The 72,089-nt window shown below is 36.1% G+C and overlaps 4 protein-coding genes across 4 annotated transcripts; 3 read left to right on the plus strand and 1 right to left on the minus strand.

Moving 5' to 3' along the window:
- Window positions 1–28,054: 28,054 nt before the first annotated feature.
- LOC140874396 (uncharacterized) lies at window positions 28,055–34,843 on the plus strand. The gene is made up of 2 exons (XM_073277684.1): window positions 28,055–28,501; window positions 34,823–34,843. The coding sequence occupies exons 1-2, from the start codon at window positions 28,055–28,057 to the stop codon at window positions 34,841–34,843; spliced, it is 468 nt and encodes a 155-aa protein (XP_073133785.1).
- Window positions 34,844–38,584: 3,741 nt separating this feature from the next.
- LOC140875564 (GTP-binding protein At2g22870-like) lies at window positions 38,585–41,139 on the plus strand. The gene is made up of 4 exons (XM_073279281.1): window positions 38,585–39,047; window positions 39,134–39,203; window positions 40,238–40,400; window positions 40,494–41,139. Exons 1-4 carry the CDS (start codon window positions 38,585–38,587, stop codon window positions 40,704–40,706), a joined length of 909 nt encoding a protein of 302 aa, XP_073135382.1. The 3' UTR covers window positions 40,707–41,139.
- Window positions 41,140–41,244: 105 nt separating this feature from the next.
- LOC140876370 (uncharacterized) lies at window positions 41,245–42,690 on the minus strand. The gene is made up of 5 exons (XM_073280322.1): window positions 42,405–42,690; window positions 42,187–42,293; window positions 41,939–42,086; window positions 41,648–41,842; window positions 41,245–41,551 (listed from the first exon to the last, which is right to left on the minus strand). The coding sequence occupies exons 1-5, from the start codon at window positions 42,633–42,635 to the stop codon at window positions 41,306–41,308; spliced, it is 927 nt and encodes a 308-aa protein (XP_073136423.1). The 5' UTR covers window positions 42,636–42,690; the 3' UTR covers window positions 41,245–41,305.
- Window positions 42,691–55,137: 12,447 nt separating this feature from the next.
- LOC140874397 (uncharacterized) lies at window positions 55,138–55,809 on the plus strand. Its single transcript, XM_073277686.1, has one exon. The coding sequence runs from the start codon at window positions 55,138–55,140 to the stop codon at window positions 55,807–55,809; it is 672 nt and encodes a 223-aa protein (XP_073133787.1).
- Window positions 55,810–72,089: the final 16,280 nt, after the last annotated feature.

The following is a 72,089-nucleotide window of genomic DNA, read 5'->3' on the forward strand; positions in this document are numbered from 1 at the left end:
TTTGTCCTATAATAATATTATCTCATCACTTTGCGATTTTGGTTCTATATATTATTAAATTTAGTTTTAGTCCTATATTTTTTATTTTTGAAAATTTATTATTTTTTCATTTGAAGTGCTGATGTGACATTGTACGTCAGCGCTGCATTGATGACGTCACCCGCCAAGTAGAAAAAGTGACCAAAATTATGTTTAAAAAAAGAATTGAAATTGAAATTTGACAATATAAACAATCAAAATCTCAAAAAGACGAACTTATATCGAAAAAAAAAAACTTTAGAATTGCATTAAAATGCATAACTTGACTATGCAAGCACATTTAATATTTTGAACAATAGCACATAGATCCCGTGAACATTGAATTAAAGTAAATATGTGTGGCCAAATTTGTCTGTGCGAGGTTAATTTTATATCAACCAAATGTCCGGTCCATCCATCTCGAGTTAGATAAATATTCCTTATATTAGTTGTCCCTTTCATTACATTTCAATAATTATAAGGCATATATGTTTATATTGTCAAATTTTAATTTTAATTATTTTTTTTAAAAGGAATGTTTAAAAATAAAATCTGATATTCCAAATCTGATAGTTCATTGATCTGGATGGGTCGATTCCGTTGAGTTTTACACGATTTTATTTTAATTTTTCGATTTATAAAAATAAAATCTGATATTCCAACCGTTTCATTTCGATTTATTTGATTTGAAAAAATATTTTAATTAGTAATTAGAGTATATTTTAAATATAATATTTTATTTTATTATTTAAATTTTTATAACATTTTTAAATATAAAGTCTAAATGAATTAAACAAATTAATCAACTAAAAGATAATAAAAAATACTTAATTCATGACCGATCATTTTCTAAAACATATAAATAAAATTATTAATCTAAGATTTTTTTTATCGATTCGATTTTGACACATATAATCCGAAAACTGAAGTTTGAACATTTGAATCCAAAACAAAAAATTTCGATTTCAATTAAAGTTTGGATTTCCGATTTTTACTTCTTTTTTATTTTTTTAAAGCTTTAACAAAATTTGAACACGCCTAGATCTCAAATCATCTCATGAATCATGATAGTTAAACTCATATTTGGCTGAAAAGTCCAAAAGTGTAAATGTGTTCCTTAAAATCAACTATGAGAACCTAATCTATTATCTATGGACTGTGATGCAAGTAAATTGTCATTGTATTTAGATTTATTAAAATCAAATTATCTGACTATCTAGTTAAAGCAGTGTCTCTGTACTAACTTAATGATGAAGATTTATTTAAAATTATAATTGTGGTTGTGTTTACTTGGGGAATTAACATAAGATAGATCAGCTATTAATCCCAATTAATCCACCAATCCAGTTTTACTTGCAAAAACTTTTTTCTTAAAACTCAAAAAACCCGTTAATAATTGGATTTAAACATGATTTTTAGTCCTTAATTTCAGTAAAAATAAATAATTTATTGTCAGTATACATGGAAATAAAATTGAAAAAAAAACTCATAACACATCATTCATTTGCTTCTTTTTATCATACAAAAGGGTAAAATTGTGATTTTTTTTAATTACGATACGGATCACACAATCTTAATTAATTAAACTAAAACATATATTTTTTTTAATCGATAACCACTCTTATCGCTACACAATCTGGGATTAAACCTTAATACATATAACTTAATTGGTGAAATAAATTTTTTTATTATTATTATTTTCCTGAAATTCCTTTCTTTTTTTAATTTTTTTTTTGGATAATTATATCCTCATAATAAAAAGATTTGAAAAATTATTAATTTGAAAATAACAAAAACTATGTTTAAATAAGTATTCCAACCGTATAAACATGCAACACGTACAAGTGACTGTTGCGAAATTTGTGCCCGCAAGTGCACGGTATCAAGTTTTAATATATGATGAGTAGAGTATCGTTCCCACGAGGATTGAAAATTTATATTTACACCAAGTCCTGTAGTTAAAATAATCTCAATTTTGTTTAGAAAATCAAAGTTTTAAATTTTAATAAAATAAAATAAAATAAAAAATCTAGAATTTCAAGGATGGCTTTGGGTACACTATCTAAGACGGGTTCTAGATACAAGATATCACTTGATTTTCATTCATGCAAATCATATCAATTGATTATATCATATATTCCAATTTATAGGCCAAGAACTCTTAATTGTTATTGAATGCATCTCCCGAGTGCCGAGTAAATGTAATTATTCTAATGCTAATTTCGATATCCCTATCAGAAATCAAACAACAAAATAATTTAATCAAATTCTATGTTTCTCTTTCAATGACCTCAAAGGAACTTGTAAGTCTCCCAACCTCTACAAAAATCCTAGGTTGTGTTTTTCTATAATCCTATTCAAAATCTCCTCTCCCGAGTGCCAGATTTCAAATAAATATAACAATTTAATTATTGATCAAGTAATTAAAATACAATCAAAACAGGAATACACAAATAAATTGTTAAGAATAAATAATAGTAGGCAAAATAATAGTCAAAACATGAAACTCCGATCAAGATCCGTAGAAACAACTAATAAGTTTATAATGAAATAATTAAACACATAGACATATTCAAAAATCTCATCATAAATCAAGGCAGATAATAAAAATCACAGAGTAGAGTTGATTCTCCGTCCCCAGATGAATTTTCTCTGTATGGTGATTTGATTATCCCTTGTCGTTCGCTTTCATGTCTCAAGTCTGTGTCCCAAGCCTACTTGAATGCGTAGTTGTGTGGTTCTGTTGTTTGGGTGCCACTTCTTCTCCTCTCAATTCTGTCCAAAGTGTGCGTCTCTTGTGCGGCTCCTCCTCTCTAATTGTGCCTAAATATCTCCTTTTATATTCCCCTAAAATCGTCCAAAAAAAGCCCAAAGAGAACCCAAAGTTTCCATCCAAAAAAAATCACAAAATTTGAATTCGCGACGGCGCGCTCGCGCATGTCTCTCGGGTTTGAAATTTTGCATCGCGCGACAATTTTCAAAAAATCATATATCACAATCTAACCGTCGGATTGAGCTGAAATTTTGACAGTAGCTTCAAAACATCCTAAATTATTTTGAACAGTGGAGATCGGTTTTTGATGCCTCAATATTTTCCATTAATTTTCTGAAGTTTCTGCTCCGTATTTCATCCTTCCGCTTCTTCTTGGTACTTTTGCACCAATCCTTGCAACTCACAAAAACAACAACAAATATGCATAATACACACTCAATACATCACAAAAGCCAAGTCAAATCATATATAAATTAAGTGCATAAATTGCACTTATCAAATTCTCTAAAACTTAGACTTTTGCTAGTCCCGAGCAAAACAATAATGAGTAATGTAATCGACCTCCGAATTTTTACATTTCAAGATTCAATACACATGTCCGCTAATTTTCTCAAGAGTTCTCATATGTGTGTGATTCACCAATCTTATCTATCATCCTCGTTTTCGATACACTAATGCAACAAGTTTGTTTCATAGAATCATCAACTCCGCTCTCTAGTTTCAAAACACTCTCCACCAAGTTCAACTTCTACTCACTAAGATCAAAAGGACTTTTCAAGTTATATCAAAGATTTTTCATAATAACGCTGGATTTTACACCCAGTTTTATTTTAGCCCCATAAATTACCCGCAAACTTAGCTATAACTAAAGATAGGATTCAGATTTCAATCCCCTCGCCTATAGCCCAGATGGAACATCAACCCCATTATTTTTTTCGCAAACTTAGCTATGGATCGGTGATTAGGATTTCAATCTCTTTCCATGCCCGGATAGATTTGTTAAAAAAAAAAATTCTCTGTTGCTTTATCAACTTTTTAGCTTTTAATAAAAAAAATTTTATTGCCTAAATCATTTCTAAGATTGTAGAAGTCTACCACGGTTTCAAGTATAAATCACTAAAGTTAAGAATCGAATCATCCAATTCACTCACAATATCACAAAGTTTCTCTATTCACTAGGATTTAGACAATCAAGACAGAGTGCATATGTGTGAGAACTCAATATTAAATATAGCTAACATTGACCTTTTAGCACAAGAAATTATTTTCATCATAGTCCAACACAAGTACCCATCATGTATTCAACTCAAACTAAATTATGAAAAATTTTCTAAATTTTCAAAAAATTTTAAACACCCCCCAAACTTAAAATGCGCATTGTTCTCAATGTAAAATAAACAAATTAAATAGCAGAGGAAAACACTTGTGAAAACGACCATCAGTAGTCGTTATCTTTTTCATCGTCATTTGCAGCGCATTGGGGTATAGTAGGGATAACACAAACAAACTTCATCTCCACACATCCTTAAAAAAATGACAATGGACAAAAATTTAAGAAGAAAATACATGAAAATCAAATAAATAAAATAAATAAATAATACTAAAAAATCTTGGGTTGCCTCCCAAGCAGCGCTTAGTTTATAGTTTTCAGCACGACTGCGTTTGCACTTTCAAAACTTTAAGATCTGTGAATAAACTGCAGACATAGATAAAAAAAAATAAAATAATCCAAAAATAATGATAATAGTAAATAAACAATAAAAATAATAATTCTAAATCAAAATCAAGATCACTTGGTAACAGTATTAGTGCACAATAAATTGAATCAATCCCCGGCAAAGGCGCCAAAACTTGTCGCGAAATTTGTGCCCGCAAGTGCACGGTGTCAAGTTTTAATATATGATGAGTAGAGTATCTGATGGGCATGTTTGTGTTGCATATTTTAATGTCATTGTGTTGTTGTTTTGCATGTATTTATGTGTTTTAATTAAGCATTGTGTTCATATTTCATGTATCGCATCTACATTACATTCTCCCGTGTTTATTGTATAGGACGTAGCGTTTTGTCGAGGAAAAGATGGAAAAGCTTTTGCGCGAGAATGAATTACGGAGCAGAAATGATCCAAAAATCATATTTAATTTTATATAAATCAAAATCTGATCTCCACAGTCCTGAATAAAGTTCAAGATGTTTTGAAGCAGTTGTCCAAATTTCAGCTCAATCTGACGGCTAGATCTCCGGATATAAATTTTGCAAAATTGCTGCTCGCTGGGAGAAAAGTTGCTCGCTCGATCCGCAACATCTTGCGGATCGAGCCAGCCCAAAATATATGAAAACAGTAGGTTCAGAATTTTTGCTCGCTCGATCCGCAACATCTTGCGGATCGAGCGAGACGTGCTGTTTGGGAAAAATTTTGTAATTTAGGAATTTTTATTATTAAGGACTCTAGCCTTAATTAAAATAGATATCTCAAATTTTAGAGTGAAAAGGATGATTCTGAAGAACTCTTGACGGCTTGGAACGCGAAGAACAATCTGGCGGCTAGGTTTTATCTTTCTTGTTCTTAGATTTTAATTCTTCTTGTTTTTAGTACTTGATTGAGGAAGACAAAACCCTTGATTTAGTTTATTCATGAGATTTTGATTTTCAATATTTGATTTTTATCAAGTATCAAGAATTATTCTGAATTGATTGATATGCTTGTGTATGAGATTTTTAGATTGGCCATCTTAGGATTTCATTATATAAACAAAAGGTAAAATAGAATTCAAATCCGTAATTGTTTGAAACCTCTAATTTGCGAAGCATCTGCGTGTAATATTTTCTGCTGTTGAATTTATTATTTCGTAGGGATAATAATTGACTAGGCTAAATACAACCGCTGGTGTTTGTGTTGTCTAGTTTCGTCAGTTTTACTAGTTTGAATGCTACCGTGGATTTAAATCTGATCGCTGGTATTGGGTTAGTTTATGGGGTAAGGGTTAACTTAGACTGCTGTTGTCTAGTTAACTAAAATTAAGGTGAGACTGGAATTAAATTTCCAATGACGAATATTTGATGAGATTAATTATTATTTTAGTGAATCGATGATTGAATGAATGAATATCAAGGGTGTAGTCGACCGATACCAAGTCTTATTTCGTATTGATTTCCTCAGTTAATTTTTAATCTTGCATGATAGTGATAATTTAATTATTTAATTGCTAAAATTTTTAGTAGTTAATCTCAACCCAAAACCTCCTTTTATTTTAAAGAACACTTTTAAATTTACCTTTCCTCGTGGGAACGATCCCTACTCACACTACTGCATTATTTGTTTATCTGATTGAGTCGGGTAATTTGGGCGTTATACGACTAAGCGCTACCAAATTTTGGCGCCGTTGCCGGGGAAAGGCGTTTAATTTATTTGTGTTTTTTTATTATTTATTATTATTCCTCCTAGTGCTACTCTGGTTTGTTCGTGCGTGCAGGTGAATCTTCGGAAGAAGAAGAATTTTCATACGACCCAGAGATAGAAAGAATTTTGCTTAGGCGAAGGTGGATTCTTGCGGTGTAATACTTTGAGATGTCAAATCAACAAGTATTCCCAAGTTTTATCCAACAACATGGAGAGTCATTCTACGCAGCATGGGGGAGATTCAAGGATTTGGAAACCATCTTCCGGTATCGTGATTTTTCTAACTATTCTCTCCTAACATATTTTCTATGTGGTTTGGATGCAGTGACAAAGAAGATGGGTAATTGATGGAGCTTTCACAGCCCGTGTTTCAATATTTTGCCGAGATGATGATACCATGAGACACCTGTTAGATGATATGGCAGAGTTTGACTATTACTGGTATTCACAATCTCAATACCCAGATTTACAGACCAACCATTCGAGCTTCAAAAGGAGGAGGGAAGTTGTTCGCAGTTGATCTTACATCCGCTAGAGGATATCATGAGAAAGCTTGTGGCATCGACTGTGGAAACTATAGAAGATCTGAAAAAGTCTAGATGCGAACTTGCGGAGCACATGGAGAATATCAAGAGATCACTCGTCCATGAATATCGAGAACAAGAGGTGAAGCTAGATACTCAAGCAGTGACCAATCCAATTTGGCTCGATGATGATGATTCAGAGAACCAGGACTGGGAGTGCGAATCAATTCCTGCTGAAGATTTAGAGGTTCTTGAGTCTTCTCTTATTATTTAACCTCAGCCGGAAGATGTACTGGAAGAAACAACATATGATGGAGTACCAGTTTCGAAATATTTTGGTTTACAAGTGCCTACAAAGATATTCTCTTCCCATGTTTTTCAGCTTCAGAGTGTTGTTGAGGTGACGAGCTTAATCTGTTTACATCTAGCCAAGCTTGAGGGCATATGGAACCAAGACCCATTTGTGGTGTCATATGACACTTACTTTGGGCGTCAGCCGCTCTTTAAGCAGTGCTTCTGAGAGTCAAGCCGATGACTGAAAATCAAGCGCTGGCTGGGAGGCAACCCAGTGTATTTTCCCTTTATTTCATCTTTGTTTGTTTTGTTTTATTTACCTTGTTTTTCAGAACCTAGCCACCCCATCTGCTGTCCAAAGTTTCAATAGGAATCTTTCGTTATTCATCTAGATATCGCAGAGGAAAACGTTGACACTTAAACCAGGGGAGTATTGTTTTTCTTTTTTCTCTTGCATTTTCATCTTGTGTTTGCATTTTTGTTGTTAGTGCTAGAGCATTGAGGGCAATGCTTTGGTTAAGTGTGGGGGGAGTTTCATTCGTTTTTTGTCATTTTGTCTGCATTTGTTTTGTTGCGTACTTGCATATAGTTCGTTTCGTATCATTTGTTAATTTGTTAGTTTTTGTCTTGTTACATAAGTAGGATGGAAATTGATAGCCTATGAAGAGATTGTGAGAAAATAGTTTTTTGTGAAAATTTGCTCTTGATTGGATATGAGAAACTTGAGGTTGAGTAGTGAATATTCTTAAGCACACATGTTTGACCAGTGAACTGTAGCGAGGTATTAGACGAGTTGGTGTCTGTTGGACCATTGCACGGCAATAGGTGTCTGTGAAACTTGATAGTTTCTTGAACCTTGATGATTTTTTGATGTGACACCTACGATCTTGGGCGTACCTTAGAAAAAAAAAATTTTTACAATTCCATCCGGGCCTTGACAGGATTGAAATCCTAAAAGAGCAAGATCAAGGCTAAGTATGCGGAGTAAATGGGGTTGATGCTCCATCCGGGCTATAGACGAGGGGATTAGAAAGAAAAAATAGAATGATTTTTCATATTCTAGCCAGTTATAGCTAAGTCAGCGGGTAATTATTGGGGCTATTGCAATACCGAGTGCAAAATCCGGAGGTACGTAATTTTATCTCAAGAGAGTTGTGTTGTGTTAAAGGGTTGTTGAGAGGAGGGATTCTTGAGGGTGAAACGTACACTGAAGTGTCTTAGGTTGGCGAAAAGTCTTAAAACTTTGCCTTTTGAAGTTGCACTAGCTGGAATAACATGACACACACACACGTTTGCTCTTAACTGAAGATGGATTGTAGAAAATCAAGAGTGTTCGTAGTTTTGAATTTTGGATTTTTCTGAGGCTACGATGTCAAGATCCATACTTACTTATGTTGTTTTGTTTTGTTTGCATATTGTTTTCCATAACTTGCTCGAGGGCGAGCAAGGAGTAAGTGTGGGGGTATTTGATGGGCATGTTTGTGTTGCATATTTTAATATCATTGTGTTGTTGTTTTGCATGCATTTATGTGTTTTAATTAAGAATTGTGTTCATATTTCATGTATCGCATCTACATTACATTCTCCCGTGTTTATTGTATAGGACGTAGCGTTTTGTCGAGGAAAAGATGGAAAAGCTTTTGCGCGAGAATGAATTACGGAGCAGAAATGATCCAAAAATCATATTTAATTTTATAGAAGTCAAAATCTGATCTCCACCGTCCAGAATAAAGTTCAAGATATTTTGAAGCAGCTGTCCAAATTTCAGCTCAATCCGACGGCTAGATCTCTGGATATGAATTTTGCAAAATCGCTGCTTGCTGGGAGAAAAGTTGCTCGCTCGATCCGCAAGATGTTGCGGATCGAGCCAGCCCAAAAAATATGAAAACAGTAGGTTTGGAATTTTTGCTCGCTCGATCCGCAATATCTTGCGGATCGAGTGAGACGTGCTGTTCGGGAAAAATTCTGTAATTTAGGAATTTTTATTATTAAGGACTCTAGCCTTAATTAAAATAGATATCTCGAATTTTAGAGTGAAAAGAATGATTCTGAAGAACTCTTGACAGCTTGGAACGCGAAGAACAATCTGGCGGCTAGGTTTTATCTTTCTTGTTCTTAGATTTTAATTCTTCTTGTTTTTAGTACTTGGTTGAGGAAGACAAAACCCTTGATTTAGTTTATTCATGAGATTTTGATTTTCAATGTTTGATTTTTATCAAGTATCAAGAATTATTCTGAATTGATTGATATGCTTGTGTATGAGATTTTTAGATTGGCCATCTTAGGATTTCATTATACAAACAAAAGCTAAAATAGAATTCAAATCCGTAATTGTTTGAAACCTCTAATTTGCGAAGCATCTGCGTGTAATATTTTCTGCTGTTGAATTTATTATTTCGTAGGGATAATAATTGACTAGGCTAAATACAACCGCTGGTGTTTGTGTTGTCTAATTTCGTCAGTTTTACTAGTTTGAATGCTACCGTGGATTTAAATTTGATCGCTGGTATTGGGTTAGTTTATGGGATAAGGGTTAACTTAGACTGCTGTTGTCTAGTTAACTAAAATTAAGGTGAGACTGGAATTAAATTTCCAATGACGAATATTTGATGAGATTAATTATTATTTTAGTGAATCGATGATTGAATGAATGAATATCAAGGGTGTAGTCGACTGATACCAAGTCTTATTTCGTATTGATTTCCTCAGATAATTTTTAATCTTGCATGATAGTGATAATTTAATTATTTAATTGCTAAAATTTTTAGTAGTTAATCTCAACCCAAAACCTCCTTTTATTTTAAAGAACACTTTTAAATTTACTTTTTCTCATGGGAACGATCCCTACTCACACTACTGCATTATTTGTTTATCTGATTGAGTCGGGTAATTTGGGCGTGATACGACTAAGCGCTACCAGTATCGTTCCCACGAGGATTGAAAATTTATATTCACATTAAGTCTTGTAATTAAAATAATCTCAACTTTGTTTAGAAAATCAATGTAGCACCTAGGATTTCATAATTTAAATTCCATGCCTAAAATTATTTTTTTTTATAATTATGATGTTTAATTTTTTGGAATTAATTGCTTAAGTTTTCTTTAAAATTTAAGTGCTCAAATATTTTAAGTTATTTATTATTGAAATATTTGAGACAATGACTTCCGGTTCCGGCGTTTGGCTGAAACAACCCTAACCTCTAAGCTTAAATTAAATAATAAAGAAAATACTGATTTTAAAAAAAAAATTGCCATGACTCGTTTGAAAAGTAAACAAGCCACCTTGACCCAGTCAGCATTTCAAATAAAGGAAAGAAACGATGACTGAAAGTCTCAAATGCAATAATCATAAACGTTCAAAGACTAAGTAACCACTTTCGGGTTACAACATAAAGTAAACTAAGAAATAACCTTCAACATAATCTCAAGTGTGCTAATCATAAACATGCAAAGACAAGTAGCCATCTCCCGGTTACAAAATAAAGTGCGCTAATCAAAAACATGCAAAGGCAAGTAACCACCTCCCGGTTACAAAATAAAGAGCGCTAAGCATAAACATGCAAGGACAAGTAACCACCTCCCGGTTACAAAATAAGGTGCGATAATCGTAAACATGCAAAGAAAAGTAACCATCTCCCGGTTACAAAATAAGGTACGCTAAGAAATAAACTTCAACAAGCACAGGGAAAACACATCCTGGCTAAAAACTACAATTCTCATAATCATTACTACACATCAGAGTTAATACGCGGAAAACTTAAACATTCAACAGCGACGGTCATTGGGCTTCGCACTACCAGTGGCCTCAACCCAGTGGATCCTGCCCCTCAATCACCTCAACATATAACTCATCACCTGCAATCAAACAAGCGTAGTGAGTCTAAAGACTCAACAAGCATAAACAGTTGATAACAAGGTTTAAAATACATGATGATGTACTCAAACTATGATACATAGTATACTTTGAACTTTAACTGTAAATATGCATGAAACTAGAAAGTATAGTAACATGCATTGATGAACTCACGCTATGGGAGACCTTCAACTTTCATAACTTAAACTGAACCTCATGCATTTCTGATAGACTGACATAAAAGTGAGACGAGTCAACTGAAACTTTGAAACTTTAACTTTTCTTTTCTTTTCCTTTTCCTTTTCCTTTTTTCCTCTAGAAATCAGATCCTTGGATTGTGACCCTCTGTTTCGATCATGATCATGGCTGCAGTGCACTATGCCGGCAAGACGACGAGATTTCTCCCGACGAACTTAACCCCTCTGTGGCAAGGAGATCGAGATAATTCCCGATCCCACATTGCCCCTCTGTGGCAAGGAGACCGAGATTACTCCCGATCTCACATTGTCCTCTGTGGCAAGGATAAACAAGATGTCTCTTGCTCCGTACCTAAACCTCTATAACCTCTTGGTGAGTAGACCGAGGCATCCCCCGGCCTAGCAACACCCCTCTTTGTCACAAACAAATCACTTCATTCAAAAACATTTACTTTCTTTTCCTTTTCATTCATTAAGACTCGACTCACCCCTCTTTATAGCATGCAAAACAAGAAAACTTCCTTTCACTTTATGAAACTCAAGAACATGTCATATGCACACGAATAGGCAACCTTTAAGACATGAGACTCAACTCAAAAATGTGGGTGTAAGGTGGATGAGTGGCTGCCCCTAAGACAAAAGAAACACTTCACTCAACAATTTCTCTCAAACTTGACGTAGCCCGAGCAAGAGAACCGTAAGACCCTAAACTTTGTCATGCATTAACCAAAACCTGTCCCGCTTGAACCGAAACTTAAAAAACACTTCAAATTACCCCTAGGAATAGGTGGTAACATCAAATGATCAAACGAGCTAATTGACAAGACAAGAAAATTGGACAGTCCCTTTTTACAAAGAAAAATCTGCACCTACACCTCCAACTTAAAAGACTCATAACTTGGTCCAAACTTATCCGAAATAAGCCCATTTTATACCGACATGACCACAACATCATGAACTTTACTATGGTACAGCCCTAACCCTGCCCAGACCTCAGCCAAGACCTGCCCTGCCCCGTGAACAGTACTGCCCTGCACACTCAACAATACCCAACTTACCTCTAACTCAAAAATTCAACCCCATAACCCTCTTTCCTCAACTTTTCTCCATACCAAACAACAATACACCTCAAATAACATCTCTTAGGACTTATCCCAAGCACTAGGGAAACACTCAACCACACTCCCGCTCCACAATTTCGAAATCATCAAGATCAAGCACCAAACGTGTCTTGATCCTTGTTCAATCAATGTAACCAATTGCCAAACAACATAATGCATTAATCATACATTCAAAACAGCCCTAATATCATGAAAATTTCGAAATATATATAGGGCATACTTCTGAAAATTTCGAAAATCATATATGCAATCAAAACACTCCATTCTTTCCATCATAATTCAAAATGCAACTCCTTAAAACATATAGCACTTCCAAATTTCAAAAATCCCCCAAGAACCCTACTGAAAATTGTCAAAATTTCGAACCCTATATGCATACATTAACAAGCATTTCGAAAATATTTAAGGGAATAAGAACAAGAGCATAAATAGCTTGAATGAGAGCCAAGAAATGCTTATACTTGCCTTCATCAAAACAACAAGAAAATCAATGGAGAAGGGAGGGGAGCTCAAAGCTTCGAACCAAAGCTAGACCAAGCTCCTCCGGTGACCTCCTAGCTCCGGCAGTGGTGGTGGCTGGCCGGCGGCGGCCGGAGAACTAAGAAGAAGAGGGAGCCGAAATGTTGAAGAGAATGGAGAGGAGGGGGGGGGGGGCGGCCAAGAGAGGAAAAGATGAGCTAGGGTTTTAACTTTTCTTTTGCTTTGGAGTCAAGAAAGAATGTGTACCAAGTGTACTAGTGTAAGCATGTGTATATATAAAGTAGTGTGAATGTGTGTGAGTCAATGTGTAACTTTGACTAGAAAAGGTCATACTCCAAAAGCACTTTTAACTTTTCTTTTAAAACAAATGCTAGCATTTTTCCCCTAAGTTTGAAAGTCTCTAATAAAATAATTAAAGTTGGAAATTTAGTATTCCAGGTCTCAAATATTGCTTTTCAGAGGAATTTGAAAATAAACTCAAGAATGCGATAAAAGCGATTCTTGTTACCCGAAAATTCTAAAAATCCAAACTTCAACATTTTTCCTCCGAAACTCACACATAATAACATTAGAAGTACAGTCTGGGAATAACCGCCATAATCCACCACTGCCGAGGTCGGATCCGGAGAACCCTGAACTTAAAAACTTTAACATAAATATACTTGAAATATTTGAACAGTCAGAACTTTAAAGGAAAATTAAACAGTCGCCTCAAAAAATTAAAATCAACACTTTAAATATTTTGATGTCACAACAATCAGTGAAATATTTACCTAAAAGACAGAGCGAATAAAATGATTTAAACAACTAGACAAACAATTAAAAGTCATTTAAATAAATACACTAACGGCATAGAAACCTTTAAAATGATTTAGACAGATAACGACTTAAAAATAATTAAGCTAAACATTTAAAATCATTTAAACGAATAGACTAAGCAATTAAAGTAATTTAAATATGAAAGCTTAAACCTTTAAAATACTTAAAACAAATAAGCTGCACGATAAAAAAAATCATTTGAATAAATAAGCTAGACATTTAAAATTATTTAAATAAACAAATATTGAACCTTTTAAATATTTAAAACGATTAAATTTCAGAATAGAATCATTTTAAAAATACATAAACTTAAACAATTAAACATAATTCACATATAGAATTTAAATCAATTAAACTAAAAATAATAATCATAATATTTATTAAATTAATGAATGCGATTTAGTAGATTGGATTTCAGGTACTACAATTCCTCCCTCCCTTAAATGGAATTTCGTCCTCGAAATTCAGGATATACTAACTAGGTCTGGACACGTACGACTAATTAAACATCAACTTTTCTAACTCTTCACTCACCTGAGTTGACACTCAATACCTTACTCTGCGCACTATGATGCTTATTGACATCTATATCCTCAAGGATTTGGTTAACTCCTTCTGCAAAAAAAATAAAATAAAATAAAATTTACATTTCTTACTTATTCCCAAGTGGTCTTATCCTCAAGAAAATTCCATCACTCCTCAAATTTGCTTTCGATCCAAATATACAAACTTAAAAGCGTCATCTTAATGCAACCGATAAGTTCTCCATGTTACAGATTCTTAGATCTTTAATTTATTGCACAACATACCTTTGCTAACCTTATACCCTACGCCAGAACTCCAGGCCATAGAGTTCATACATTCCATAAAAAATTTATGTCGACCTCAACCAAAACTTAAAAACTTTCCAACAACAAAGCTACACCTAAGGTATATTTACCAAGTAGACTTAACTTACATAATATTCAATTCGAGCTCTTAAGAAATTCACAAGTTCCCAAAATACTTAGAGACTAAGCACTACACTTTCCTAAATAGGATAGCTTAGGGACTATACAATTCTATCTCGTTAAACCTCGGATATGATATGAATCTTATTCATACTTCCTCAACATCGATACATGAATCCCGTCATGTATCACTAACAACTCTGCGCCATCTCAAAAGATAAAACATATTACCTATCTCCTCAACAATCACATAAGTACCGACAAATTGAGTTAATTTCCTATTATACCTAAATCGATAGTATTACAGGGCAACGATACCTTCAAGAACAACTTATTAACCAATTTGAGATTCTAAAGATCTATACCACTTATTAGCAGTTCTGCGCTTAATGATCACGGACTACTCTCAATCTCTTATTAGTTACCATAACTCACAACGCTTAAAGGGATGCTTAAAGTTCTCTTAAGCAACGACTCTAGTTCGGTTAACCTTTAAGTGGAAATAGTGACTCTCCTCATCTTAGGATTGATTGACTCATTCCTGTAAATAAATCTAATCTAATCCTTGATAAGGAAATATATAACCTTAAAATCCACTGTTGTTCAATTCCTATGGTAAAAGCCGTTAACATATAGAATCCAAATAGGTGCCTAAACAGATCTCAATTATCCATTCATAAATTTCTACGTTCACCTCTAGCAGCTTTGATTCTACCGGAAGTTCAACTCTTGATTAGGATTTCCCAATAGATTTATCCACCTTTTCTAATCCAGGCGGAACGACTAAGAAATTCATATTTATCCTTGAAGCCAAAACATACCACGAACTATTATCCACTTATTGGATTAGATCGTCTCTAAGTACAAAATATTTCTTACCTATCGCCTGAAGACATGTCTCGAATCTCTAATTCAATTTGACGGCAAGTCTGAAAATCCAAAAAAATTCCCAAATATTAAATGTACAACCTGAATTCAAATTTCAAGGACTTAGTATACCACTGGACACCTCAAACGGTGCCTTAATTACCTTAGTATTACCCCGAGAAATAAATCTACATCTTATCCAAAAAAATAAAACTATCAGAAAATTCTATTCGTCATCATGCATCCAAAGTTGGTGCATTAGTCTTACCGGTTGACGTCCGCAAAAATCTTAGAACGCTAATATAAAGTACTCAAAATTCTTCTAGCGGCAGCTCTATTTCCTTCAATGTTCTAAATAATAACCAGGTTAAAACACACCCAATCCGCTTACCAACAATCTTCTGATCGCTCTTAATGGTCCGGTCTAAAATTGAAGTAACACCTTCAATTAATTCACTAACTAGCAGTCTTCCTGTTAGGACTTGATATAATTGATAATCACCATTCCTCGGAACACAATTATAACTTAGGATCTTATCAAGTACTTATTACTAAATTCCAATAGTCTAAACTCTCACTATGCGGTCACGAGACAATTCTCTATTCAAGAAGTCGAAATGATAATCGAAACTATAATCCACCAAACTTCTCATCATGATGGATCATGGAAGGAAACAAACATACATGTAATGCTTCTTCATACGAAATGAAATGATGCAAGCATTACAAACAAGCGAGCTGAAAATAAGAATTTAGATAAGTGAAATCAACTCACTCACAATTCAATTTTAGAGATGAATGAATAATAATGGAGGCTTCATGAAAAATGAATATGAGCCAACAAGGTACAAATCTCGTTATCATTCATCAGGGGTGATGAAATCATGCTCAAACAATCAAAGTACAATCAAGGGTAGTCAGTGTTACTTCAATCGAGAGAAGTCCACACAAGTCAAAAAAATTTAGGGAAGCAACGGTACAAAGACGTATTCAGGAGTCAACCACACAACGCAAGTAGATCACCAATAAAATACAAAATGATGCTTACTCGCATCGACATGTGTGGTTCTAGTACTGGAGAAAAGAAAAAAAAAATTTCAATAAATGTGAAATACGAACATGGCCTTATTAAAAGTTCAACCAATGTCAAAGTGGCAGAATTCAAGGTTGACTTATGTCATATGATTCCATAATGCACAAAGGAAGTGCAAAGATATTTCAGATGTTCAAAAGTATATGTTGCGATGAATACGAGCACAAAGAAGTAAAGGAATTAATGATCGGAATAATAGTTCACATAATCGAAAGACTCATTAATAACCGATTCACTATTCTTCAACAACAAAATTGCCCAAAAGAACAAAATAAAACTCAAACTATCCATAAAAATATAAAACAAAGTGCGAATCCCAAGTCTTTGCACAGATTCGATTCATTAACTTAACTGGCCAAAACATAAGTCTCATCGATTCTAAACAAACTATGCACTTAGTTGCATCCGACTAGAATCCAATATAAGAAAACAACTCACAACAGAAATACACAATTACTATCTCCTAATGCACAAGTTAAATATTTCCAACAAACTCCTACTACTCTTCAATATCACTAACACTACTGGATAACTCAAACAACCACCACGTACTGTCCAAAACTGGAAGGAACATTGGTACACCTACTCCGTTTAACTTGAAATCGCATGCTATAAAATATAGACAGTCAAATAGTACACTTTAACTACTAAAGAAATTTCAAACAATAAAACATTGAGCTACACATCTAAATAAATTAAACATCTAACTTGAAAATATTTTAAAAAGGACGACATCAAAACATTTAAAGTAACAGTCTCATATGCGTCTAAACATATAAAATTCCTTAATACTTACAGACCTTGAGGCGAGATCCCTTGAGTTTCAGCAACCGGAAGTAGGCTCAGCCCATACCAAGACCGCGCTCTGATACCAACTGAAACAACCCTAACCTCTAAGCTTAAATTAAATAATAAAGAAAATACTGATTTTAAAAAAAAAATTGCCATGACTCGTTTGAAAAGTAAACAAGCCACCTTGACCCAGTCAGCATTTCAAATAAAGGAAAGAAACGATGACTGAAAGTCTCAAATGCAATAATCATAAACGTTCAAAGACTAAGTAACCACTTTCGGGTTACAACATAAAGTAAACTAAGAAATAACCTTCAACATAATCTCAAGTGTGCTAATCATAAACATGCAAAGACAAGTAGCCATCTCCCGGTTAGAAAATAAAGTGCGCTAATCAAAAACATGCAAAGGCAAGTAACCACCTCCCGGTTACAAAATAAAGAGCGCTAAGCATAAACATGCAAGGACAAGTAACCACCTCCCGGTTACAAAATAAGGTGCGATAATCGTAAACATGCAAAGACAAGTAACCATCTCCCGGTTACAAAATAAGGTGCGCTAAGAAATAAACTTCAACAAGCACAGGGAAAACACATCCTGGCTAAAAACTACAATTCTCATAATCATTACTACACATCAGAGTTAATACGCGGAAAACTTAAACATTCAACAGCGACGGTCATTGGGTTTCGCACTACCAGTGGCCTCAACCCAGTGGATCCTGCCCCTCAATCACCTCAACATATAACTCATCACCTGCAATCAAACAAGCGTAGTGAGTCTAAAGACTCAACAAGCATAAACAGTTGATAACAAGGTTTAAAATACATGATGATGTACTCAAACTATGATACATAGTATACTTTGAACTTTAACTGTAAATATGCATGAAACTAGAAAGTATAGTAACATGCATTGATGAACTCACGCTATGGGAGACCTTCAACTTTCATAACATTCAACTTTCATAACTTAAACTGAACCTCATGCATTTCTGATAGACTGACATAAAAGTGAGACGAGTCAACTGAAACTTTGAAACTTTAACTTTTCTTTTCTTTTCCTTTTCCTTTTCCTTTTTCCTCTAGAAATCAGATTCTTGGATTGTGACCCTCTGTTTCGATCATGATCATGGCTGCAGTGCACTATGCCTGCAAGACGACGAGATTTCTCCCGACAAACTTAACCCCTCGGTGGCAAGGAGATCGAGATAACTCCCGATCCCACATTGCCCCTCTGTGGCAAGGAGACCGAGATTACTCCCGATCTCACATTGCCCTCTGTGGCAAGGATAAACAAGATGTCTCTTGCTCCCTACCTAAACCTCTATAACCTCTTGGTGAGTAGACTGAGGCATCCCCCGGCCTAGCAACACCCCTCTTTGTCACAAACAAATCACTTCATTCAAAAACATTTACTTTCTTTTCCTTTTCATTCATTAAGACTCGACTCACCCCTCTTTATAGCATGCAAAACAAGAAAACTTCCTTTCACTTTATGAAACTCAAGAACATGTCATATGCACACGAATAGGCAACCTTTAAGACATGAGACTCAACTCAAAAATGTGGGTGTAAGGTGGATGAGTGGCTGCCCCTAAGACAAAAGAAACACTTCACTCAACAATTTCCCTCAAACTTGACGTAGCCCGAGCAAGAGAACCGTAAGACCCTAAACTTTGTCATGCCTTAACCAAAACCTGTCCCGCTTGAACCGAAACTTAAAAAACACTTCAAATTACCCCTAGGAATAGGTGGTAACATCAAATGATCAAACGAGCTAATTGACAAGACAAGAAAATTGGACAGTCCCTTTTTACAAAGAAAAATCTGCACCTACACCTCCAACTTAAAAGACTCATAACTTGGTCTAAACTTATCCGAAATAAGCCCATTTTATACCGACATGACCACAACATCATGAACTTTACTATGGTACAGCCCTAACCCTGCCCAGACCTCAGCCAAGACCTGCCCTGCCCCGTGAACAGTACTGCCCTGCACACTCAACAATACCCAACTTACCTCTAACTCAAAAATTCAACCCCATAACCCTCTTTCCTCAACTTTTCTCCATACCAAACAACAATAAACCTCAAATAACATCTCTTAGGACTTATCCCAAGCACTAGGGCAACACTCAACCACACTCCCGCTCCGCAATTTCGAAATCATCAAGATCAAGCACCAAACGTGTCTTGATCCTTGTTCAATCAATTTAACCAATTGCCAAACAACATAATGCATTAATCATACATTCAAAACAGCCCTAATATCATGAAAATTTCGAAATATATATAGGGCATACTTCTGAAAATTTCGAAAATCATATATGCAATCAAAACACTCCATTCTTTCCATCATAATTCAAAATGCAACTCCTTAAAACATATAGCACTTCCAAATTTCAAAAATCCCCCAAGAACCCTACTGAAAATTGTCAAAATTTCGAACCCTATATGCATACATTAACAAGCATTTCGAAAATATTTAAGGGAATAAGAACAAGAGCATAAATAGCTTGAATGAGAGCCAAGAAATGCTTATACTTGCCTTCATCAAAACAACCAAGAAAATCAATGGAGAAGGGAGGGGAGCTCAAAGCTTCGAACCAAAGCTAGACCAAGCTCCTCCGGTGACCTCCTAGCTCCGGCAGTGGTGGTGGCTGGCCGGCGGCGGCCGGAGAACTAAGAAGAAGAGGGAGCCGAAATGTTGAAGAGAATGGAGAGGAGGGGGGGGGGGGCGGCCAAGAGAGGAAAAGATGAGCTAGGGTTTTAACTTTTCTTTTGCTTTGGAGTCAAGAAAGAATGTGTACCAAGTGTACTAGTGTAAGCATGTGTATGTATAAAGTAGTGTGAATGTGTGTGAGTCAATGTGTAACTTTGACTAGAAAAGGTCATACTCCAAAAGCACTTTTAACTTTTCTTTTAAAACAAATGCTAGCATTTTTCCCCTAAGTTTGAAAGTCTCTAATAAAATAATTAAAGTTGGAAATTTAGTATTCCAGGTCTCAAATATTGCTTTTCAGAGGAATTTGAAAATAAACTCAAGAATGCGATAAAAGCGATTCTTGTTACCCGAAAATTCTAAAAATCCAAACTTCAACATTTTTCCTCCGAAACTCACACATAATAACATTAGAAGTACAGTCTGGGAATAACCGCCATAATCCACCACTGCCGAGGTCGGATCCGGAGAACCCTGAACTTAAAAACTTTAACATAAATATACTTGAAATATTTGAACAGTCAGAACTTTAAAGGAAAATTAAACAGTCGCCTCAAACAATTAAAATCAACACTTTAAATATTTTGATGTCACAACAATCAGTGAAATATTTACCTAAAAGACAGAGCGAATAAAATGATTTAAACAACTAGACAAACAATTAAAATTCATTTAAATAAATACACTAACGGCATAGAAACCTTTAAAATGATTTAGACAGATAACGACTTAAAAATAATTAAGCTAAACATTTAAAATCATTTAAACGAATAGACTAAGCAATTAAATTAATTTAAATATGAAATCTTAAACCTTTAAAATACTTAAAACAAATAAGTTGCACGATAAAAAAAAATCATTTGAATAAATAAGCTAGACATTTAAAATTATTTAAATAAACAAATATTGAACCTTTTAAATATTTAAAACGATTAAATTTCAGAATAGAATCATTTTAAAAATACATAAACTTAAACAATTAAACATAATTCACATATAGAATTTAAATCAATTAAACTAAAAATAATAATCATAATATTTATTAAATTAATGCATGCGATTTAGTAGATTAGATTTCAGGTACTACATTGGCGATTGTGGATTTCGGCGGTGAATTCCAAGATTTGTTATTTTAAAAGTTTAGTAGGGAGGTAGGAGGAAATTAGATGAGGGTTTGAAAGTTAGAAGTTTTCGGGTATCCGAAAGCATTTTTTTTATTATTGCAATATTGGGCTTATTCTTTAAATTTTTTAAAAGTTAGAATTTTCATAAACCCGAATTAGTTAAACCCAATTTAATATTTTTAATTGGAATTTTTAAACTTAAGAATTTTATTAGTGTAAGTTAGTAGGCAAAAGTTGTAGCACTTTAAAGTTGTACTATTAAAGCAACACTTACACCTACTTTTAATTACTTGCACCTATGCTTACACACACATGTACACACTACACACTACACACTCAACTTTTAAACACAAATTAAAACATTTTTTTTTGGGAAACACTAGCCCCATTTTCTACCCAAAGAGCCGACCCCCCCCCCTATCTCTTTCCCTCATTCCCTCTCCCACCTTCGGCTGTCCCCTTCTCCAAGCTCCTGCCGCCGCCGCCGTCGCCGGGAAGCCACCTAGTGAGGTTGTTCTTGAAGTTAGTCAATTGTTTCCAGCCTTCATCCCTCTCATTTCAATTTTTCTTGGGTAGAAAAGATCAAGGCAAGTATATTCATTTACTTGGGCATTCAAGCAAGCTAACTAAGCCTCTTTCCATGTTTCTTGATATATTTTGAATGGTTGATGTTTTTTCAAGACTAGGTTTCGGTTTTTAGGGATTTTTCAGCTAGGGTTATGTTAAATTTTGAAAATTTCCCATATGTTCATGATTAAGAGTTGAATGATGCATTGTGATGAGAAAAATGTTGGGTTTCAATGCATATTGTCACTCTTGAAAATTTCAGAAGTGATGCAAGCCTAAATTTCGAATTTTATATGGTGAGTGGGCTGTTTTTGAAGCATGTGAAGTGTATTTTATTGCTTGGTAATTGGTTGCATTGGTTGTTCATGAATTCAAGGCTTGTTGCATAAAAATTGATGTTTTTGAATTTGTGGAGTGGAGGTATGGTTGAGGGCTGCCAAGGTGTTTGTGTTAAGTCCTAAGAGATGATATTGAGTGTGTTTGGTGGTTTGGAAGTAGGTGGGAGTAAGGGAATACGGCTCGGTGATGTTTCCTCCTAGTAGAAGTGTTGAAGAATGAGGTTTGCCTTGAACAGGGCCTACTGAGTTTGATGCAGGGGGGGTGTCATATGAGGTTTGGGCGTGGTTAGGGCTGGTCCTAGGTCAAGTTCATGAAGTTTTGGTCGTGTCGGTATAAAATGGGCTTGTTTCGGTTAAGATTTCAATGAGTTATGGGTCTTTGAAGTTAAGGTGTCGGTGCAGAATTTTAGGAGTAAAAGTGCGCTGTCCGGAATTGAGTTTTGATAGGATTGCTTTTCTGGTCAAATGAGATTAAAAACTGGTCCTATGGTTATTTGGTAGTGTTTGGAGAGTGTCGGTTTGAGCGGGGTCGAATTTGGTTAAGGTAAGATAGAGTTAAGGACTTTTCGGTTTGATTGCTCGGGTTTTGCCTTGTTAGTAGAAAGTGGAGTTAAAGTTGGGTATTTCACCTAGGGGCAGCCACTCTCCCACCCTATGTCCACAATCTTGTGTTAATTCTCATTTCCTAAAGTTTCATACTTGTATGTTTGGGTTTCGCCTTTGAGCCGAGCAAATGTTTATAAAGGAAGTCGCATTTAACCATGCATGCTAAGTATTTTGAGCCGAGTCAAAGAAGGAAAAAGAAAACATATTTTTTTTAAACGAAGTGATTTGATTGTGACGAGACAGGGTATTGATGGGTGGGGGATGCCTCATTCACTTACCATAGACGGGTAGATCGAGATCGGGAGACATCCCGGGATCCCTACCAAAATAGATGGGTAGTGTGAGATCGGGAGAAATCTCGGGATCCCTACCAAATGACAGATAAAGGGGTGAGTCACTTCGGGAGGAATCTCGGCGTCTTGCCGGCATAGTGCACTGCAGCTATTTATCAATCAAAATAGAGGGTCACAATTCAAGGATCTAAGTTTACAGTTTACAGTTTCAGTTTCAGTATCAGTTGACTCGTCTTATTTCATTCAGTTTTCAGTCATGCATGAGTTTCAGTTAAGTTAAGAAAGTTCAAGAATTTCATAGCGTGAGTTGGCGTGTGTTCATCATTTACATGTTGTCTCATTCTGTTGTAGCATGCGCATTCTTACAGCTTATGTTTCAAGTATATTATGTACCGTATTTTGAGTATTACTGCAGTTATTTTAAACCCTTGTTATTACACTGTTTATACTTGCTGGGTCATTAGACTCACTATGCTTGTTTGTTTGCCAGGTGAGGAGGAGTTCCCAGGGACCGAGGGGCAGGATCCTCGAGGTTGAGGACGCTGGCGGTGCAAGGCCCTATGACCATCGCTGTTTTATTTTAAGTTCCGCATAAGACTCTGTTTTGAATAAAGAATTTGTCTATGAGTACTTTCAGTATTAGACAGGATATGTTTCCCTGTGCTTGAATTTTTATGATTTGAAGTTTGTTATCGCTATTATTGCAACCTTGTGGGGTTGCCATTTATTTTTGAAGATTATGGTTATCGCAGCTTGGTTTTCTTTTATCACTTTACTCCATTTTGTTAGAACTTCTGCGTGTGACAGAGTGGTTTGTTTATTTTCAAACAAGTCATGGCAAATTTTTTTTAAAAAAAATCCGCATTTTTCTTTAATATTTAATTAAGTTTAGAGGTTAGGGCCGTTTCAGTAGGTATCAGAGCACGGTCTTGGTTTGGGCTGAGCCTACTGCCGGTTGCCAAAACTCAAGGGATCTCGCCTCAAAGTCTGTAAGATTTATGTTTTGCTTATTGATATTTGTTCAGATTAGTAGCATTAGTTTCTTAAATTATTTTAGCATGTGTTAAGTTTAAATAAAAATCTTTTTCTTAAGACATGAAATTTGAATTTTTGGAATTTGAACTTGCGCTCAGATGACACCTCGACGTGATCTCCATGCACCTCCTCCACCCCCTCCACTAGTTGATGTTGGGGCTCAGGTGCTAACTGGCCTGGCTCGTATCTTAGAGCAGCATGCTGAGGCCCCGAGGGCTAGACCTAGTGCGGTCTATGAGCAGTTCAGGAAGATGGATCCTAAGGACTTCTCTGGTACTACGGATCCGATGGTAGCGAAGGGCTGGATTCGCTCGCTAGAGGCGATTTTCCGCTACATGGATTTGGGAGATGCGGACCGAGTTTGCTGTATGACTTTCCTTCTCAAGGATGACGTCGCCTTGTGGTTTGAGGGTGTGGAGAAGACTGTTGATGTTACCACACTGACTTGGGAAGCATTCAAGACCCTCTTCTATGAGAAGTACTTTACAGCTGAGGTAAGGGCGCAGTTGAAGAAAGAGTTCATGAGTCTCCGGCAGGAAGATCTGACTGTATCCGAGTTTGTTCAAAAATTTGAGAGGGGTTGCCACTTTGTGCCATTGATAGGGAATGATGAGGTGGAGAAGTTGCAACACTTTGTTGCGTGTCTGAGGCCTACCATTCGTAGGGATGCGGTGATGGCTGAGCCACTGGATTATGCAACTGCTGTCAGGAAAGATATGAGGTCCGAGCAGTCTTTGAAGGACATCAGTGCCGAGGTTCATGTCAAGAGAGCCTTCACTCATCAGGGTCACCAGAAGCAGCATGGCAAGAAGCCATATCAGGGACAACAGAGGCAGCAGAGGCCCCAGGGGCACCATCAGGCACAGAGAACCGCTTCTCCCAGGACTGAGGATAAGCCTATTTCCAGACATGCCGCCGTCCACACTTTGGGAAGTGCTTGAAGGAGGCAGGAGTGTGTTTCAAATGCAAGAAGTCGGGTCATGTAGCTAAAGACTGCCCGAAGTTGAGGAGGCCCATGCAGGGTCGAGTGTTCATGATGCAGGCCGAGGAGGCCGACCCAGACACCACACTCATCACAGGTAACATCTTAAGTTTTTGAGTTTAGAGCAGTTAAACGATTCACTGATGCATGTGATTCTAAGTATTCTTGTTCGGGGTTAATGTTTTAATGGCATGTTGCATGGTTGAAGAATTTGACTGTATTGACATGCGTATAATCTTATTTGGGATTTGATGATTTAGAATGAATCTAAGTAGAACTTGTGTTATTTAACTTCATTCTTTTTCGTGGATGGATTCACCGTTAATGCAGGAAGGATTTTAGTAGCTGGTGTAGCCACCAGAGCTTTTTTAGACTCAGGGGCTACCCATTCTTTCATTTCGGAGGCTTTTGCCCATAAAAGGGGTATTCAGCACGAAGAATTTTTGATTGGGTTTTCAATGACTATCCCATCAGGGGAAGAACTGTCCACGAGGAGTATAGTGAAGAATATTGAGCTCTTGCTTCAAGGGCAACCAGTGAGTGCCGATCTGATAGTGTTGCCCATGCCTGAGTTTGAATTGATACTTGGGATGGATTGGATGACGAAGAACGCTGTGGTGATTGATTTTCAACAGCGATCAGTGATGTACAGACCGGAGGGAGAAGACCCATTCAAGTTCGAGGCTACTAGGAGTTCGAAGAGGACTCAGCTTATATCTCTCATGCAAGCTAAGCAGTTGGTGCATGATTGATGTGAGGCATTCTTAGCCAGCATATCTTTGTCAGAGTTGCCAGCACGTCCAAATATTTCAGATGTGGACGTGGTCAGGGATTTTGAGGATGTGTTTTCGGACGAGGTTGCAGGTATTCCACCTGATAGAGAAGTCGAGTTCTCTATCGACTTGATACCGAGTACTGTGCCAATCTCTAAGGCACCGTACAGACTAGCTCCCACAGAAATGAAGGAACTGAAAGAGCAGATTCAAGAGTTGCTTGATAAAGGGTTCATACGCCCTAGCTTCTCTCCTTGGGGTGCGCCAGTCCTCTTTGTGAAAAAGAAGGACGAAATTATAAGATTTTGCATAGACTATCGAGGGTTGAATGGTGTAACAGTGAAGAACAAGTACCCACTTCCTATAATTGAGGATCTCTTTGATTAGTTACAAGGAGCCTCAGTATTTTCGAAGATTGATCTTCGTTCTGGATATCACCAGTTGAAGGTGAAGGAGTCTGATGTGTTCAAGACAGCGTTTAGGACTTGTTATGGCCACTACGAGTTCCTTGTGATGCCGTTTGGAATGACGAATGCGCCCGCGGTCTTCATGGATCTTATGAACCGCGTGCTCCAGCCGTACTTGTATCAATTTGTCATTGTCTTTATTGACGATATCCTCATTTACTCGAAGGATAGAGAAGAACATACCCAGCATTTGAGGACAATTCTAGGAGTATTCTGAGAGCGGAAGTTGTATGCTAAGTTCGACAAGTGCGAATTTTGGTTAGAGAGGGTACCATTCTTGGGTCATATTATTTCCAAGAATGGAGTGGAAGTAGATCCTTCCATGGTTCAAACAGTGAAGGAGTGGTCTGTGCCAAGAAGCGCATCGGAGATTCGCAGTTTTATCGGATTGGCCGAATACTATAGGAAGTTTATCAAGGGCTTTTCATCAATTGCGGTGCCCTTGACAGCGCTAACCAGGAAGAATGCCAAGTTTATTTGGAAGCCAGAGTGTCAAGAGAGCTTTGATGTGTTGAAGGAAGCTCTTACGACAGCACCAGTGTTAGCTATGCCATCTGGAGAGGGAGATTTTGTGGTTTACACTGATGCTTCCAAGTTGGGACTTGGGGCAGTGCTTATGCAGCGAGATAGGGTTATCGCTTATGCTTCTAGGCAGTTGAAGGAGCATGAGAAGAACTACCCTACTCATGATTTGGAGTTAGAAGCAGTGGTGTTCGCTCTCAAGATTTGGAGATACTATCTCTACGGAGAGAAGTGTAAGATATTCACCGACCATAAAAGCCTCAAATACTTCTTCACCCAGAAGGAGTTGAATATGAGACAACGGAGATGGTTAGAGTTGGTGAAAGATTATGATTGCGATATTAGCTACCATCCGCGTAAAGCTAATGTTGTCGCAGACGCATTGAGTAGAAAGTCAGCAGTAATTGGCTCTTTGACGGTGTCTAAACCTTTGCAAGATGAGATTCAGAGATTTGGACTAGAGTTCTATGCCGAGGGTAGAGCTCTTAGATTGACAGCTTTGTTAGTGCATACTACGTTGTTTGACCGTATCAAAGTTTCTCAAGCAGTTGATGAGCAGTTGAGTAAGTGGAGACAGAGAACCGATGAGAGAGGCAGTGATTTGTACACAGTGGTAGATGGGATTGTGAGGTTCAGAGATAGACTTTGGGTGCCCGCAGGTGATTCTCTGCGAGTTACTATCATGGCAGAGGCGCATACATCATCGTACTCTATCCACCCAGGCAGTACCAAGATGTATCAAGACCTTCAGTAGTTGTATTGGTGGACGGGCATGAAGCGTGATATCGCCCGATTTGTGTCAGAATGTCTGACATGCCAGCAGGTTAAAGCAGAACATCAGATACCTGCAGGATTGCTTAAGCCACTCCCTATTCCCGAGTGGAAATGGGAGAATATTACCATGGATTTCGTTGTTGGCTTGCCGAGGACAGTGAGAGGTTTGAATGATATTTGGGTTATTGTTGACCGTCTCACTAAGTCGGCGCACTTTTTTGCTAGTGAGAACGAATTTCTCCATGACTCAGTATGTGGAGTTGTATATCCGAGAGATAGTCAGACTACATGGTATCCCTATTTCCATAGTGTCTGATAGAGATCCGCGGTTTAAGAGTCTTCATTTAGCTCTGGGGACGAAGCTTTCGTTTAGCAATTCCTTCCACCCCCAGACGGATGGACAGTCCGAGAGGGTGATTTGGATTCTATAGGACCTTCTGAGAGCCTGTGTTATTGACTTTCATGATATTTGGGAGTCGAGGTTACCATTGGTGGAATTTGCATATAACAACAGCTATCAGGCCACCATTGGTATGGCTCCTTACGAGGCACTCTATGGGAGACCTTGCAGATCACCGGTATTATGGACCGAGATCGGTGAGAGGTCGGAGTTGGGACCCAAGATTGTTTAGCAGACTGCTGAAATTGTAGCCAAGATCCGTGATAGGATGAGGACTGCACAGAGCAGGCAGAAGAGTTACGCCAATCATAGGAGGAGAGACTTGGAGTTCTCAGTGGGTGATCATGTCTTTATCCGAGTAGCTCCTCTGAAAGGCGTGATGAGATTCGGGAAGAAGGGGAAACTAGCTCCGAGGTTCGTTGGACCTTTTGAGATTCTTGATAGAGTGGGGACGTTAGCCTATAGGGTGGCTTTGCCGCCTAATCTTGCTGGACTACACAACGTCTTCCACGTATCCATGCTAAGGAAGTACATCTCGAATCATTCTCATGTGCACAACCTTGAGCCTCTTCAGTTATCGCCTCATATGACTTATGAAGAGAGACCCGACCGCATTATGGAGAGGCAGGAGAGGAGACTCCGTAACAAGACTATCCCGATGGTCAAGGTTAAGTGGTTGAATCATTCAGATGAAGAGGCCACTTGGGAGACAGAGGCAAATATTAGGACTCGCTATCCAGGGCTATTTAAAAGTTCTAATTTCGAGGACGAAATTCCATATTAGGGAGGGAGGAATTGTAGCACCTAGGATTTAATAATTTAAATTCCATGCCTAAAATTCTTTTTTTTAATAATTATGATGTTTAATTGCTTGGAATTAATTGCTTAAGTTTTCTTTAAAGTTTAAGAGCTCAAATATTTTAAGTTATTTATTATTGAAATTTTTGAGACAGTGACTTCCGGTTTCAGCGTTTGGAGATGGTGGATTTCGGCGGTGAATTCCAAGATTTGTTATTTTAAAAGCTTAGTAGGGAGGTAGGAGGAAATTAGATTAGAGTTTGAAAGTTAGAAGTTTTCGGGTATCATAAAGCATTTTTTTTTATTATTGCAATATTGGGCTTATTCTTTAACTTTTTCAAAAGTTAGAATTTTCATAAACCCGGATTAGTAAAACCCAATTTAATATTTTTAATTTGGGATTTTTAAACATAAGAATTTTATTAATGTAAGTTAGTAGGCAAAAGTTGTAGTACTTTAAAGTTGTACTATTAAAGCAACACTCACACCTACTTTTAATTACTTACACCTATGCTTACACACACATGTACACACTACACACTCAACTTTTAAACACAAACTAAAACATTTTTTTTGGAAACACTAGCCCCATTTTCTACCCAAAGAGCCGACCCCCCTCTCTCTTTCCCTCATTCCCTCTCCCACCTTCGGCCGTCCCCTTCTCCAAGCTCCTGTCGCCGTCGCCGGAAAGCCACCTAGGGAGGTTGTTCTTGAATTTAGTCAAGTGTTTCCAGCCTTCATCCCTCTCATTTCGATTTTTCTTGGGTAGAAAAGATCAAGGAAAGTATATTCATTTCCTTGGGCATTCAAGCAAGCTAACTAAGCCTCTTTCCATGTTTCTTGATATATTTCGAATGGTTCATGTTTTTGCAAGACTAGGTTTCAGTTTTTAGGGATTTTTCAGCTAGGGTTATGTTAAATTTCGAAAATTTCACATATGTTCATGATTAAGAGTTGAATGATGCATTGTGATGAGAAAAATGTTGGGTTTCAATGCATATTGTCACTCTTGAAAATTTCACAAGTGATGCAAGCCTAAATTTCAAATTTTATATGGTGATTGGGCTGTTTTTGAAGCGTGTGAAGTGTATTTTATTGCTTGGCAATTGGTTGCATTGTTTTTTCATGAATTCAAGGCATGTTGGTGCATAAAAATTGATGTTTTTGAATATGTGGAGTGGAGGTATGGTTGAGGGCTGCCAAGGTGTTTGTGTTAAGTCCTAAGAGATGGTATTGAGTGTGTTTGGTGGTTTGGAAGTAGGTGGGGGTAAGGGAATAGGGCTCGGTGATGTTTCCTCCTAGTAGAAGTGTTGAAGAATGAGGTTTGCCTTGAACAGGGCCTACTGAGTTTGATGCAGGGGAGGTGTCATATGAGGTCTGGGCGTGGTTAGGGCTGGTCCTAGGTCAAGTGCATGACGTTTTGGTCGTGTTGGTATAAAATGAGCTCGTTTCGGTTAAGATTTCAATAAGTTATGGGTCTTTGAAGTTATGGTGTCGGTGCAGAATTTTAGGAGTAAAAGTGGGCTGTCCGGAATTGAGTTTTGATAGGATTGCTTGGCTGGTCAAATGAGGTTACAAACTGGTCCTATGGTTAGTTGGTAGTGTTTGGAGAGTGTCGGTTTGAGCGGGGTCAAATTTGGTTAAGGTAAGATAGAGTTAAGGACTTTTCGGTTTGATTGCTCGGGTTTTGCCTTGTTAGTAGAAAGTGGAGTTAAAGTTGGGTATTTCAACTAGGGGCAGACACTCTCCCACCCTATGTCCACAATTTTGTGTTGATTCTCATTTCCTAAATTTGCATACTTGTATGTTTGGGTCTTGCCTTTGAGCCGAGAAAATGTTTATAAAGGAAGTCGCATTTAACCATGCATGCTAAGTATTTTGAGCCGAGTCAAAGAAGGAAAAAGAAAACATATTTTTTTAAACGAAGTGATTTGATTGTAACGAGACAGGGTATTGATGGGTGGGGGATTCCTCACTCACTTACCATAGATGGGTAGATCGAGATCGGGAGATATCCCGGGATCCCTACCAAAATAGACGGGTAGTGTGAGATCGGGAGAAATCTCGGGATCCCTACCAAATGACAGATAAAGGGGTAAGTCGTGTCGGGAGGAATCTCGGCGTCTTGCCGGCATAGTGCACTGCAGCTATTGATCGATCAAAATAGAGGGTCACAATTCAAGGATCTAAGTTTACAGTTTACAATTTCAGTTTTAGTATCAGTTGACTCGTCTTATTGCATTCAGTTTTCAGTCATGCATAAGTTTCAGTTAAGTTAAGAAAGTTAAAGAGTTTCATAGCGTGAGTTGGCGAGTGTTAATCATTTACATGTTGTCTCATTCTCTTGTAGCATGTGCATTCTTACAGCTTATGTTTCAAGTATATTATGTACCGTATTTTGAGTATTACTGCAGTTATTTTAAACCCTTGTTATTACACTGTTTATACTTGCTGGGTCATTAGACTCATACTATGCTTGTTTGTTTGCCAGGTGAGGAGGTGTTCCTAGGGATCGAGGGGCAGGATCCTCGAGGTTGAGGACGCTGGCGGTGCAAGGCCCTATGACCGTCGCTGTTTTATTTTAAGTTCCGCATAAGTCTCTGTTTTGAAATAAAGGATTTGTTTATGAGTACGTTCAGTATTAGCCAGGATGTGTTTCCCTGTGCTTGAATTTTTATGATTTGAAGTTTGTTATTGCTATTATTGCAACCGTGTGGGGTTGCCTTTTATTTTTGAAGATTATGGTTATCGCAGCTTGATTTTCTTTTATCACTTTACTCCATTTTGTTAGAACTGTTGCGTATTTTCATACAAGTCATGACAATTTTTTTAAAAAAAAAATCCGCATTTTTCTTTAATATTTAATTAAGTTTAGAGTTTAGGGTCGTTTCAATCAAAGTTTTAAATTTCAATAAATAAAATAAAATAAAGAATCTAGAATTTCAAGGATGGCTTTGGGTACACGATCTGAGACGGGTTCTAGATACAAGATATCACTTTATTTTCATTCATGAAAATCATATCAATTGATTATATCATCTATTCCAATTTATAGGCCAATAACCCTTAATTGTTATTTACTGCCTCTCCCGAGTGCCGAGTAAATGTTATTATTCTAATCCTAATTTCGATATCCCTATCAGAAATCAAACAAAAAAATAATTTAATCAAGTTCTATGGTTCTCTTTCAATGACCTCAAATAAACTTGTCAGTCTCCCGACCTCTACAAAAATCCTAGGTTGTATTTTCCTATGATCCTATTCAAAATTTCCTCTCCCGAGTGCCAGATTTCAAATAAATATAACAATTCAATTATTGATCAAGTAATTGAAAGACAATCAAAACAGGAATGCACAAATAAATTGTTAAGAATAACTAATAGTAGGCAAAATAATAGTCAAAACATGAAACTCCAATCAAGATCCGTAGAAACAAATAATAAGTTTTTAATGAAATAATTAAACACATAGACATATTCAAAAATCTCATCATAAATCAAGGTAGATAATAAAAATCACAGAGTAGAGTTGATTCTCCGTCCCCAGATGAATTTACTCTATATGGTGATTTGATTATCCCTTGTCGTTCGCTTCCACGTCTCAAATCCATGTCCCAAGCCTACTTGAATGTGTAGTTGTGTGGTGATTTGATTATCCCTTGTCGTTCGCTTCCACGTCTCAAATCCGTGTCCCAAGCCTACTTGAATGCGTAGTTGTGTGGTTCTGTTGTTTGGGTGCTGCTTCTTCTCCTCTCGATTCTTTTCAAAGTGTGAGGCTTCTAGTCTTGTGCGGCTCCTCATCTCTAATTGTGCCTAAATATCTCCTTTTATATGCACCTAAAATCGTCCAAAAAAAGCGTAAAGAAAACCCAAAGTTTCCTTCCAAAAAAAATCACAAAATCTGACTTCGCGACGGCGCGCCCGCGCATGGCTCTTGGGTCTGAAATTCTGCATCGCGCGACAATTTTCAAAAAATCATTTATCACAATCTAACCGTCGGATTGAGCTGAAATTGTGACAGTAGCTTTAAACATCCTAAACTTTATTCTGAACAGTGAAGATCGGTTTTTAATCCCTCAATATTTTCCATTAATTTTCTGAATTTGTTGCTCTGTATTTCATCATTCTGCTTCTTCTTGGTACTTTTGCACCAATCCTTGCAACTCACAAAAACAACAACAAATATGCATAATACTCACTCAATATATCACAAAAGCCAAGTCAAATCATATATAAATTAAGTGCATAAATTGCACTTATCAGTGACCACTAAATAGTGAATGAAAAATTAGTTATCAAAATAATAGACATAGATTTGTTTCTTGGATGTGTCTTCATTTTACATGCATATTACATTTAGGCATTGTTTGGGAGAGCTTCTAAGAAGTACTTCTCAGCTTTTTCTTAACAAAGTGTTTTCTAGAAGCTTTCACAAACACTACCTTAAAGCAAGATCATCGACAAATTTCACGTTACACAAGCAACTTTAAAGTACACAAGTCATGGGTCGCTTTTCGGTCTGTGCGATTATTCGGGATAACCAAGGATTAATAATAGGTCCAATAGTAATCAAAATACAAGTTTGATTGCGACTAATGTTTTCCTTGTGATTAAGCATATGCAAGGATTAGTCAATAATGTAACACATAGTTAAACTCAATTTGTTTATTCTTGCTCTAGTGTTGTTTAGAAAGATGATGGATTTACTTATTGTTTAACAAGAAGTTGTATTGTCTTTTAATTTAGATTAACAAATTCTATTTGTGTTGGGTTGTGAAACGCAAGCAATATTGATTTTGATGATAACAAAACTTGTTATTGTGTTTCTAACATATTTACTCTAGTGTGAAGTTGATAACTCAAGATGAAAGTCAAAACTGAAATTTAGCCAAACTAAATTTCTGGCGAGCTTTAGAGTTTTGATAATATCTCACAGCTCAATGATGAAAATGACTAGCCGCATCGAGTTCTCAAGATTGATTACTTAGATAATGCGTTGGTTCTCTACGTTTTTTTCTTCGCATTATTCACTGATACAGTCTTCCAATGTCTAATTTCCTTCGATATCACAATTTGCCCTAGTTGTTTTTGTCAAAGTCGGGAGTGATGTCTTATCGAACAAATACTTTAGCAGAGTAGTTTCCTCTTTAAGCGGAGTAAAGTATGCTAGAGTTTGAATATCTGTACTGGAGTTGCCATTTTGTCCATTCAATATGTCTCCACAATAAATTCTATATACGACTTGTGATCTTTTATCAGATGGCTCCTTAAATGTTTGTCCTTTTGCATTTAAGTTGTCTTATCAAACGTCCGTTAGTCAATATTTGTGACTTAGAAGATTGGTAAGCATCTATGAGACGATAGATATAAGCTTGTACTCGGTTGACATCAATTTTTGCACATGTTACTTTAATAGGCTTTTAAGAGCGGTTGATATCTGAGGGCTAGTTGTAATGCTGAGAGATGAGGAGTCGGTAGACATCTTCAAGTCGGTAGGCATCCTTAAATCGGTAGATATCCTTAGATCGATAGATATCCTGAGCAATTGCTATCTTCATATAAAGCGGTTGACGATCGGTTGACATGAACATGTTTTACATTGAATTGGCGACAATCCTAAACAATGATATATTGTTTTGTTATAACAAAAAGTTAGGATTCAACAATATCGATGTTAATCAATATATTACATGCTAGATGTAATAACCTCGAAAAAAGAAGTCTAGAAAGAATTATGAATGACACGTTTCACATCAAATTAAAAATCCTGAAAAAATTACCTTGATGCAGATTCTCAAATAGATGAATAATCTATAAATTAAAATGATACATTACTATTTATTATTTCAATTTAATTTATAATTTCATGAGCAAAATTTTGAATATTTTATCATTGGAGCAAATATTTTATAAATACATTCATAAAACATGAGATAAAAAAATTACAAAATAAGTATTTAATTTGATTTAACATATATTACTTATTTAAAATATAACAAATTATATCACTTCAAGGCATACATATATGAGATAAAAAAAAAATTAAGGTAAATCCATGACACGAAGTATGTAGTAATTTCTCAAGATCAATTAGCAAAACAATGAAGAACCCGAGCTGTAATAACTGAATGAGCATCGATATTAATATTATGTCAGGGTAAAATTACATTAAACAGTATATTTTTAAGCTTATATGCGTTATTGAAATGTCTTATCTTAATTTGTTAATGTAAATATAGAAAAATGATAATCATAAATGATGACACTGAAACTGCAACACTTACATTGTTCGAAAATGTTGTAAATATTTTTATTGGTTGCAGTGTTGAATATTACATCGATTTGATCAATCATCAAGGTATATAAATAAATTTTTTTCTTATAAATACTATATAAGTATTAACAATTATTAATAAAAGCATGTTTTATATATAGAACGAAAATACTTCAATATACAACAAGTATTTAGATACACCAAATAAATAAAAATATGCATTTACTCTCAAATAGACAACACGGTTGATATAAAAATCGAATGTTAACACTTGTAATTAAAGATATTCAAAATTCAATCAAAAATTGTAGCAACGAAATCATTGTAAGTAAAAACATATAGATTTTGAAAAACAATAAATTAAAAGAAATGAGGATGTCCAACAAATACATCGATCGTTGAAGATATTGACATACAAGTAATATAAGATGATAACATACCAGAATACAGTTGAGAATGACGAAATTATTGTTATTTTTGCAAATAAAAATTTTTAGCATGAAAAAAAAACCGTTCAATAAAAGAATAAAATAATAACAATAAAAAAAGTAAATGATTGATTGAGACATCATCACAAGAATTTCTATTAAAAATGATGAGAATATTGATTCTTTCATAAAGAATAAAGATGGATGGTAAATGAAAAAAATCGTGAAAGAGAGAAAATTCAAAAATATAAAAGAAAAAAAAATATTTGACGCAATAATTTAAATTAAAGTTTATAATGCATTATGTATATTGCATTTTTTTTTTCATAAATAAATAGTCACAAATTAAGTAATCAACACATAAGATAGAAAATTACGAAATTAATATTTACTTTAATTTGATTAATATATCTCAAGTATTAACAAATACAGAATAAATCATATTGTTTCAAGACATACATAAATGGGATAGAAAATAGGATGAATTTATGGTACAAAACATGTCATAAGTGTTCAAGATTAATCAACAAAACAATGAAAAACTCGAGTTGTACTAATTGCATATATAAGTTTCAATATCAATATTATGTCAAGGTAAAACTACATTAAACACTATATTTATAAGCTTACATGAGATATTGGATGTCTTATTCTAAACCCTTAATGTATATATATAATAATGATGACCGTAAATGATAAAAACATTGAAACTACAAGTGTTACATCGTTCAAAAATGTTGCAATATTGAAAATTATATTGATTTCATCACTATTACATGTAATATATTTTTTTTCTCTCAAAGAGTATATATTATTATTAATAAAATTTACTTTATCTAAAGAAAGACAATACTTAAATAAAGAGATGTCAGTGGTTGAACATTAAATTGTTCGCACTTATTTTATAATACATGTTGACATGTTGTACATATAATATTAGATTGAATTTTACTATTGACTAAAATATCACGAAAATCATTCTGCATGTTAATCTCTTCTCATCTCAAATCATTTATTTAACGACGCTTATCGACAATAAAATATTTTCTCATGTGCACCGTGTTGGTGTCTTAGTTTGTGTCTCACATCGGTTGACTAAATATCCTGTGAGCCATTTATATAAACAAGGGCAAACCTCTTCTCTTGAGCTAGCTTTTGAGGTGAGTTAGGTCCAAGTCAATTTTTAACATGTTATCAGAGCCCGGGTTCCACCGCTATGTGTTGGACGGCCCATAGTTGGCCTCACCCGTCTCATAGTTGGCCACCCGTCAATATCTCTATGCTCAAGTCGTTTCATTCTTGGGTGTAAGAGGGGTGTGTTGGTGTCTTAATTTGTGTCTTACATCGGTTGGCTAAATAACCTAGGAGCCCTTTATATAGACAAGGGCAAACATCCCCTCTTGAACTAGTTTGATTATCACAATACATAGTCGCTGGATCGCTCAACTTTATACCCATGTCCGCTAGCAAGACTCTAATCCAAACAAGTTCACATGTGTTTGCAGCCATGGCTTGATACTCTGCCTTAGCATAAGAACGAGAGACGGTATTCTGCTTCTTGGTGCGCCTTGACAGCAAAGAATCTCCAAGATTAATACAGTAACCCATGAGAGATCGTCGAGTCATGGGACAAGAAGCCCAATCAGAATAACAGTAACTAGAAAGTGATAATGAATTCTGAGAAGGAAAAAGAATTCCTAAACCAGGAGAACCTTTAATATATCGAACCACTCGAATGGCAGCATCCATGTGAGACATTTTAGGAGCATGCATAAATTGACTTAAGTGTTGAACAACATAACAAATGTCTAGACGAGTGATGGTAAGATATAGAAGACGTCCAATTAAGCATCGAAATTTGTCTGGATCCAAAAGTAAGGGATCATTCAACACTTGCTGAGTACCTTGATTTATAAGGGAATCCAGATCATGACTAGTCAATCTTTTATGTTGCTCCATAGGTGTATCGTAAGGTTTAGCACCTGATATACCTACATCAACAACTAGTTCAAGAGCATACTTCCTTTGGTTAAGGTAAATTCCTGCAGCAGAACAAGCAGTTTCAGTGCCCAAAAAATACTTCAAAGGACCCATGTCTCGAAGTTGCAACTTAGAGTGAAGGAACTGCTTGAGCTTTGTGATGGCATGTTCATCACTTCCAGTGATAATAATGTCATCAACATACACAACGAAAAGGGTAACATGAGAACCATTCGTGTGGACAAACAAGGAATGATCATGCTGGGATTTTGCATAACCCCCTTCACGCATCACACTTGCAAATTTAAGATTCCATTGTCGAGATGCCTGTTTGAGACCATATAAACATTTTTGCAATTTGCAAACCTTATTAATGTCAGTCACATGATATCCTTGCGGTATATCCATGTAAATATCCTCATCCAAGTCTCCTTGAAGAAAAGCATTGGCTACATCAAGCTGATGCAAAGACCATCGATACATGGCTGCAAGTGTGAGGAAACATCTAATGGTCACAATTTCAGCAGTAGGAGAAAATGTGTCATGAAAATCAATTTCTGACTGTTGTGTATAACCTTTGGCCACCAATCGGGCTTTAAAATGATCCACTTGTCCATTAGGTAAGAACTTGAGTTTATAAACCCACCGACAACCAATTGGCTTCACATTAGGAGTTAAATCCACCACATCCCATGTATGGTTAAACGGAGGGTTGATTACTAGAATACAAAGTGCAAACGAGTCAAAGTTGTACGGGGAACATTTTTGAATAATTCAATTTTTCAACCTCCCTCATTCTTCTTCTCTTGTTCCCTTCTTCTTATTTGATACTTCTCTAGATTTTTAGGAGTATGAGTGACTCGAACTAACCATTCGTAATAGAAACACTATGATAAATCAAGAACATGCAATTGGATTCTTACCTATTACACTCTTTTTTCATTTATTTATGTATAAGAGAGCAGAAAGATCAAACATGAATCGCTATCAACAAATAACATCCAAGACGTCCTTTGCGCTGACGTCCACCGTCACATACTAAACTCTTCTAACACACTGCGTACACAGTAAGACTAGACATAGTCACAGTAGTTCATGCAACCTTCTAAATTTACCGCTATAGTTTTTTTTGTCCAATATAAATGAAAAAATAGTACTGCACGATAATTGTAATTACGGGTGTGAATTCGGGTGCAGTCTGTAACTCGAATTATCGTACAAAATTATGTGGGCCGGACTGAGGTGAGGCCCAAAGCCCAACATCAGCCCGTTGTATTCAGAGTTGCGATGCATTCTCCTTTGTTTTGTATCCAACTCAGATGCTGAAGCTAAGGCCTCCATGGTTGAACACTCATTTCTCCACACTCTTCAATCTCCCATCTTCCCACCTCCGCCCGACGTTTTCCTTCTCTCTCTCGTTTATCGGCTCCACATCTCGAGTACCGAGCTCCAGCCATGCTGCCGCGAAGGCCTCTAGCCGGCCGGAGCTCTCCGAATCCTCCCGATTCGTGCAGAAAGTACTGTTCGTGCCGCCGGGACTGAGCCCGGATGAAGTCACCGACGAAATGGTCCTACCTGGGTCGAATATCGTGATTGGACCCTATGCTGGCGATGCGAAGGTTAAGGAGGTGGATTTTGTGAAGAGCAGTAGCCGGGCCAAGGATTGTCCCAAAGATGACCGGCCCGAATTCGCCATGTTGGGTCGATCGAATGTTGGCAAGTCATCGCTTATCAACTTTTTGGTTCGGAAAAAAGATGTTGCTCTCACTTCGAAAAAGCCAGGTTTTTATCCATGCTCCGTTTTTTTTTTAGTCAGAACTGATTTTGCATTTTGCTTTTGAATTGAGTGAATATTGAATGTTTTGCAGGAAAGACTCAGTTGATTAATCATTTCTTGATCAATAAAAGTTGGTACATTGTGGATTTACCTGGTTATGGGTAAGCATTCGTAGTTAATTTGTATCTACTTTTATACTGAATTTGTGCATATTGATTTTTCTTGATTTTAAATTTTCTGGGCTAGTAATGTATATACTATATATTGAATATTGATTCTGTGCTTCAACATTTGGACTTAGGAGTAACTTTTGGCCTTTTTGGCTTCGAAAGTTTGCGGCCATTTTTTTGTTGTGTGCTTTGGGTAATGATTTAGTTTGGTCACAATTGAGAAAAAGTTCCTCCGATGATTTCAAAACTACTGAACTTAGTATGAAATTAGATGTGTCAAAGTAGAATATGATTTTTCTTCTTCGTCATATAGCATAGCTAAGAATTTCAAATAATTTTGTAGAGAGGGTATGCTAGAAGAAGGAAAAAGAGAATTATATATTTTTATTATATTCAAATAACACTTATATTAAGTTCATTAAGCCCAATTGTTTTATTAATTATTATATGATTTAACCATGTTAAGACTTAAAGAATGTTTTTTGAGCAGCTGATTAAGTTTCAATGATTGCAAGAGTGATGTTGACTCTACGTTAGCCATTTGATTATTGGAGCCACCTCTTTTGTCCGGGCTTTATTCCCATAACTGAATGTTACTCCATACACAGTATTGGTGTAGACATGAGATATTCAATAAAATTTCTGAAGTTAATACATGTATCATGTGACTGTGATCTATCAAATGCTAGAATATGAGCTCTCTTGGTTTATTTTAGGGGACAATCGGTTCTAATCTGGATGTTGGTTTCCCATGATTTGGGTTCGAAGTTCAAGTAGCTCCTTGTTCGTGTGTAGAATGTCAAAAAAATAAATAGCAAAAGGAAAATCCCACATGGCAAATCTCTTACCTAGTTTCCTTCCTTGATAATTTCCTTAAAAGGTGATACACTAGCATGGAAGTGTAATGCTATTCACTTTGCATCTTCTTTGATGACAAATTTTTCTGGTGCCATGTTTAAGAACATGTGTGAGTGACTATTTTCCAGACTAGTCTTCTTTCTCATGCAATTTACATTTATCTACAGTTTTGCAAATGCCCCCGAATCTGCAAGAATGGATTGGTCCTCGTTCACAAAAGGCTACTTTCTGAATCGAGAAACTTTGGTATCTGTCCTACTTTTAGTTGATGCAAGTGTCCCACCCCAGAAAATTGACCTCGATTGTGCAAATTGGCTTGGCCGAAACAATGTATGTTAGTTTTTGTTCTTGCATCTTGTATAGTTCAGAAAAACCAACTATTCTTTGATCTCACATCTTTCGTCTATATATGTTTATTTTTAGATTCCGATGACTTTTGTTTTCACAAAGTGTGACAAAATGAAAGGTGGTAAAGGGAGAAAACCCGATGAGAACATTAGAGATTTTCAAGAACTGATTAGAGAAAATTATCGAATACATCCTCCATGGATAATGACTAGCAGCGTCACAGGATTGGGCAGAGACGAGCTTCTTTTGCACATGTCTCAGCTTAGGAACTATTGGGACAACGAGTAGTTTGGATACATAGCATGTACCGTGCATTTGTTTATGATATCAACTCTGATTATATGATGTGAAGCATAAATCATTTGCGCCAAAAGCTCGAACTCATGAGAAGTGGCTAAGTTAAAGGTTTTGTATTTTAGTTAACGTCTTCGATGATGGCGTCGCTGCTCTTCTTCTGCGGATGTCTACTGGAAACCACTCTCACAGCAGAGAGGCACTACTGCGCACCATCTCCTGCATCTATTATGGGATCCACTTTGTATACTTTTGGTGTGATTTGGTGGCAAAGGTCCATGATCAAAGAAGTTTCAATTTAATTATTAAACCTTGAGAATGCCTATTTGGATTATGTATATTATGTTACAAGAACTTGGGATAAATTGATGAAAAATAGTTGTTTTGAATGCTTTCTTCTATTTAACATGTTGGGAATTCAGTTTGTATCAAAGGATTTATCACCTGTTCAGTGCATATATCATTTATGATGTGTTCGACATCCAATCAGTCAAATGTTTGTTCAAAAGAAAAATTGCCAATCAAATTTCAACGTCCAGTCAACAAGATAAAAGTAAGTCAATTACATGAATCAACCCCAAATTTTTATCAAGCTAGTTCCCTTCCAATTTAGGAGAAACAAGTTTAACCATAGCTTGTGCATGGATGGCTGGCAGATTAGATTGGCAAAAGCTTTGCCATTTCTCCTGCTTCTCTTCTTCATTCTCTGTAAATGCTTCAAACAACGAGCTTACAATACCTCTAGCTGCCTCCCTTGCTTCTGGCAGCTTATCATTTAGCAAACTTGCTGCGGTTTGGATCAACGCAACCAGGCCATATTCTTGCATACTTTCGAGTTCCTGCGAAGCATTTCACACGGGTTATTAAGATACAGGAGATGGCACATAATGTTACTGTATGGGATATTACTTGGAGCCAGTTTCTTGTTTTTGTACCATCTTAGAGACACAACTGGAGATGGAAATTGCGGCTTTTGCTCGGACTTTGAGGTTCGAGTGCCCCACATATGCCTTGAGCTTATGGAGAAGAGCTAGAGGGGCAATAAACTCCACCATTGTCTTTAATCCCCTGTCTGCTTCTTCACATACAAATTTCTTATCTTGAGAGGCTTTCAGAAGTAGCTGCAGCAACTGCTTAGAAACAAGGACAAAATGGGAATTTACTTTAGAATTGCATGTAACACTACTGAGCATCAAGAAAAAACAAAACGAATCTATCTAATGTACCAAATTGTTGAAAGAATCAGAAGTGGTGGATTCAAGAAACTTTTCACCAAAAGCCTTAAATATATCAGAGGAAGCCATGATTGAGGTCTTGCACAATGCACTTCTTGGATTCTTCATTGCTTTCACCATTACTGACACCACATTTTCCCTACATACAACACATCAATTCGAAGAAACCCTATCACACTAAGCAAAAAAATGTTTAAATTGCAAAGTATTCAGATGAAGAAAAGTAGCTTAAAACTTACAAAATTGGCAGCAACATGCTAGAGTGAAAGAGTGCCAGCCGCCTGACATCATTCAGTGACTCACAAACCTTCAACCAGTCTTTTGACTCTAACCCTCCAACAAGACTCTGAAAATCCACCAATTTCCATGTAATTAACCAAGAACAAGCCAAACCCAAATTGGGAAAACAAGCATATTCAAGAGATTAAATGAGACTTCAAGAAAATAGAAAAAGAACCTGGATCTTCACTTCTGGTTCTTGAAACGCTTGGAGATTTTCAGAAGGAACATAATCTACGGAGACATCTGTAGAATTCGGTAGCGACGAAGGGTGTTGGTTTTCGTTATTCACGGCAAAATCAGGATGCTGCTGCTTCTTCTCCTTGTGAATCTGCTCTGAGAGCTTCGCTTGTTTCTTGGGCCTTTCTGGTGTGATTGGCAGCTTATTATCAAGAGACCTGAGCGCCATTTTCGTCGAAAGCTTTTTCTTAACACTCACTTGGAAGAGAGAAGAGAGAGAATCTGCGAGTAGAGTAAATTCGAGGATTGCTTTACGGAAGGGTTAAATCAAGAAAAAGGGAATCGAAAAGATTATGCAACGGTCGTTTGAGATTTGAAATATTGAAAATCAATTATCAGCCGAAACACGCTTTTTCATTCACAAAGCACAACGGTCATTTTTTAGATGTTGATTCTCCATCTTTTCCGAAAATGATTAATTGAATTTAAAGACTATATTTTTTAAAAAAAAAAATCAACAACTATTTTTTTACTTAAAATATTAGTGTTATTTGAAAATTTTGGGTTCATGCTTAAAATTTTAAATGCCGTAAAATATATATAAATTTAAAAATATATAATTTTATTTTATATAAAATATATAATTATATTAAATAATATAGTTAAAATTAAAAAATATAAGATTTTTTTTTGATATAAAACAATATATACCTAGATCATAATTCGGTTCGCTGCAAACTTTTGATATAATTGATATGTTAGTTATATGCATCAAAAGTTTTGGACCTTTTGGTATACTAGTTGTACTGCAATTTTCAGTATGATATGATATACGTGACAATTAATTTTTTTTAGATACAAAAGACAATTTGTTGCACATAAAAATGACGTCCAAAGATTCCGAAACAAACATATTTCAGAATGGCAAAAACTCCTATGAGACGGTCTCAATGGTCATTTTTATGAGACGAATCTCTTGTATGGGTTATCCATTAAAAAATATTACAATTTATGCCAAAAGTATTATTTATTATTATAAATATGGGTAGAGTTGACCCGTCTCACGGATGAGACCGTCTCACAGGAATGTTACTTTTTCAAAATTGGGAGAGCATTCACCAACTTTTCCTAGTTGGCTTGTATTCATATTACGTGCAATTATATTTAGAATGTAACTTAAAAAAATGTAATTTTAAACATGCTGGAGTATCGTGCCAGATAATATTTATGAATAATAGACCAATTTGTAGTTGTTTTAACAATGAAATTAGTACACTAAAGCTTGAGAGACATACAAAGAATATAGGCATTCAATGGTTACAACATGATCACGAAATCGCATTTCAAATGCGACCCCATTTGATCCTTCCAAAATTATTTTAAAAAAAAAAAAAAATTACAACCAAACAATGTTGCATCCACACATTTGATTATCTTTGGATGCAGCTTTCATGTTTAATCTCGGGACATCATGTACAAAATTGATCAAGGAAAAAGCCTAATCGATCCCCGGAGCCTCTCTTGCTAATACCAGGTTCTATCGCTTAACTTTGGCTGCACATCCCACACCGATTCTGTTCGGATATTGGCCTTCAGACCAACATAGCAAAGAAAACATGATGAGGCCGGAAGGCAGCCACGTGCAAGAATCTGGACAACCACAGAACAGATTAACAAAGGTCACCAACAAATTTGAAGCTAAAATGCAAATCATGAAAGAAAATAAGAATAGAGCTACATAAAAAGGATGCATGATTCATTTGTTTGATGTTCATGGATACATTTCAATGCGGAAGAGAGCTTCGAGAATGTACCTGAAATAGCAGTAGCAGGCTAGCAGTTACATAGAAATCTTCGAGAATGTACCTGAAATAGCAGTAGCAGGCAAGCAGTACATAGAAATTCAAGTCTGAGCCTCGAAAGATGCAGGTCATGATGACCAACTTATTTCATTTCCAGACGAATAGTAGTTATCTAGTCTCCTGTTTTTGAGAATTGAAATATGAAGTTGCAGCAGTAACAAAAAAAAATTCCAAAGCGAAAATCCTACCTGTAAAGCCACAGTTGCCATGACCCTCTATGTACAAAATCAATTTCACTCACCAATATCAAGTGCAATCGTAGTGTTACAAGGATCTGGAAGCATGCTGCGACTTGGCTGTTTCTCGCAACACAGCACCCACTGTAAGGAAATAATGGTTGCACATAAACAGTTTGAGGTGTTGTCACAAGGTGTTGACAACACCTACAATAACACCTTGAGTAATTTGCAGCGGAATATAATTTAAGCGTGTATAAAATAAACAAGCAACCAAATAAATAAACTCAAATTAATTAAGCAAGAGTATAAAATACTCTTGCAGCGCCTCAGGGTAAAACTTCACTAGAAACCTTTTAAAGAGTTTAACAAACCCTAAAACTAGTGACTATTGTAAAATCAATTTCTCAAAACAAGCGAGAAAATAAACAATAAAGTTTCTCCTAAAAACATTCTATATGAAATAGAATAATGGAAAATATATTAAGGAGAGAAACTCTTGAAGCCAAAACACATGAGTAGCATACTTCTTCGATCAACAATCTTTGAATGTTCTTCACGGCTTCAAGCAATCACGACCGGTACAAGCTTCAGCAGATCTTACTCAACGTACGTATCTTGAAGCTTTCTGAAAACTCTCTCAGTCTCTCTATGTATCGGTTTCTCTATTTTTTCGGTCCCTTCCTTGTGCACGCAAATCTTCAATAAATAGACCAAGAATCCTCCTTTAGAATGTTTCCTTGTAAGCGTAGGACTTTAGATTTTGATCAAGACAAATCTACACAAAAAGGAATTTAAATCAATAGAAATATGATAATAATATTCTGATAACTTTATTTAAAACTTAAAACAAGTTATTCAAAGAAATAAATAACTTCATGTCCAAGAAAGGCAAAAGATATTAAATAAAATCTTTTTCAAACTAGAATGATTTTAAGGAATAAAATATTCCTTTCAATCTCCCTCTTTTTGCCTTTCTGGACAAAATACAACTAAACTCCCCATTAATCAAAACTCCCCCTGAATAGATTCTCCCCCTGAGTATAAGCAGAGGTGTTGTCATAAGATGTTGGTAACATCTAGCTATGACATCTCAAATCAGAAGACATAAATGCAAGGAGAAGTAATCATACGAAACAACAGAGCAAACACCAAAACAGTTTTGATTAGGGTCAGAGCAAATCAGAGCAAAAACAAAACTTTTAACCTACAATAAAAACAAATAAACTTAGTAAAACCAAAAACTACGATTAAAATTGATTTCTCTCTGAGTCAACTTCTTCACTTCCTTCTCCCCCTTTTTGTTTAGAAGGGCCAGCTCCACGTAAAAGAGACTCATAGTGAGCCTTTAACCCTTCGTAGTAGGCAAGGTCAGCCTTTGCTTGTGCAATCTTCTGCTCAGCATGCACCAATTGAGCTTGAATGAACGTCGAATCAACAGCTTGAGCAGCAGAAGGAGGTACAAAAATAGCAGCAGCAGAGGAGGTGTTGGCAGCACCTGCCATGACACCTGCTTAATCAGCAGTCTCAGACCAAGGAAGGTCTAACTTCCTATTTCCTTTGAGCAATGCCGGTGCAATCTTTAGCAACTCCCCAGGCTCAATAAGTACTTCATCATCATATCTCTCAATTTCTTGAGACAGCAACATAGAGTAAATGAGTGATGGATAAGGCAACTTCAAAGTAGGTTGAGCACCGTCTGCAAATGCCATGACTGTGTCAAACACGAGTCGGCCATAATTGAAAGCAATTCCAGTACCAATAGCATACAAGACAGGGACTTGATGCTTGGTAATCACACTGAAATTTCCAGATGGAGTCCAGGTCTTCACGGCAGTTTTATGAAGAACAGAGTAAAAGGATGTAAGCTTGGCTACTGATAATTTCTTAGGATGTGCTGGGTACGCAGTGGCATGCCCCCCAGTGATGACAGATATCATCTCATCCATGGTTGGTAGAGCAGCATCATCAGAGGCAGGAGTATGAAGGAATCCATTTATAATGGCAGGGCTGAAAGAGAAGATCTGCCCTCGCACATAAACTTGCCCATACTTCATGTATCTTGGATCCCTCACAGCTTCAGTGAGATTGCAGTAAAAATCACGCACAATCTCTCTGAAATACGAACCAGCAGTAGTAACAGTAGACAGAAGGTTTCTTACCTCAAAAAATTTCACCATATTTTGAGCTCCATAGCTCTCCATATCAATGTTATGCTCTTCCAGAAACTCTCTATCAGCATAATTCTCCCAGCGATCAGCAATTTCCTTGGAATAAAAAGCAGATGAATAGGACGAATTTACCCGATACTCTTCTCCTAAGGTGTTGTCCAGGGTGTCGGCAACACCTTCCTCAGCACCTTCCTCTTCTTCTTCAGAGTCATCAGAATCTGACTCTTCTTCCAACTCATTCTTAGCATCTGAATCTTCACTCGAATCAAAGCTGGAACTATCAGAAGGTTGAGGGCGATTGTCAGCATATTCCTGAAGCATCTCTTCATCAGGATCATCCTCGGATTCTGGAACAGAAGCAGTAGCAGTGGATATAGGCTTCTTGCCTTTTGACTTCTTAATTTTATCCATAAACTGGGCTATAGAAATCTCCTTATCATCAGATAGAACAGGAGGAGCAGTAGATGATGGTCCCTCAGGAGCAGGAACATCTGTCTGAGCAGTAGCAGAAGGAATTTCTGATTCAGTGGAATCACTGTCAGAAGATGAATTCCCCTTTGAAGTTTCTTCAGATTCAAACGGAACGGGAATAGTTGGAATAGAGGGTTCCATGGCACTCGCCTTTCCCCTTTTTCGATGTACCAATTTAAAGTCTTCATCTGAGCTTGCATCACCAGAAGAGAATTCGGTGTCCACGAGAGAAGGTCTGGATGGTTGACCCTTTCCTCGAAATCTCTTTGATGCAGTATAATCTGGGTTGTAGCCAGCTTGTCTCTTTGATCTATGGGTTAAGGGTTTCGTAGGAAACACCTTATTCAGAACGGACATATCAGGCAAATTTTCCACATCGATCTCATTCCCTGGCTCTCCTGAAGCGATGGAGTCCAAAGGCACTGGTTCTTCAGCAACAGGGATCAACGCTTGTTCAACCACAAGGTGTGGTGATGTAGGTGTTGTAACACCTTCCGTAGCATCTTCTGAATATCCCATCTTAGAACGAATATCTTGGGGATCAAAACCCTTTTCTGCCATGAAAATGCGTGAGGATAAAATATTGCGAATGGAATAGGGCAATATTAATCAGAGAGTATTGAGAATAAGGGAATTCGGGATGAAAATAAGGAAATAAAATATTTCCAACGGAAGATAAAAACACAGATATATAATCCCTCAAACATTTTCCTATTCTAACTTGGATTCTGTAGGCCCCCAACGGTAACAAAATCTCAACGGTAACTATGAGGAAAATGGTAACAAATCCGACTTAATTAGGCAATAAATCCCTTTGATTTCCTCCGATAATCTTGGCCCAAATATTTCACCAAATCTTTTCAATTTTAACTCCTCATCAGAATATAACACCACTGAAACAAAATCTAATCACATTCAAATTCAAAAATTCAGAGGATAGGGCAAAAATCACAAATTTTTTTCGATCGGAATTCATAACCTTTTGGCCAAAGATATTCACAAATCAAAATATGCATGTCCTAATTATGTCTAAAACAAAATGCGACATAAACTTAAAATGCAATTATGTGCACAAATAATATGATGACAAGCGAGGTGTTATCCACGATGTTGGCAACATCTTCCAGCAACACTTCAGGATTAAAAAAAATTTATTTCCAGATAGCCATTAAATTCATTATTACAGAAGTGGTAGCCTGCACACTAAAGGAACGATCTTCAATGGACCCCTTTAGGTAGCTTTTTCCATTTGCTTCTGTTTTTCAATCAAATTTGATGATTGAGATGATCTTATTTAACCATTTTGTTATTTTGAGTTTCTGAATTTGCGAAATTACTTTTCACTTGAGACAGGATCATGGAATACACGAACATCCCTCCACTACTTCATGATTTAGTCAGAACTCTTCTTCAATTAAATCTTATTAAATTGTAAAACAATTTGCAAAGAATCCTGAGTGAAAAACTGGTCAATGATTACAAAGTATCAAACAATTCACAAAACAAAGTGTATGCATGAATGCGACATGCCTAATGATCCTAAAGATGCACATGCATGAAAAGGTGTTGTCACAGGGTGTTGGCAACACTCCAGACAACATCTAAGTTCTTTCTATAATGCACACATACTGAGAGACTTCCTTAGACTAGAAAATCTCTCGAAATCCAAAGCTTTTGTGAATATATCAGCTAATTGGTTATTAGTTCTAACAAACTCAATTAAGATCATGCTTTTCTCGACCAAATCTCGAATGAAATGATGTCTAATGTCAATGTGTTTGGTTCGAGAGTGTTGTACTGGATTTTTGGATATATCAATGGCACTAGAATTATCACAGTACACAATAGGAGTATCACTCTTAACACCATAATAATTTAGCATTTGATTCATCCACAGAAGTTGTGAGCAACAACTACCTACAGCAACATACTCAGACTCGGCAGTAGACAATGAGACACAATTTTGTTTCTTGCTATACCATGATACTAAATTATTCCCCAAGTAAAAACATCCTCCCGAAGTGCTCTTTCTCTCATCTAAATCCCCAGCCCAATCACCATCACTAAATCCTACCAAATTCGAATTGGTTTCTTTAGTGTACCACAAACCCAAGTTCAAATTTCCAGCCACATATTTCAGTATACGTTTTACGGCCTTCAAGTGAGTAATCTTTGGATTAGACTGGTATCTAGCACACAGACAAACACTATACATGATATCAGGTATAATAGAACTTAAATATAAAAGACTACCAATCATGCTTCTGTAGAGGGTGTTGTCAACATCTTCGGCAACATCCTCTCTAGACAGTTTTTCATTTGACCCCATAGGTGTGCGCATGTGTTTAGTGTTATCATTCAGAAACTTCTTCACAAGATTTTTAGCATGCTTGCTTTGACTCAAAAAGATACCATCATGCATTTGTTTCACTTGTAATCACAAAAAGTAAGTTAATTCACCAACCATGCTCATCTCGAATGTAGAAGACATGCACTTCACAAAATCATTAGCAAGTTTATCATTTGAAGCACAAAAGATTATATCATCCACATAGATTTGAAAAATTAAGATATTACCTTGAGACTTTTGTACAAATAAAGTCTTATCCACTTCAAATCTTTTGAAACCAATGTTTAACAAGTAATCGGTGAGTCTTCCATACCATGCACGTGGTGCTTACTTCAATCCATATAATGCCTTTTTCAATTTGTACACATAATCAAGATGATTTGGATCCTCAAAACCTTTAGGTTGTTTTACATAAACTTCTTCATTTAGGATCACATTCAAAAAGGCACTTTTTACATCCATTTGAAAAATTTTCATTCTCATGTTACATGAAATAGCAAGCAAAAGTCGAACAAACTCAATGCGGGCTACAGGAGCAAAGGTTTCATCAAAATCCACCCCTTCAACCTGTGTGTACCCTTGAGCTACCAACCTAGATTTATTTCTAATGATGTTTCCCGACTCATCAGTTTTATTCTTGAAAATCCACTTAGTTCCTATGACATTACCATGAGCAGGACACGGTACTAAGTACCAAACATCATTCCTAACAAATTGTTCTAATTCTTCATGCATAGCATTGACCCAAAATTCATCTTTTAATGCCTCTTCAACCTTTTTGGGCTCAATGTTTGACACGAAGCAAGAGAATCTTACCTGAGAATACGTAGAACTCATGCATAACAAACCCGCCATTTTTTGATAATCCACTTTCTCTTTCCTTCGAGTTTGCAAGTCTCCATGCACATCTCCAATAATCTGTGAGGTTGGGTGATTCTTCTGAATTCTGCTTGGAACATTCTTTCCAGTTTCATTTACCTCACTGTTTTCATCAATATTCTCATCAGTAGGCTTTTCATCTTTTGGTTCTAGAAATTTTATAGAAGGTGTTGTCGGAGGTGTTGGAAACACTCCTTGGACAACATCTGAACTTCCAGAATTATCCAGCAGATCATCAACTTCATCCTCAGCTGTCTTTTTCTTTAGATCTGCAAAGTCATCAAAAACAACATTAATTGACTCAAAAATAGTCCTTGTTCTCAAGTTATACATCCTATAGGCTCGGCTATTTGATGAATATCCCAAGAACATTCACTTATCACTTTTTGCATCAAATTTAGCAAGATGATCTCTATCATTAAAAACGTGACATACACATCCAAAAACATGAAAATATTTAAGGTTTGGCCTCTTTCCCATGAGAATTTCATAGGATGTCATAGTGGTACCATTCCTCAAATAAACCCTATTTGAAATATGACAAGCAGTATTCAAGGCTTCAGCCCAAAAAATCGTTTTGAAATATTTTTAGAACTTAACATCACTCTTGCCATTTCTTGCAAAGTCATATTTTTCCTCTCGGCAATCCCATTTTGTTGTGGAGTTTTAGGGGCAGAAAATTTATGAGAAATACCTTTCTTATCACACAAGCTAGCAAAAGAAGAGTTTTCGAACTCCTTACCATGATCAGTACGAATTCTGATTACCTTCAGATTGTATAGGATTGAAATCTTAATAAGCAGCTTCTTGAATGCATCATATGTGTCCGATTTTTCTCTTAAAAAGTTTACCCAAGTATATCGTGAAAAATCATCCACACAAACAAAAGAGTATTTCTTATCACCGAAACTTTCAACATCCATTGGACCCATCAAGTCCATATGTAAAAGTTCGAGGCAGCGTGTTGTCACAGATGTTGGCAACACCTCGTGTGACGCCCTAGTCTGCTTCCCTTTCTGACATGCTTCACACACGAATGGAATACCAGATTTTAAGTTAGGCATACCTCTCACAACATCTAACTTACTCAAGTTTTTTAATGTCTTGAAATTTGCATGACCCAATTTTTGATGCCATAAATCAAACTCATTAAATTTGGTGTGTCTACAAGTCATCTCTTCTCCGAGTTGATAGCAGTTGTCGGATGACCTAGTACCTGTCATGACACAGAGATTTGATTCATAAAAAAATTTGCATAATTTCTTATCAAATTGTACATGCAAATTATCATCACAAAGTTGGCTTATGCTTATTAGATTCGCGGTTAATCCTTCAACATGAAGCACATTGCAAAGCTTGGGCAGTCCAGCAACATTCAGAGTTTTCTTTCCAACAATGTTTCCCTTTGAACCTCCTCCATAGGTCACTTTTCCACTTTTCTGTTCTACATAATCAGTGAGAAACTTCTTGGAACCTGTCATGTGACTAGAGCTATCGCTATCAAAGTACCATGCACCTAAAACATTAGTTCTCAAAGCAGTATAAATCATATGACATTGAATATCAGCTTTTGGTACCCAAACCTTTCTTACATAAGATCTGTTTCTAGGAATGTTGTGGGGAGGTGTTGGCAACAACTTAGGCACACCATAGATGCAGATCTATTCCAGTAGTCTTCCTGCAGCTTAAAACAGTATGGTTTGATATGACCAGGTCTATGACAGTAGTGACAGATGTACTTACGTTTCCTTCTGGATTTTGAAGGAGCAGCAGGCTGTGGCTTTGGTTTTGGAGGATCAACTGGCAAGACCTTTTTGCTTGAGCTTTTTGTACTGCTACTTTCCTTGACAAACACAGGCCCTTTCGAGCTTTCTCCAATCTCAAATATGCTGTTTTCAAAATCTAAACCAGCTGTACCATCTCTTCCCATCATGAGTAAAGAATCAAGCTTGGTAATGCTTGAATTAAACTTAGCCAACGTAGCTTTTGCTTTTCCGAGCTCTTCCTTCACTTGGCTTAACTCGATGTCTTTCTTACTCAGCATGACTTCCAGCCTTGACACATCAGCCTTTAAATAAGAATTTTTCTTTGAAAGGATAGTGTTCAATTTATTCTTTTCAATCCAATCAGTATGTAATTCTTCAAACATCATCTGAGCTTCTTCTATGGACATTGTCTCTTCACCTGTATCATCATCACACATATTATCAGTAGTGGAGGAATTCAAACAAACTGACATTTGAGAGATGTTGCGGCCAGGTGTGGCAACACCTGCGGCAACACCTAAAGGATTTACTTGAAATTTCTTCTTGCTATCCAATAAGACAGATAAGGCAGTGAGACTCTCTTCATCTTCATGTTCTTCTTCTTCTGACTCTTCATCACTCAAAGACGTGTTCATCCCTTTCCTAAGCGTGTTGGCACACTCATTTGCATAGTGTCCAAAACCTTGACATGCATGGCATTGAACCGTGTCTAGCTTCTTTGAGACAAACTTCTTCTTTTCATCCACTATCATCCGAGGCTTAGAAGAATCAGTAGGTTTCTTTGGTGATTGTTCTGGTCCAGTAATCCTTAAGGGCTTGTTGGAGAACATTGGAGTCTTGAATTTTTTATCCATCCTTCTTGACTCTTTCATCCTTTTCAGATAGTCATTAAATTTCTTAGTCATGAGAGAGATCGAATCCTCTTCTAAATTAGATTGATGAACTTCTTGATGAAATTTAACATATTCCTCATATGAGGGCTTCGAAACTTGAAGAGCTATTGATTTTTCTTTATCCTTCTCTTTTTCTGTATTGTTCATCTCAAAGACTTGAAGGATGCTAATCAGTTCAGTCATCTTCATCTTTGAAGTGTCCTTTACTTCTTCAAGCGCCCATATCTTCCCATTGAATCTTTTAGGCAAGGATCGAAGAACCTTGTTCACCATAGCTTCACTCGCAATAGGTCCTCCAAGAGCATGAGCCTTTGTAGCTATCTCCCTAAATTTCTTATCATACTCAGCAATAGTCTCATTCTCATCCATCCTGATTCTCTCAAATTTAGCGTTTAACAATCTCAATCTTGTTCTTCTCACACTATCTGTTCCTTCACAATGTTCTTGAAGAGCATCCCATGTTTCCTTAGCAATAGTGCAGTCAGATATGATCCCATACATCCTCATATCCACAGTTTCAAGGATTGCATTGAGTGCCTTAGCATTGTAGCTTGAGCTTTTTGTTTCCTCGGCAGTCCAATTTTCTTCTTTCTTGATGATATAGTCTCCGTCGTCATCTTGCGTTGTTGGAGGAGTCCAACCAGTCAAAATACTTTGCCACGCACGAACATCCATAGCTTTAATAGTATACCTCATTCTATGCTTCCAAAGTGCGTAATTTGCGCTATCAAGGATTGGAGGTTTGAGAAACAAATTCGAAACAGATGATGAGTCCATCTTATTTCCTGTAATAAAATAAGCAACCAAGATCAGTTCTTAGTGTATCAAGAATATGGCTCTGATGCCACTTGTAAGGAAATAATGGTTGCACATAAACAGTTTGAGGTGTTGTCACAAGGTGTTGACAACACCTACAATAACACCTTGAGTAATTTGCAGCGGAATATAATTTAATCGTGTATAAAATAAACAAGCAACCAAATAAATAGACTCAAATGAATTAAGCAAGAGTATAAAATAATCTTGCAGCGCCTCAGGGCAAAAATTCACTAGAAACCTTTTAAAGAGTTTTACAAACCCTAAAACTAGTTACTATTGTAAAATCAATTTCGAAAAACAAGTGAGAAAATAAACAATAAAGTTTCTCCTAAAAACATTTTATATGAAATAGAATAATGGAAAACATATTAAGAAGAGAAACTCTTGAAGCCAAAACACGTGAGTAGCACACTTCTTCGATCAACAATCTTTGAATGTTCTTCACGGATTCAAGCAATCACAACCGGTACAAGCTTCAGCAGATCTTACTCAACGTACGTATCTTGAAGCTTTCTGAAAACTCTCTCAGTCTATGTATCGGTCTCTCTATTTTTTCGGTCCCTTCCTTGTGCACGCAAATCTTCAATAAATAGACCAAGAATCCTCCTTTAGAATGTTTCCTTGTAAGCGTAGGACTCTAGATCTTGATCAAGACAAATCTACACAAAAAGGAATTTAAATCAATAGAAATATGATAATAATATTCTGATAACTTTATTTAAAACTTAAAACAAGTTATTCAAAGAAATAAATAACTTCATGTCCAAGAAAGACAAAAGATATTAAATAAAATCTTTTTCAAACTAGGATGATTTTAAGAAATAAAATATTCCTTTCACCCACAATTGCCGCCTGCTCAAGACATTCAGCTTTATGCAATGCGTCCTAAAGAATCACACAAGTTTTGGTATAAATTTTACAACCCTTCAGCCTAGTTTCCTCAAATAGATGATATGCTTCCGTCGCCCTATTTGATACACTTAACCCTTCTATCATCGTATTATAGCAGGCAGAATCAGGTACGCCTCCATTTTCTTTGAACCTTTCGAAGAGTTTGTCAGCTTCCATAATATTCACAGCCTTGGCAAGCCCGGATATTATGGTGACATAGGTGATTACATTGGGTTTCAACCTGTAGAAAATATCTAAATATCTTCTATTTATTGTAAATTATTGAACATAATCAATTAGAGATATTTGATAGAATATAATAGAATCAATTAGAATAAGTTATTTTAGCACTATAATTTTCTTTCTTTATTTAGCTCTCTAGTGTAATTATAAATTGATTGTCTTGTTTCATTAATAAAATCAAGAGATTATTTTCTCCTCATCTTATTCTATATGGCATCAGAGACTGAGAACTCAACGTTCAATATGTCTGACTCAACCAAATCTGTCCCCATCGCTCCCCTCTCCAGCAGCGATGCTTCCTCACTTCACATCACAACCCATAAATTGGATGGTCGAAACTACCTACAGTGGGCACAGTCCGTAAAGATCGTCATCTGTGGAAGAGGAAAATTAGGCTATCTCACGGGTGAACTTCCTTCGCCTGACTCTAAGGATCCAGCAGCATGTTCAACCTGGTTGGTCGAGAACTCCATTGTCCTAGCATGGCTTATTAATTCGATGGAGCCCCACATTAGTCGGCGTTATCTCTGGTTCAAGACAGCCAAGGAGGTGTGGGACGCTGCCCGAAATATGTATTCTGATCTGGGCAATGCTTCCCAAATATTCGAGCTGCGGTCGAAGCTCAAAGAATTGAAACAGGGTTCAAAGTCAGTAACCCAGTATTTTTCTGATCTTCAAGATCTTTGGCAGGAACTTGACTTATTCCTTGACGAAAATCCGATGTGCGCAACATGTAGTATCAAGGCAAGCCACAACATCGAAAAGGAACGTGTCTTTGATTTTTTGGCAGGCCTCAATCGTAATCTGGACGAGGTGCGAGGACGTGTTGTTGCACGTGATCCATTCCCTTCTACCGAGGAAGCTTTTGCTGATGTTCGATGAGAAGAAGCTCGTCGCAAGGTTATGCTTACTGATGAGATAATTGCCCCAGAAGTTTCAGCTTTGGTCTCAAACAAAATAACCTCAACCGGGCATCGTCAAAATAGGCGCCCTTGGTGTGAACATTGCAATCGACCGGGCCACACCAAAGATAAATGTTGGGAAATCTATGGGAAGCCGGCAAATTGGCAGCCACATAAAAAGAATGAAGGACGTGGATATCATGCTCAATCTAGCCAAGAAAACGTTGTCGCCTCTGGTATTTATGTTCCATTCACGAAAGAGCAGATTGAACAAATTGAACAATACTGCAAGCTCATAAACCAGTCATGTCTCAATGCTCCTTCCAGCCCCAACATTGGCTCCTGCTCTATGACGCAATCTGGTAATCCCATATCATTTTTTTTCAATATTCGACAACCCCTGGGATCATTGATTCCGGGGCGTCAGACCATATGACAGCTGATCAAAGTTTTTTCTGCTCTTATTATCCTTGTTCTCTTCGAACCACTGTTAGAATCGCTGATGGTTCATTAATCGTAGTTGCTGGAATTGGTAACATCAAATTATCTCAGCACCTCACTTTGAAATCTATCTTTCATGTACCTGCACTCAAATGCAATCTGATTTCAGTCAGTAAATTAACCCTCGATAATCATTGTGTTGCTAAATTTCTGCCTTTGTCGTGTCAATTTCAGGACCTACCATCGGGGAAGACGATTGGCAATGCTAGGCTTCACGAAGGTCTTTATTACTTTGAGGATACCCATCTGAATGCTCATCAACATATGTTGTCTCGTGTTGTTTTGAATTCTGTTTCTAGTGATAGGGAAATAATGACTTGGCATTATCGCCTTGGTCATCCTAGTTTGTCATATTTAAGACCGTTGTTTCCACCTTTATTTCATAATAAAAACTCCTTGCTTTTTCAGTGTGAAGCATGCCAGTTAGCTAAACATACTCGCATATTTTTTCCTCCAAAACAGTATAAACCATCTACCCCATTCTCTTTGATACACAGTGACATTTGGGGACCTTCACCGGTCACAACATCTCATGGAAAACGATGATTTGTTTCATTCATTGATGATCACACTCGTGTTTCATGGGTTTACCTTATCACTGACAAATCTGAAACAAGCAATACATTCAAAGCCTTTCACAAAATGATTCAAACACAATTTCACACCAACATCCAAATTCTTAGAATCGATAATGGTAAAGAATATTTCAATACCATTCTAGGTGATTATTTGTTGGAAAATGGGATCCTTCACCAAAGTTCATGTGTTGAGACCCCACAACAAAACGGAGTCTCCGAAAGATAAAACCGTCATTTGTTAGAAGTAGCCCGAGCTCTCATGTTTACTATGAATGTTCCCAAATACCTCTGGGGAGATGCGATTCTTACCGCTGCATATCTCATAAATCGACTACCTAGCCATCCCATTAATTTTGTCACACCTTTGTCCCTTCTGAAAAAAAAATACCCCCAAGTTTCCAGCTCGGATAATCTGCCTCTAAAAACCTTTGGGTGCACTTCCTTTGTGCATATCCATGCTCATAAACGTGGAAAATTTGATCCTCGAGCTAAAAAAAACAGTATTTGTCGGGTATTCACCTACTCAAAAGGGTTATCGTTGTTACTGCGCATACACGAAAAAAACATGTGAGTTGTGATGTTTCTTTTTTTGAGGACACCTCTTATTTTTCGCTTCAAGGGGGGGGGGGGGGGGGGATGAAGCTCGTCACTCTTGGGATACTCTAACTATACTTGGTGTTAGTTTGGATACCACAAATATTTCCAATCCTAATCCGGTCAGTGTTTCTGTTCCCAGTCAACCAATTCAAGGTGTTTCCAATCCTAGTCAAGTCCATGTGTTTCTGATCTTGTTCAAGTTAGCCCGAAAATCAATGAAATTAGTGATCAAAAAATGTTGGAAACAAGGGAAGTTCAATGACAGTGGGATATTGTCTATTCACGAAGGAAAAATCCCAAAGTTAATCAAGAGATTGTGACACCTAGTCAAAGCCAAGAAGATGACTCGATGGTAGCACCCTCAAACAAGTCAGGTACATTTCTTGATCTTAACGAACCTATAGCAGTAAGAAAGGGTACTCGATCTTGTACCAAACATCTCATTTCCCAGTTTGTCTCCTACTCTAAATTGTCTCCCACATTTCATGCTTTTACCACAAAAATATCCAGTGAATTGATTCCCATGTATATCATGGACGCGTTGGCTATTCCTGAATGGAAAGCTGCTGTTCTTGAAGAAATTGAAAGAGTTGATGCCCCGCTAGCCAACTTGTGGCTAAGGGCTTTGAGAGTCTTTTTTTGTAAACAATCTTTGTTTAATATAATATACGTTCTTTAAATGGCGTTCACTTTATCTTATTATTATATAATGATATACTATTGCTATTTTGATAAAGACCTTGAATATACTAAAGTAAGATGAGATAGTGAATATAGAAAAATCACTGTCATAAAACACATCTTATGTTCACTGTATATTCTAAACAGTTTCTAGTCAATTGAGCCGTCCACAAATAAGGATAAGGATCGCTCAAGATTGAGACTAGCATTGGCGATGCCGAGTACCATGTTTCATTGGTATGGAACATAGAGATGTTCGAAGCATGCAAATGGATATTCATATGATGAATGATCGAACTACCCTATCCGGATTTTCCAAGTGGTTATCACTTATCGAGTGGATAAAGTCCGCGGTTTTGGTTGTACACCATTAGTCCTTACTACTTGAAACATCATTGAGACTCTATATGCTAGTACTGTACTTTGACTCGTTTACCGACTCTATTGGGGTCATAAGGAGTCGGGATTGGGTGCAGTTACGATACATATAGGAGTCGATGTTTTGTTGTCAAGGATTCACCACATGCTTGCGAGCGTGGATATCCTATGCGATCTGAGGAGATATTAGTATGACAAATCTCTGGCCAGAGTACATGCTGTGCTTTAAGAAATGGTTTCTTAGTAGCACATGTGATGTCAGTATTTGATCTTCAAGATGAATTGCATAGTTATCGAATCTCGAACGACTCTCGATTTACCAATGGTTGTTGATTCGATCGGAATATATGGATGAAGGGACCGTACTGTATGCTAACCAAAATCTACTGGTTCTTGCAGGCACTATCAGTGATACCTAGGGAATCATGGGGCGATGTTGCTAGACGCTCTTACCATGATTCGATGGGCAAGTCAAAAATTATTGTTCCGAGTCACAAGGAGTTGTGAGCCCACGGCTAGCTGTATCCCTGAACCATTGAGGGTCACACAAGTAATGGATTTCTAATCCCCGTTGAGATAATTAAATTTAAAGAGTTAAATTTAGTGGATAAAGAAGTAGGACTTCTTATTTAAAAGTAGAGGGAGTAAGATTTCCTAAAATGACATATTGATGGACATTTTTGGATCGCTGCCCACAGGCAGCGATTGGCTGCCCACCTCCATGTGGGCAGCCCTGTCCCACGTGGAGGCCGGGCTGCCCGGGATTGTCCCGGGCAGTCCGAAAATTTTAAAATTTAATTTTTTTATTTTTTGAAATTTTTGAAATTTCAGTTTTTGGTCCGATTGAAAATTGTTTTCGATTGGTCCACGAGGCATCGGATCAAATTGTTTAAGTCCGAAATTTTAAAATTTGATTTTTGGATAAATTTGAATTTTTGGAAAATTTATAAATTTTATCCATTAAATTAGATTTTATAAAATTAATAATTTTGGTACAATTGATAATAAAATATGATTTTATGTATAAAATTGGATTTTATATGTAAAATATGATTTTATGGATAAACTAGATAAAATATGATTTTATATATAAAATAAGATTTTATGTATGAAATATGATTTTATCTATTTATATTTATTGTCATTGCATGATATCCAATAAATTAATTTTTGAATTAAATATTATTGGATAAGGATGATCGATTGCCATGACCAATATTTTAGGTGTATGTTAGGTTGTTTACATTTGGTTTTAATTATTGTTGTTGGATTTATTAATGGGCCTGGTTTATGGCCCAATATGAATTGTCATATGTAATAAAAGTGGGCCTGATTTATGGCCCATTTCCACCCCTTAAATATGTATCCCCTGCTTGTCATCGAAATTTATTGTAAATTTTAGAATTAGTGGGAGATGAAGATTTGACGACAAAGGTGGGCCCAGCAGATAATAAAGACCGAAGAAATGTAAATTGGAAGCTCAATATAATAGGATTGCATTGCATACTTGCATATTACCTAGGATTGGACATAGACTCGTGATTGGCAACCACGGGTCGATTAGTAATGGAATCGATCATCCTAAAATAATATATGATATTATTGTTGTATGCATGTTTAGACTAAATTATATGAATCCCGCAAGCATACAAATTTTAAATGATGAGACAAATTTTCGAAATTAAAATCTCTCATTTTAAATATGATTTAAAATTGATATCAAGATAAACAAAAGGGCATTTAAATATTGTTTAAATGTTCCTACCTTCCATCAACGATCAATGTATGAGATGCTACCCGCGGATACGGTCCGGCTCATATTATTGGGGGGGGCCGTTCGTCGGAAAGTTGTACATTGGATCGACACATGTTGTAAGTTGGATGAAACTCCCATGGGATTGGCTCATATTATTGGGAATCCACATGGCGACCGTCCATCACAACTTAATATTGATGGGTCATCTTGACATGTCACAATAAACGGCGTCATATTATTGGGCCCTTACTGGACATGAGGTAAATAACATGGGGCTGAGCCTCCCCAAAACCCGACTCGAATCCAAAACAGGACGCAAGGCTCACATGGAAACTGACAATACCTGACTCGAGTCCATGATGAGTTACAAGCTCCCTATGAAAACTGTCAAAGACTCACATCTCTCGTGATGCAGTCCAGTGTAAAAGCATGCATGTGCTAAAGCAGTAAATCATGGAAAACATATAGCATATATTCATGCAACATATAATAATATATATCATGTCGGCTATTTCGGTCAGTACTTACGTACCTCTAACACTGCTGGACAAAGCCTAGCTCCGTTGGTCTAGACTCCAAGCCTACTAGTCCAGTCTACTGAGCCTACAGTGCAAATACTCATGCATCATTATCTAAGCTCTAAAATCCTTAACTAAGCTATTTCATACACCTAAATATTTTTAGGAAGCCAAAGTTATACCTGCGTCCGTCGTCAGCCCTTTGCTGTCGCTTGCCTCGAAACTAAGCCACAACTCCGCTACAATGCCGGGATCGCTATGCCACTTCCGAAATCCCAAAAGGACGCCTAAAATTCCCTAGATCTAAGTTAGAAGGCCTAGGAATCAAGAGTGAAGGGAAAATGGTGCATTTAAAATGAGGCCTTGGCACATCCTTAAATAGAGCAAAACCGGAACCTCCGATGCGCCATCGGAGCTTCCGTTTTCCCTCATCCGCCACATGTCAACTCCTCATTGGCTGGATATGGATAAGCAAAATCGGAACCTCCGTTCCAGATCGGAACTTCCGTTGTCTTACACGTCATGGCTGACGTAATATTATCGGAGCTTCCTTTGCACACCGGAGCTTCCGATCACCATCGGAGCTTCCGTTCCCTCCCACGGAGCTTCCGTTATGATTATGACCCTAATTTTTTATTTTGCATTTGACTAATCTCTAAATTACCTTTAATTAGTTATGGGTCACTACACAGTCGGGACCACAAGTAGCCTTCCCACCAAAATTACCTATCAAGAGGCTCACATAGGCAGAAATCCAAGGAAATATGGATAAGGGGCTATGTTTTAGTTGTGATGAAAAATACAATGTGAATCACCGATGAAAGAATCGAGTAATGGTGTTGATAGAGGAGGAAAGGGAAGAAGGAAGTGCAGGGATGATGAGCCAGCAAGAAGAGGAACAACTGGTGGCTTTGGAGGATGAGGCAGAAGTGAGCCTACATACGCTCACCAACGCTGCCAATCCCCGCATTCATCAATGCCATCCATAATATATCAGGTACCGGTAGAAGTCTTAATTTATACGGTTAGTAACAACAATTTTATCCAAGAAGGGTTGGTAGATAAACTCAAGCTGACCCATACCTGTTCTAAAAGATTTCTAGTGTACATGGGCAACAGTAAATATTTATGGTGCGACCGCATATGTCACCAAGTAGCTTTGGTATTGCAAGGACATGAATTTTTGGTGGACTTGTATGTGTTGCCTATATGAGGATTGGATGTTGTGCTTGGCATGAAATGGTTGCGAATGCTCGGGCCATGTCTTCATGATCATGAAGCCTTGACCATGGAATTTTGGTGGGGTGGACAACATATATGTTTGCAAGGAAATAAAGTACCGGAGGCAGGGCCTGTCTCGTATAATAAACTATGTTCCCTTGTGAGCAAGTTATCAATTACCACTTGCTATGCTGTTAATGGTAAGCGCTTGATCAAAACAGGACTAACAAAGAAAGAAACTATGGAATCAAAGGAATAATGATACTGTCTACACTTTGAGTGTGTTTGTTTTTTTTTTTTGGGTAAAAAAAAGGAAATTTTTTGATTTTAATCATAGCATTGTTTAAAGCTTGTAGACTCAATATTTGGATCAAAGGATCTCAATGTAAACTTGAAATCCTGTTGTTAGAATCCATAATTCTGAAACAGATAAAATGTCATTGTTTTCGTGAAACAAAGTTTTAAGAGCTTGATGGATTTCTCTAGAACTTGTATCGAGAACACAATTAAAAACTAAAATTCAATATATCAATCTCAAAGATTGTCATCGATAGTCTTTCATTCATAAAGCAAAACATGTATACAAATAATCTATATTTTCTATATATAATTGATTATAAATTTACGATTTTGCTTGTAGTGACATGTCCCTGATCACCTAACTTATTGCATAGGCATGCTCTGTGGGGACATCGAGTTGCTAATTTTTTCTTAAGGCAATTAATAATTAAACATCATTAATATAATTAAATCAAGTGAAAGAATTTTTTTTTTTAAATACACGGACTCCGTGCACAGGTCCGTGCATGAACCTGTAACATTCTTCGGCTGCAAGGTACATGGGACCCGTGCCACCTCTGTGTCCGGGTCCGTGCCTAAGATTTAAAAATTTCAAAGTTACTGTCTCTACTCCAGATCACACGGACCCCTGCACGGAGGTTGGCGCAGGGTTCGTGCCTTTTTTTTCCTTCAAAATGTGCAAGACAGTAGGGTACATGGACTCATGCACGGAGGCATGTACAGGGTCTGTGCCCTGCTAAAATTTGAATTCTTTTAAGGTTGTTTCATATCTGAAAATCTATACATCTGCTCACATTTATAATCTTAAACATGCTTTGTTAATTCTGAAATATACACATCTATAAATATTGAGAGTCTAGCATAATCTCATGTCTTTCTTACATTCATCTAATAGTTGAAATACATGAAATATCTAAACTTACAAAATATTCTTCCAAACATATACATGGTCATTTGATTTCTAAACATTCTTGACAGAGACCGTGGAACAAAAATTCTGCTAAAAACCCGAGTCACCACGTGCTAATCTCGATCTTGAGCTATCCAAGTCTCTTCTGACTCGCTCATACCCCAACCTTATGCAATGCACACATACAAACAAAGCAACAGCCGGATAACTTCGATGAGATCAATAAATCTCAGTATGAACGACATGCATATAAATCTTTTAAGCATAACAATTTCATACAACGTATGCAATGATAATATCAAATGATAACACATCTAAATCATGTGAGCATAATGAATTCTTGAGGATAAATCTATAGGTATTCTTAAATCTTGAATTTCCAATATGATAATCAAGCAATCTCTTTTAACACCGATCTTAACAAGTATTATCATACAAGTCATATAATCACAATCACATCTTAAATAAAATACCATAACATGCTAGCATTTTCAAGATCATATTCTAACACATAGACATCTCTAGTCTAATACATAAATGCAATGCATGTTGAAAACAATGGAGTTTAAAATCTTTGTTTCAAAGCTGAACATAGGTTTTTTTTGGGATCCCGGAAAAGAAGGCACAACAAATCTCCCACCGACTTACCCGATCGTGGTGACATTGAACTTCTTTTCCTGGACTTTGGTACACTATATTGAGTTATCTAGCTCTAAAAAAAATATCTTCAATTCCACTCAAATATAACTCCAAACTTCCATTATAAACTTGGCGGACCTGCCCTAAAATCTCAAAGGAATGGTGGCTCAATATGTATGCAAGAATAATTTAATTATACTATTTCTACCACAATTCAATAGATGCATAAACATTCTCTTAGCACCATATTATCATAAAATAAATGCATAAAGAGTCTATATGCACCAATTTATATCAAAAAATATGCTAATCAAACAAGAGCATAATCACATAGCTCAAACAATCAAGTCTTAACAAAATCATGCAAGTATGCGGTTTAGGAAACTCGATAATCATAAACGATCTCGAGTTGTTCTTCCTATCTTATTTAATGTATATTCATACCTTTCTAATCTATTTCTAACTTGTTTGAATCTTTCAAAGTTGTAGCAACACAAACTCTTACAAATATCTACACATTAAAATCTTGCTAATCGCAAATCTTCATTGCTTCAAACTTCATTCCAACTTCTTGATCCAACTCTTTGTCGACTTGAATTCTTCGATTTGAACTCGATATCTTCCACTTAATTCAAAGTGTATAACTCGAAGCCATGATCGCAAATATACGATCAATCTGAAATTCTATCGGGTGGATCGAAAGAACCGAAGCTTGAAAGAAAATTTTGGCTTGAGATTTTCATTTTCCTCTCCTTCTCAGCTTTGTGGCTGCTGAAATCTGAAGGAACCCATTCAATTACACCTCAATGTATACCTATACATGCGTGTGATTTCCCACTTGCAAGGGAAATTGCACTTTGGTCCCTAAATTTTTTACTCTTTGCACTTCGGTCCTTCTTCAATTATTTATTTCTAATTTAATCCTTTTTATATACAAAATCATAATTAAAATCTGAAATCTCATAAATATTTAATCTTTTAATTTAAAAATTCTGAAATTAAAATCTTAAAATCCTTATATCCTCAAATTAAATATTTTTGACCCAAAATTTAAATATCCAATTCCGTAAATGTTCTAATGAATATTTTTCCAAATTCGAAATTTAAATCTCAAATGTGTAATTAATAATTTAATATTTTCAGGCCTCACAACTACTGAACTTAATTAAATACTAATCCGGCAGTATACAACCGGAATTAAATTGGAAACCCAAAATATCAATAATTCAACCCAATTGAATAACTCAAAATACCGGAAATAACTTCAACTAATACCGACGACAACCTCCACTTCCAAGTCCTGGTCACCAACTAACCACTTATCCAACTCTTGCTCAACCTGCAAGCCTATCGTGGAAAATGGGGTGTCAATGATAAAAACACAGACCTGAGTGACACTCGATCAGTACGTAAACATGATTATACAAATCTAAAAGTGCATGCAATATGATATGACTGGGTGTACTTGTAATGAGATCAATCATGTTCATAATAGGAGCCACTTATTCCAAGTACCATCTGAGAATCCAACCACGGGTTAGCTCACACACTCGTCGAAATCACCGTAGCATCAGTCCTCATCATCACGTCTCTCCCGGTGTTCGACCACATATCAAGGGTGTAGGGTTGAGAAATCGGCTCAACATCATATGCATGTACCACATACAAACTCAAGATAGTAAAACATGCATCATATGACATATAATAATAAAACACATATACATGTATGCTCAGCTATGTATCTCTGTATGTACTTACGTAGCTCGACCACTGGTCTATGTTTACAAGTGATTTTAGTCTATCACTACATGCCAAATGAAAATCATATCACTAAAACTGATCTAAAAACTTTAAATAAGATAATAGATATTCCTAATAATTATTAGGGATCTCAGAATATATCTGCGTCCATCGTCAGCCTGCTGTTTTCGAAGGCCACAACCTCAGCATAGTTCCAATACAAACCCCGTAGCACCTCTCTATCGCCTGACCTTTGATTATATGACTGAAAACACTCAAAATATACAATGTATCACAAACACACCTCAAACATACACTAAATATGAGGTTATCAGCCTATTTATAGACGAAGATCGAAAGCCTCGAATCCTAGTTTGGACAGGGACGAACCACAAGAAGGGGTTTCAAAGTCTATCCCCTTCCATTTTTGGGTCTTACCCATATTTTCAATTGTAATGTCAAGTCCAGCCCATTTCATTATTGGGTCTTACCCATATATATAATTTCCATTTGTAATGTTTCACACACTTTAGCCCAAAATCATTTATCCTTTTAAACCCATCTCAATACCTATTTAATTTCATAAACCCTTATTTTTTCATCTCTTATTATTACTGGTACAAGAAAGTCTTATATCCACAAAATATTTTCATAAGACTACTCATTATTTATCTCATGCAAGTGGAGAACTTCTTGATATAAATTATAAATTGCCTAAAGCTTATATTTGCAAAGATAAAAATTGTATTGCTACAAGTTTTTTACTTGCTAAAAATATTTCTAGCCAACTTATACTTGGTCTTCCTTTTATTTATAAAATTTATCCTTTAACTCATATAGATGAAAAAGGAATTACATGTACCTTTGAAGGGAAACCTATTTCTTTTCAGTTTATTACAAAACCTATTAATAGGGTTTTAAATGAATTACAAGATAAAATTGATAGAAAGATTTTTCATATAAATTCTTTAAAAAAGAAAGTCAATTCCTTAACTATTGAAGAAAAATTGAAGAATTCTAAATTACAGGAAAAAATCCAATTTGTTCAAAACAAATTTTCTTTAGAAATCTGTAATGATCACCCAAATTCTTTTTGGGATAGAAAGAAAAATATTGTTTCTCTTTCTTATGAAGAAACTTTTGATGAAAAAAGTATTCCTACCAAGCTCGTCCTTTTCAGATGAATTCTGAATATTTGGAATTATGTAAAATAAAATAAAATCATTATTAGATAAAAAGTTGATAACTCCCTCTCAGTCACCTTGGTCTTGTACTGCTTTTTATGTCAATAATCATTCAGAGAAGGAAAGCGGAGTTCCCAGGTTAGTAATTAATTACAAACCTCTTAATAAAATTTTGAAATGGATTAGACATTCTATTCCTAACAAAAAAGATTTATTAGATAGACTTTTTAGTGCTTTGATATTTTCAAAATTTGATTTAAAATCAGGGTATTGGCAGATTCAAATAAAATAATCTGATAGATACAAAACTGCTTTTAATGTTCCAATGGGACATTACGAATGAAAATTTATGTCATTTGGACTGAAGAATGCCCCTTCAGAATTTCAACAAATTATGAATGATATTTTTTTTATCCTTTTAGTAATTTTATCATTGTTTACATTGATGATATTTTAGTCTTTTCTAAAGATATTGAATCTCATTTTAAATACTTGGAAATATTTAGAAAAGTGGTTATTCAAAATGGTCTTATTATATCAAAACCAAAAATATCTTTATTTCAAACCAATTTCAGATTTCTTGGTCATATGATAGAAAAAAGTAGAATTATTCCTATACAAAGAAGTATAGAATTTGGTTCTAAATTTTCTGATGAAATAACTGATAAAACTTAGTTACAAAGATTTTTAGGAAGTCTTAATTATATATCTTCCTATATTAAAAATCTTACAAATGATTCTGCTATTTTATATGATAGACTCAAAAAGAATCTCTCTCCTTGAACTCTAGAACATATTGAGGCTGTTAAAAAATTTAAAGAAAAGGTTAAAAACCTTCCTTTTCTTATGCTGGCTAATACCCAATGGAAAAAAATTAATGAAACAGATGCCACTGATATAGGTTTTGAAGGAATTCTTAAACAAGTTAATCCTGATACAAAACAAGAATATCTTGTTAGATTTTATTCTGGAAAATGGAATGGTGCTCAGAAAAATTATGCTACCATAGCTAAAGAAATTCTTGCTATAGATAGATATGTTTTAAAATTTCAAGATAATTTATATAATAAAAAATTTATAATTAAAACATATTGTAGATCTGCTAAATTTATGTATCAAAAAGATTTTAAACATGATGTTTCTAAGCAAATGTTTGCTAGATGACAAGCTCATTTAGCGCCTTTTGATTTTGAAATTATATATAAAAAAGGTGAAGATAATAATCTGCCTGATTTCTTAACCCGAGAATACTTGTCATGTTTACAGGTATGAGTAATCCCGGTGGAGGAAATCATTCCTCTTATAGAGGAAGAGGTGGAAGAGGAGCATCTCCTCAAATAATTGCTCAACATGACAATAAAAAGCTTATAGCTCAGAATATTGCAAGTTCATCGGGGAGTCATAATCCAGAAAAAAATGATTCATTATATGGTGAGTTTCAAGAATTCTTGAAACAGAAAAAATAAAAAGAAGATAATATTCCTGAATCATCGGCATCATATGCCAATATTATAAAAGAAAATGATAGTGATTCTCAATATATTGAGAGTGAATATCAAGATTTGATTCTTCTTATAGAAGAGAAACACATCCAATGGATGAAAACTCCGTGGGCTATCATGGAAAAATATTTATACAACACATCATATGTAAATGGATCTCATAAACAAAGAGAATTTTATGAAAATCTCCTTTTGTCCACTAATACAGTGGAAATTACTCATTTTTCTGGTAATACCCAACACCAAGGAGTTTATAACTTCTCAAAATTCATTCTCAAAAAGATTATATCTATTGAAGAATGTGGAATATCTCCACTAGTTGAAAAAGAATTTTCTTACAATAAAATAAATTTTAAATTCAATTATTGGGACTATGTAGAAGGTTTTAATAAAACCTTATTTTATGAAAATCAAAAAAGAAAACATTCGTGGTTTTTAAAAGTCTGCGAAAATGTTTTTCATCATCCAGTTCCTAACTAGTTTTTAGACTGGTGGAAGATATTTGGTCCCTCGGCAAAAAATTTTCTTGAAATCCTTAAAGGATTAATGGAAGAATGGATTGGTTATTCTCCAAAAATTAAAGAATTATCCTCACAAACTATTGAGGGCAAGAAAAATTGCATATTTTTTTATTGAATTCGGTATTCCGTGGATTTGGAAATTGAAGCCCCAATCAGATTATACAGATATAGGAATTCCTTGTCTTTGGAGAAAAAATTTAACAAAATTCTGGGACAAAATGATGAGAGAAGACCCAGAAAAAGAAAAAGTTTATGGTGATAAAACCATTCAAAGTATTAATGAAAAAATCAAAGCTTATAAGCATGATTTGGAGAATAAAAAAAGAGAAAGAGACTCCTAGTCCCTTCAAAATTATTACTCAAAAATATTCAGAGATTTATTCGAAAGAAAAAATGGTCGAGTTATATCTCGAAGAAATGAAGAACGATTTATGCAAGAATATTTCTTATTCAGATTCAAAATCAGATATTTTTATGACCTCAGAATCCAGTGATACTAAATTCCATCGACAAATGTTACAGGATGCGCAAGATCCCGATGAGAAAATTATACACTTTTTCATTGACAAAGTTTTTGATTCTTTAAAAGAGTCATTAAAAAAAAGATTAAAAAAGTGGTTTATAATGACAGAACACAAAGATATTTGTCCTAGATGCTTCTGCTACATAAAATGGAAAAAGAATTTTGATCAAATCATTATTGAAAGCCATAATCAGAGGCAGAAGAGTATTGAAGAAAACTATTCTTATCCACAAAGGAAAAAGATTCTCAAAGAAACCAAGAAATCAATAAAATATCATAATGCTAAATTTCAGCATTGTATGAGGAAATATCCAAAAACTACAGAATATATTCAGCAACAGCTTCCTAGAGACATGATGTGACAACCAAAGATTTTAGAGACAACCATTAAAGTCTTGATAAGAAGATTTGTCATCATATGACCACAAAAGTCCACTAATGTCCAAAGACATCATTATCTACTTTAATAAAGTTGTATTATTTTAATAAAAGTTTTATTATTGGTTATACTGTTTATATTTAGGTTTTGAAATCCGGGGTTTCATGTCCGGTTCTTTCATCTATTTATAGGATAGTTTTTAGTTTAGTAAGTACGCTGCATTTTAGAATACTACTCTCTCGTAAAAACTCTTTTGTAATTATTTTCTTGGAGCTTTCAAAAATAAAACTACTACTGGTTTTATTGTAAGTTTCCTTGTTTTTTTTAAATTTTGTTTTGTTATTTAATTTTTTAATACTTGTGTATTTAGCCTGAATGGCAGGCTAAACTATTTTGTACTAAATCATGAGCTGACAATATAATTGTTTATAACTTGGTTCTTATGTTGTTTATGGATTCATAAAACATAAATCAAGTTATTATGGGTTAAATCAGTAGAAATCACAGGTTCAAATATTTGATTAAAAGTCAGATCTTTAGCCGTTTTAGCCGTGTGAAGGCGTTTAGGCATTTTCGAGCGATTTTTTGAGAACTGATAATCAAATTATTTGGTAATATCCTATGTATGATTTTGTAATATCCTACACTGATTTGTAATATCTTATGATAATGCGATCTCTATGTTTTTCTGGTTCCAGAATGGTCATACTTATATCAAAATATTCATATACATATATTAAATATATATTTACGGACTATTTTGTTTTTAACTGGCTGATCCGAGTTGCTACCTCTAACTTATGTCCTAAAACTAAGTCTGGCCCTTTAACTTTAACCTTGGCCCAAAATACATATACTAGTTCAAATAATTATAAATTGACCCAATTAATTTTAGGTCGACCCACTTACCAAATAATGCACTCAAGCCCACTTGACTTAGCTCCAACTAGCTGACCCAACAAATCTTTGCCCAAAAATTTGGCCCAACAAGTTTAAGTCCATTAAGCTTAGTCTAATATTAACTTGAGCCCAAATTAAATAAATTGGGCTCAAATACTTAATTAAATTCATAAGCCCAATTTAAAAGTATGAATCAAGCCCAAAATAAAATATTTAAGCCCAAAATCGAATTTATACCCAATATGCAACTTGGACCCTAAATTAATTTAACCATCCCGAAATAAAATAACTCGAACCCAAACCCATAACCTATGACCCTAAATCACTTGATCCGACCCGAAACACTAACCCGCCCAGACCCGGCCCGGGCTTGACCCAACAACAACCTCCCTTCCTTACCACCCCATTCCTCTCCCGTGAATCCTCCCTTGCACAGCCCACGTCACCACCCATGGCGGGAACCACGCCGGCATGACCATCCTAGGGTTCTGTCAGACCACCCTAGGCCGGCCATGCCTTGCATGGCTCGACCGTGAGCCAAAAACAGCCCCCAGGGTGCTGATGACTTGCTGCGCAAGCAACTCACTTCTGGCACCCAAATCTCTCAGCTTCGACCACCCCTGGCTGGGGCCATGTTGGCAGGACCACCCCAAGGTCCTGCCGGTTCAACATTACCCAGCCACGACCTAAGCCATGGCTCACCAAAACAGCAACCTCTGCGAAAACCACCCCGACGCGCAGCTCTTACCCGACCGAGAATATCACCCGTCCATTCCTATCTAGCCACTTCCAGACCATACCCAGCCTTGAACCCAACTCTAAGACTTAAGAGACCTAGCCAACCACTGATCCATGGGAAGCACCCACTCAAACGGCCATAACCAAGATTTAAAGAAAACGAGCCACCAACAAAAAATGTAAGCCATGTTGCGTGAAACTTAAAAATCGTGAGATTATATCTACAAACAAATGCAAACACAGGATTTTAAGAATAAAAACAACGTATACTATGATCTAAACAAGTGAAAAAATGAGGCTAGATCATGCCTTAAACAAGAAATGAGAGATACGAGTACGAAAACCGTGGCTGGACAACCGGAAACTTTGCAAAAACTCAATTTTTTCCTTCAGAATATGGTAAGGTGTGTGCAAGTGTAGGTCACGGCAATGGAGTCTACTTTCTCTCCAAGAACGTGAAGTTGAATTCTTGAAGATGAAGGTTTGAAACTAGGACTTCAAATTGGGTTTTATGTGATGGGTCATGGGCCTCCATTTGGGTTCAGTTAGAGTTTTGAAAAAAATAACATGCTAGCCCAACTTCACAAATTTTTGGATATTTAAAATGGTATATTTTCGAAATTAGAGTAAGCCCAAATTTAAAAATACCCTAAAAGCCTTTAAAATGGACTATTTAGGTGAAAAATAAACTTTT

The sequence above is a fragment of the Henckelia pumila genome, chromosome 1 (genome assembly GCF_033568475.1).
Source record: "Henckelia pumila isolate YLH828 chromosome 1, ASM3356847v2, whole genome shotgun sequence".
Classification (NCBI taxonomy): Eukaryota; Viridiplantae; Streptophyta; class Magnoliopsida; order Lamiales; family Gesneriaceae; genus Henckelia; species Henckelia pumila.

What these genes read in the sequence shown, in the direction of transcription:
- LOC140874396 (XM_073277684.1), top strand. Translation starts at nt 28,055, where the DNA reads ATGAGGACTGCACAGAGCAGGCAGAAGAGTTACGCCAATCATAGGAGG. An exon ending in AGGCCACTTGGGAGACAGAG is followed by an intron (nt 28,502 to 34,822) that starts GCAAATATTAGG and finishes ATGTAAATATAG; the next exon opens with AAAAATGATAATCATAAATG.
- LOC140875564 (XM_073279281.1), top strand. Translation starts at nt 38,585, where the DNA reads ATGCTGAAGCTAAGGCCTCCATGGTTGAACACTCATTTCTCCACACTC. An exon ending in GTGGATTTACCTGGTTATGG is followed by an intron (nt 39,204 to 40,237) that starts GTAAGCATTCGT and finishes ATTTATCTACAG; the next exon opens with TTTTGCAAATGCCCCCGAAT. An exon ending in ATTGGCTTGGCCGAAACAAT is followed by an intron (nt 40,401 to 40,493) that starts GTATGTTAGTTT and finishes GTTTATTTTTAG; the next exon opens with ATTCCGATGACTTTTGTTTT.
- LOC140876370 (XM_073280322.1), bottom strand. Translation starts at nt 42,635, where the DNA reads ATGGCGCTCAGGTCTCTTGATAATAAGCTGCCAATCACACCAGAAAGG. An exon ending in AGCATGTTGCTGCCAATTTT is followed by an intron (nt 42,087 to 42,186) that starts GTAAGTTTTAAG and finishes TGTTGTATGTAG; the next exon opens with GGAAAATGTGGTGTCAGTAA. An exon ending in CCAGTTGTGTCTCTAAGATG is followed by an intron (nt 41,552 to 41,647) that starts GTACAAAAACAA and finishes AATGCTTCGCAG; the next exon opens with GAACTCGAAAGTATGCAAGA.
- LOC140874397 (XM_073277686.1), top strand. Translation starts at nt 55,138, where the DNA reads ATGGCATCAGAGACTGAGAACTCAACGTTCAATATGTCTGACTCAACC.